Here is a 72089-nt window from a genome sequence, read left to right as displayed (position 1 = left end):
GAGCGGGATTTTCGGGACAGCAGCTTTAAAAACGGGATTTTGGATCATTTCTTATATTTTCTTCTTCCCTCTCCCTTCCTTCTTGCCTAAGTCCGAAACCCTAACCCTCAAACCTTTGATTTCATCCATTTTTTACCAACAATCCATCATGGGTCGTGCATCAAGGGTGAAGAAGAAGTGAAGATCAACTTTTCCAACCAATTAGATTTTGGGATTTCGAGAGGATGCGTTCAACCTAGCTTCTTTGCTTCTAATTTCGAGGGTCAGCTACAGGGGTGGACCAAGCATCTGAACACTGTGAGTAATAGTACTGTAACCGTACGTTTACTTACCGTTAATAATTCTTATTATTAATGCACTGTTCTTTGTAAGCATTTATGTTGTTAGGGATCGGTGAGAACTTTGAAAGATGATGTGTACCTCGGTATGATTCTGAAACTACTGTACATTCCGGTTAAGGTTAATGGTTAGCATTAATGTGTAATAATCTGTAACTTACCTATGACTCTGCACAAGAATTATTAATACCATGCGACTGGTTAACCTTTGAGGAATTATGAATATAAACCCCGCTTAATGGGGATATGATATTTTGAACGTCCTATCCTGGACTCCTACAGCCTTATTTAGTTCGATACATGTTTTATGACATAGACATCTGCCTAGAATGGATTAACGAAATGAAAATCGAACAGAACCATGGGTTGCCTTAAACGTCAAAGAATTGAATATCAATAACATTGTTATATGACTCACATTACGCTGTGAATTGTTTTATCCCCATGAATAGTACTGTAACGACACATGTGTTTGTGTAAATAATTATTATTAATGCTTTGTTATACGTATGACGTCTATGGCACCATGTAATGACTCATAAAGGGAAATTTATGTGCACCATTGTGAACGGTATTCGTACGAACCTAGCATTATTCTATTCTGTTTATCCACGTCGTTTATGCCATGACATGATATGAATTGTTCAGTCTTCAAGAACTATTGATTTCTAGTATTGAACAAAGTACTGTACGGAACTAAGTGCTGCAATGCAAGTCACCTCTAGAATCCGTACGAGCCACCCCTTGAGTCCATACCTATGCGAACTGGGCTTAAAGTTGATGTAAAAGATGTGAGGCCTATGGCCATTCCATCCAAGATATAATTTGTGAAGTTATGAAGGATACAATTTGTGAAATTATGAAAGATATAATTTGTGAAGATATGAAAGATACAACTTGTGAACTTATGAGGCCGAGGGCCACTTTGTGAATTTGTGAACCTAGGAGGCCGAGGGCGAACTTGTGATTTCTGAAATTATGAGGCCAAGGGCCAACTTGTGAAATATGAATCTGTAACTTGTGAACTTATGAGGCCGAGGGCCACTTTGTGAATTTGTGAACCTAGGAGGTCGAAGGCCAACTTGTGATTTCTGAAATTATGAGGCCAAGGGCCAACTTGTGAAATATGAATCTGTAACTTGTGAAACTATGAATCTCAAAGGCCGAGGGCCAATTTGTGAAGTTGTGCATCTAAGTTAAGCCAAGGGCTAATTTGTGAATGTGTGAACCCATCAGGCCAAGGGCCAATCTATGAAGCTATGAATTGACAAGACTGTTCTGAAATGTGTACAGAATCAGACTAACCACGGGATTTTTGCATGTACTTATGTAATTAGATGAATGCATACATTGTAAGTAAGTTAAGTTAATCTTTAAGTTGTTTATGTACTATTATTCACTGAGTTTTACTCACTCTGTTTTGTCTATTTCTGTAGGTAATCAACTGGGAAGCCAGTCCTGACTTAATGGACTTGTCTTCTCTTGTCAACCTCAGTGTGTCCAGGCACTTAAGATGGAGCCCACGCATCTAGTAAAGCTTTAACTAGGTTTTTGGTTTGTGCTTTGATGAGTTACTTATGGTTGGATGTAAATGATCCTTTCCCTCTTTTGTACTTTTGTGTGAATGAGAATCACTGTAACTAAGCCCGGATATATGCTTCATGTGTATTATATATTTAATGTAATGATTGCGGTCCTGGAATAGTAGTAGTAGCTCAATGGATGTTATATTTAAGTTATTTTTTAAAATTGCTAATGCTTTCGTTCGGGCCCCACTTATTATATATATCAGGTTAAATTTCCGTCTTCGAATAGGTCATGCCCAAATCTTTTAGGGGCGGGATTGGGGCGTGACAAGTGGTATCAGAGCACGAGTTGCTATCTCACACACGAATCCATTGAGCTTTAGGATGTCTAGCAAGACTTAGGCGTCATGCATAACATTCTGAGAGTAGATTGATGGCAACGTTAAATGAATATGTTGTATCTGCTATTTCTGATGATTTTAATCTATGTCTGTTGCATATTCTTTTATTGCCTTTGTTTATCTTATATAGATTGGTGAATAAAGCAAGATATGCAAATGGGATTAAGTCAACAATGTTGCACTACGGAAGTGTAGAAAGAATTTGAACTGATCGGTAAGTCAATTTATATATAGATGATTAGATAAAATGTGTGTTATCGGTTGATCATTATCTGTGGGAAATGATGGCGATATAATTGTGCTGTTTTACACTTATTTGAGTAAATTGATTAAATTTTAAGTATTGGATATGTCTAAGAGTAAAGGAAATGTTATATGTGTGTTATCTTATGGCCTGTTATGTTTCCCTTGCTGTAACAATGTTTAGATCAGTACTTCTGAGAAGTTACTGTATTGGAATATTTTGATAAGATGTGTTTGTGTAATAATTGAGGTTATGTTAAGTATGACCGGCCATAAGAAGGACTTCTGCATATAGTGATCCTTTTAAAATTGTGAATTTGCTTCTGGCTGACTGAGAGGGTGATTTATGATCCGGTGTTGGGCCGAGGTATCGACCGAGCAAGTTGAGAGCCCAGCAGTGCATTGGGCCGAGATGATCGATTGTTCACCCAGAGATGGGCTACCAGAACTTGGGCCGGGCAGAGTTTGGACTGAGTGTGTGCCGCCCCGGACCGTACGGAAGCTGCTCGGCCAGGAAGTGACCGGTCAGACCAGGATGCTCGGTCCGAGGATGGTCGAAACCAGACAGACCGAGAGACCGGCGCCCGGAAAGGCGCGGTCAGCCGAGGTAGTTGATTGACCGGCGAGAAGGCCAACCAAAGGAGGAGCCCGGGCTAGGCTTTGCCGAGATGCCGCCTAGCCCGGTCCTTCATGTATTTGTCCGGCTAGGCGCATGGGTTTGAAGCATGACATGGCCGAGGAAGAACAGCTCGGCTGCCAAGCTCCAGCTGTGAAGTCAAGCAGTTGAGGTTAGGTGGTGAATGGCATGGTTTATGCTGACAGATGGGATAGCAGAGCCACGTGTCAGGAGATGACTGGGAGTGGATATGGGGTTCAGAAGGTATAAAAGCATGCCTGCGCCCCCCATACGCGACACACGAACATATCTGTAAGGATTTCTTACACTCAAACACTCTCTCCCTTCTCTCTATTCCCTCTAAGGTGTGTGCTAACTTGACCGTCGGAGGGTTTTTCCGGCCACACACCGCCGGTTAGCTCACCGTTATTTGCTCACAGGTGATCGAATATCGACGGAGCTCGGAAGAAAGGAATACGGGCACGCCGAAATATTTGCTCCCCGTACAATTGGCGCCGTCTGTGGGAAGCTTGATAGACAAAACCTTGTCTTCCAGGTTCATCTGATCGCCGTCCATGGTGAACAACGACGAGTTCCCGTTGTCCGCCATCGACGGAGCCACCCCGGAGTACACCCGAAGGAGAGAGGGACCTCCTGCCGTCCATCCAATGGCTGACTTGGGGACGCCCACTGGAGGACAGTCAGGAGACGCGCGGGATAAGCGCGGAAGGAGTCATGGGCGTTCGCGGAGTCCAGACGGTCACCGGCGGAGAGACTCACACGCCAGGCGACTGGAAAGCAAGTTAAAGGACCAAGACGCTGTCATCAGGCGGATGGCGGCGGAGATGGAGGATCTTAAGCGGCATGTCAAAGGGAAAGGTGTAGCTGGAGTGGGAGACCACAGTGAGCGCACCCCGTCCCGCCGGTCAGGCGATCAGAGTCAGCGACGTACTCAGTCCATTTCCATCACCAGGAGTTACCAGGTTGGTGATTCCGACGTGCATGCAGAAAAGTCTAGCGCGCAAGACAGTACCTACAAACCCTCATGTCCGGCGACGACGTCGAGGTACTCTTATTCTGCTCAGTCAGAGGACCTACGGGCAGTGTTAAGGGAGCGGGCTCGCCTGCGCGAAGCTCAGAGAATACCAGCTTTCCAGCGGCTCTCCTACGGGGCTCACGCCAGCGAGGAGGTCGGAATGCCTCCACCCCGCCAAGCAGTGCCAATTATTTAAGATACAGACCTGGCCAGGCTGAGTGCCACCCCATTTTCCCTGGAAATAGAAACAACACCGCTTCCGGCAGGCTTCCACCAGCCTAAGTTCACGCTCTACGACGGCAAAACCGATCCTTATATGCATGTGAGCCACTTCCGACAGGTCATGGCCGGACATAGGCGAAATGACGGACTTATGTGCCTAATCTTCCCGTCCAGTTTAGGTGAGCTGGGCTTAAAGTGGTTTGAGAGGTTGCCGGAGGGAAGCATACAACGGTGGCATCAGTTGGCCGAGGCGTTTGTTACGCGCTTCAAGACCAACACAAAAACACCAAAGGAAGTCGATCACTTGCTGAGTGTCAAGATGGAACCGTGCGACACACTGAAGGCATACAATTCAAGGTATTGGGAAACCTTCAACGAGATCCTGGATTGCCCGGTCAACCTTGCAATCACGCAATATAAGCGTGGTCTCCCGGTCGGACATAGACTGCGGGACTCGCTTACCATGCACCAGCCGACCTCCATGGGCCAGCTCATGCAGCGCATCAATGAGTACATCCGAGTAGAGGATGATGCGTCAGCTTCCACCGTGAAGGCCACTCCGGTCGGAACAGACAAGAAGACAGCAGGCAAAGTGCACGCAGTTGGGCAAGAGTCCAGCCGCTCAAATGACCGAGCAGAGGAATCAGACCGAGGTTCAAATCGTAAAAACCGGGGAAGAGGACGTCGGAATGACCGGGATGATTACCCCCGAGATGACATTGAGGACGCAAACAGAAGAATGAAGACGAGGACTGGCATAACCACGGTCTTCAAGATTCCAATCTATCGCATACTTAGTGAAATCCGAGACGAGGAGTATGTCCGGTTTCCTGCTAAGTTGGGCGATGGACAAAAGGGCTACAATCCGCGGTATCGTTGTACGTTTCACCGGGAGAGGGGCCGCCGGACTGAGGATTGTCTGCCTTTGCGACAACACTTGGAAGAACTGGTTGCGGCCGGGCATCTGGACCTTTATATTGATGGCGGCGTGAAACCGAATCAGGCTCCGGTCGATCCCAGGGGACAGGATGACCGAGATGCACCACCACAAGGAGTTATTAATGTCATCCACGGCATTGTGGAACCGGAGCGTGTTTGCGAACTGCGGGGCATGATCAAGAAGGCAGAGCATATGAGGGAAGTTTTGTCAGTACAGCCTGCCATCAAAAGGGGGAAGACAGAAAAGAAAGACGTGATTAGTTTCACCTCAAGGGATTTAGAGCGTATCCAGACGCCGCACAGCGATGCTCTTGTAGTAACACTACGCGTCAAAGAATTTGATGTTAGACGGATCTTGATCGACCAGGGAAGCTCGGTCGAGATCATGTATTATTATGCGTTCAAACAGCTCAATCTCCGTGAGACAGACTTGGCTCCGGCCACTTCGCCACTGGTTGGATTTAACTCGCAGCCAGAGTGGCCATTGGGAAAGATTATCCTGCCGGTCAAAGCGGGATCGGTGGTCAAGCAAGTGGAGTTTTGGGTGCTACAAGTGCCTTCAACGTACAACCTTATCCTTGGAAGAGGATGGCTTCACGCCATGCAAGCCGTAGCATCGACCTACCACCAGGTGATGAGATTCCCCTCGGCTATGGGGGCAATTGAGGAGATTTGGGGTGATCAGGTCATGTCCAAGCAATGCTTCGTGGCGGTCAACGGGAGCCGGGCTGCCAAAGGATTCGTTCAAATGATCGAGGGACCGGAGGACCGGAGTGTCTTGGATGATGTTGGCACCAAAGCCGAAGACAAGGCTGTTGAAGAATTGGTTGAGGTGCGGATTGATGCCGAGCAGCCGGACAGATTCTTCTTGCTCGGTTCGAGTCTCTCGGCCATGGAGAGAACCGAGATGATTGAGTTTTTGATGGCGAATATCGAAGTCTTTGCATGGTCGCCCTACGACATGCCTGGCCTTGACCCAAGTTTTGTCTGCCATCACCTCAATGTCTTCCCTGGAGCAAAGCCAGTCATCCAGCGAACAAGGAGATCGGCGCTGCATCACGCCGAGGTAGTAGCGGAGGAGGTAAAGAACTTGCTTGAGGCACGAGCAATACAGGAAGTGCACTACCCTCGGTGGATTTCCAACACGGTAGTGGTGCCTAAGAAAAATGGAAAGTGGCGAGTTTGTGTCGACTACAAGACAGTCAACCGAGCTTGCCCAAAAGACAGCTTCCCTTTGCCGCGCATTGACCAGCTAGTGGATTTGACGGCTGGACATAGTCGACTCAGTTTCTTGGATGCGTACCGCGGCTATCACCAGATTGCCATGCATGGGCCTGACCAAGAGATCACCTCTTTCACGACTCCAAGGGGACTCTTCTGCTATCGAGTTATGCCCTTTGGTTTGAAAAACGCCGGGGCAACCTTCCAAAGGATGGTGACCAAAATGTTCGCTCCTTTGCTCGGCCGGACAATGGAGGCTTACATCGATGATATGGTGGTAAAGAGCCGACATGAGGCAAACCATTTGTCCGACTTAACCGAGATGTTCGCCATTCTGAAGAAGCACAAGTTGCGCTTGAACGCCTCGAAGTGTGCCTTTGGTGTGGGATCCGGGAAATTTTTGGGATTCTTAGTCACGAACCGAGGCATCGAAGTAGACCCTACTCAGATTAGAGCCGTGCAAGAGTTGAAGCAGCCCCGCTCGGCTAAGGACGTGCAGCATCTGGCCGGGATGGCCGCCGCGCTTAATCGATTTATAAGCCGGTCATCAGATCGCTGCCGCCCTTTCTTTCAAGCATTGAAGTCAAAGTTCTCATGGGATGACGAGTGTGACCGAGCTTTGGCCGAGCTCAAAGATTATTTGTCTTCTCCGCCGCTGTTGGTTACACCAAAGCCCGGTGAGGAACTCTACCTTTACCTTGCCGTCTCCCAGCACGCAGTAAGTGCGGTGTTAGTCCGGGCTGAAGGAATCAAGCACCTCCCAATTTTTTACGTAAGTAAGACCTTGCTGCCGGCTGAGACGAGGTACTTGCCGCTGGAAAAGCTTGCGTTGGCACTGATGATGGCTTCGAGGAAATTGGCACATTATTTTCACGCCCATACCATCGTCGTACTGACCGAGTTCCCCCTCAAGGCCTTGTTTGAACGCGCAGACTTTTCAGGCCGAATTTTAAAATGGGCGGTCGAGTTGGGACAGTTCGATGTGAAGTTCCAGCCGCGCACCGCAATCAAAGCCCAAACCTTGGCCGATTTTGTTGCCGAGTTCTCACCTGGCACTCATCCGGTATGCCCGGTCGACATTGCCGAGGCAGATGATGAGACGCACACAATGCCAACCGAGGAACAACCAGCCGAAGAAGGAAGCGCCCCGGAGTTAGTGCGCACCATCGAAGTTCCCTCAGTTTGCACGGTCATACCACCCGGCGATGCGACGACGGAGTTGTGTATCCCCAACCCATCCACTCTGTCCGGTACCGCATCACCAAGGGGGGAAGGAATGGTTCCACACAGCTCTGAATTTGATGATTCGCCTACGGACTTGGGCATTCTGAACCAACTTGCTGAGTCCGGTGCCGAATCATCAAGGGGGGATGAAATGGTTCCAGACAGTTCAGAACCTGCGGCCGGCTTCATACCGCAACCTGATGATTCGCCTACGGACTTGAGCATTACAGACCAACATGCTGAGTCCGGTGTCGAATCACTAAGGGGCACTGAATTTGAACCGGTCAACACCAAACTTGACATCGCACAGCCGAGCAGTCGTGATCCCACTGCCCTTCGCAACTCTCAGGACCCATCTGACTGCTGGAAGCTTTTTGTGGGGGACATGTGGAAGCTTTTTGTTGATGGAGCGTCCAACCGCCATGGTGCCGGCCTAGGTATTGTTCTTATATCCCCGGACGGCCTAACCATTGAGCATTCTATCACACTTGGCTTCCCGGCGTCTAACAACGAGGCTGAGTACGAGGCGCTTCTCGCCGGGCTCAAGAGCGCAATTCATATGAAGGCTGCCGAGCTCCTGGTATACAGCGATTCCCAGCTTGTGGTTAACCAAGTTTCAGGGATTTATGAAGCGAAGGACGATAGGATGGCGAAGTACCAAGCTCTGGTCAGGGACCATATCAAGCAGTTTGAGGCAATCAGAGTCCAACGGATTGGCCGGGAAGAAAACAGCCGGGCTGATGAACTCGTCGGCCTCGCTTCCATGGTAGATAGTACGTCTCCAAACCCCCTGTTGATTGACTTTCTTCCGCGGCCGAGCATTGAAAACGCCGGGCAGACGGATGTACTCTGCGCCGAGCTAGGTCCTTCATGGATGGACCCCTTGATCCTGTTCCTCAGAGACCGGACTCTTCCAACAGACAAGAAAGAAGCACACAAAATCCGGGTGAAGTCAGAGCGGTTTTGGCTCTCTCCATCTGGCGCGTTGTATAAGAAGTCCTTCACCGGTCCTTATCTCAAGTGCGTGCACCCGAATAGTGTGGAGACCTTCTTGTTTGAAATTCATGAAGGCATTTGTGGCAGCCACATAGGGGGCAGGTCCCTGGCCTACCGAGCTATTTCCCAGGGATACTGGTGGCCGTGTATGCAGGCTGACGCGCAAAAATATGTCCGCAAATGCGAAAAATGCCAGAAATTCGCCCATCAGATCCACCAGCCTGCCAGGGAACTTCTTCCCCTCACCAGTCCTTGGCCTTTCGCCATGTGGGGGCTAGATATAGTGGGACCACTACCAACAGCACCGGGCAACCGAAAATTCTTCATCGCGGCCACAGATTACTTCACCAAGTGGGTTGAAGCTGAGCCCTTGGCAACCATCAAAGAGAAAGACGTGAAGCGATTTGTCTGGCAGAACGTGGTCACACGGTTTGGCGTCCCCAAGATTTTGATCTCTGACAACGGCACCCAGTTTGACGGTCGCCTATTCAGAGGATTTTGTGAAGATTTGAAGATAGAATTCTACAACTCCACCCCGGCCTACCCGCAGTCCAATGGACAAGCCGAAGCATCAAACAAGACTATATTGGATGGGTTGAAGAAACGGCTGGAAAAGGCCAAGGGAAAGTGGGCTGAGGAATTGCCCAGTGTACTTTGGGCATACCGAACAACCCCGCGACGTTCAACCGGGGAAACTCCATTTGCTTTGGCCTACGGCATGGAGGCGGTCATACCCTTGGAAGTTGAAATACCTACCCTCAGAACCGAGAGTTTTGAGCCCGAGCTAAATGCCGAGGCTATTGCCTTGGAGTTGGACCTAGCGGAAGAGCGCCGGGAGAAAGCCCTCATCCATGTGGCCGCCTACCAACAAGAGCTCTCCAAGAAGTATAACAAGACAGTGCACCCCAGACCGTTCAAAGTTGGAGATTGGGTTTTGAGGAAGATTATGGGCAACACCCTGGTGCCAGGAGAAGGCAAACTAGGGGCAAATTGGGAAGGACCCTACAAGATCACTGGTCTGGCTAGCAAGGGGGCTTACCACTTGGAGGATCTAGAGGGAAGAGCCATACCCCGGCCATGGAATGCGGCCAACTTGAGATTGTATTATTTTTAAGCTTTTTACTTTCCTCTTTTTGTAAAGCAATTTTTTGGCTTGCAAAGCAGAATGTAATTCTTTTTGTCAAATTATAGAAGTCATTTTGCATTAGCACTTGGATTATTGTTTTAATGTTACGGACCGAGATGATGTACTCCGGTTGGAAGAGTTGGTGTTTTGTCCAACTTTGGATTCCCAACCGAGATGATGTACTCCGGTTGGAAGAGTTGGTGTCTTGTCCAACTTTGGATTCCCAACCGAGATGATGTACTCCGGTTGGAAGAGTTGGTGTTTTGTCCAACTTTGGATTCCCAACCGAGATGATGTACTCCGGTTGGAAGAGTTGGTGTCTTGTCCAACTTTGGATTCCCAACCGAGATGATGTACTCCGGTTGGAAGAGTTGGTGTTTTGTCCAACTTAGAATTCCCAACCGAGAGGATGTACTCCGGTTGGAAGAGTTGGTGTTTTGTCCAACTTAGAATTCCCAACCGAGATGGTGTACTCCGGTTGGAAGAGTTGGTGTTTTGTCCAACTTAGGATTCCCAACCGAGATGGTGTATTCCGGTTGGAAGAGTTGGTGTTTTGTCCAACTTAGAATTCCCAACCGAGAGGATGCACTCCGGTTGGAAGAGTTGGTGTTTTGTCCAACTTTGGATTCCCAACCGAGGTGATGTACTCCGGTTGGAAGAGTTGGTGTCTTGTCCAACTTTGGATTCCCAACCGAGATGATGTACTCCGGTTGGAAGTGTTGGTTTGTTCGACTTTGTTACAGCCGAAGTGGCTACTTCGGTTCATGAATTTGTCTTGTTCTGCTGAAGTGCTTAGACCGTGTTATGTATTCCGGTTCGATGAGCTATACTGAGATGTTTTGCTGAAGACAGAACTGATTACAACCGTGCATACACTTGCAAAAATTTGAATTTTCATTGATAAGAAGTTTATTACAAACGGAGGGGACAGAGCCCGGTTACATCAAAAGAGTTGGAAGCAAAAATACAAAAACAAGGAAAAAGAAACCTAAACTAAGGGGGAAAGATTGGTGAACGCATCCTCGGCAGCATTAGCATCAAGGTCAATAGCTTGGCTTGCTTCTTGGGCGCCGGGCTCATCGTTGCCGGGCTGCTCAAGCACCTCGGCCTCTTCTTCCTCAGAATCTGTCTCCCCGTCCCCATCTTCAAGTCCCTCCTCGGCCTCAGCCTGTAAAGCGCTGAAAACATCGTTTGCATATGGCACAAGGTAGACCGGTAGAGAAGCTGGAGGAGGGTTGGCAAATACGTCGGTGTCAGAACTTTGGCCGAGGTGTTCGCAGGCGGACTTCCAACCGGCCTTAAAGTAAATGTCTTGGGTTGCAAAGACCTGCTTTTTGTAGCTCTCCTCGGCCTCGTTGAAGCCAGCGGTGTTTGCAGCCCGGCAAGCTTTCTTCTTCGACTTCTTCAGAGCGTCCACCTCGGCTTGGAGCTCATCTCGTTTTTTCTCGGCTGCATCCAGCTGGCCGAGCAGTCTGTTGTTATCATTGTTGGCCATCTCGAGAGAAGCTTTAGCCCGGCCGAGCTCGGCTTGAAGGCTTTCAACCTGGCTGGCAGTGTCGTTGGCTTTCTGCCTAAGCCGGTGGATGCGCTCCAAGACAAGATGTTGTTTTTGAATGGCCTGCACAAAAGCAAAGTAGATTAGAAAGGAGACCGAGCAGAAAAAGTACCGGGCAAACACTTCGTGAAATTTTCAGAAGAACGCCGACTTACCCTGGCCATGGACTTGACTGAGGATTTCACCAGCCGGGTGTCAGGGACGTGGTCGCTGCCGACCACATCGCCCGGTAGGAGAAATGCTTTGGAGAGATCGAAGGCGAGCAAATGTTCTTTGTTAGCCTTGATCGAAGCCGTCTCCGGGATGTCCTGTCCCCGGTGCTTCAGCTGAGGACGCCAAGCGGGCACGGGAGCAGGAGTTTCAGCTGGGTGTTCGGTTGTCAGCTCGGCGACGAGCTCGGCGGAGGGATCTGCCCTTGGTCTTTTTCCAACCCGGCGCGCTTCTCTGGCAGATTGCCCGGCAGCTGGAGCTGGAGAAGCAAGGGCTACTACGGCTGCACTCGACTGACCGGCAGCCGGGGAGCGGGTGGTGACGCTCAGTATCTCGGCTGAGGTAGCGGTTAGAAGGTTTTTGATTCTGCTGCGCTTTGCCATCTCTTGTTCCTCGGTCAGGCGAATGAGTGGTACGTCTGGAAGGGTAGGATCTGGGGGTGGCGAAGGAGCCCTGAGGAAGTCAGTTACTCTGCTCCGGCGCGGAGCTGAATATCTGTAAGTCGGGGTGTAGCCGAGCAGTTCGTTGCAATCTCGGTGACGGTACCTAAGCACGGCCCGAATTGCCTCGACGTTTGGGAATTGATAGTTGGCTTGTAAGGCTTGGATTGCTGCAAAGGAGACAGGAAAACCGGTTAGATGCAGAGTAAAGAGTTAGACCAACCGAGCAAGGTGAGCGGCTTACATGAAGAACCGAAGTTTTTGTTTATAGACCAGCCCGGTACCTCGGCTGTTTCGTAGTTGCCGGACACCCAGAAAAAATCGTCGTCGTGCATGTCTTTATCCGGGGTGCCGGTTATGATCTTTTCCTTGCCCGGTCTTATTTTCAAGTAGTAAGCTAGGCCGTCACCGGTGTGGCCCATTGTGTATTGCCTCAATATCTCGGCTAGGCCTAAGTTGGTGCCTAGCCGTTGGTTCAATTCGTGAACGCCGTTGATTATTCTATAAGTGTTGGTGGACACCTGTGTGGGTGCCAGCCCGGTGCGACGGAGGAACTCGGTTATGAGAGAGTTGAGCGGGAAACGAAGACCCCCTTCAACGACGGATAGCACGGTGAAGGGGCACTCGTCCCTACCCCAAGGTGTGGTCTCCTCTTCTGCGAGCTGCAGGTGGACATCGGCCGGGACGCCGTACTCCTCCCTGAACGTAGCCAGCGCAGCCGGAGTATCCACTAGGAAGCGGAATTTCCCCATTTTTGGCCGGCTTAGGGTATCCCGGCTGAGGGGTTTGGCTCTGTGTATTGGATGTTGCCCGGTCCTGAGAGCCTCAGGAATGACAGTGGTCCCCTTGGACTCTGCAGGAAAAGGATGGCAAGTGTTAAGTGTCAGCGCGGTCGCGCGAAAGGTGCTGGTTTTTACCTCGGTCATTAAGGGTGCCAAACCACCTCGGTTGTCTATCTAAGGAGCCCGGTCGCCCAAGCGGACCAGATGTTAGCCCGGTTGAACGGTCAGGTCCTTTGTTATCTCGGTTTTCGCTAGGGTTGAAACAAACATGTTGTTTGCCCGGTTTGGTTGGTTTTTTGGATCAAAAGAAGGCCCAGAGCCCGGTTCACCCCAGTTCTTCAGCGTTCTTCAGGAAGACGAAGAACACCAAGAACAGTGGGGGGTTTGGGACAGATTCTATGGCCTTTGCCCTAAATGCTACGATTTTGTGCCCTAATGTGTGTAAAATGAAAGAAAATAGCAACTAGGGGATCGAAAACCTTACCTTTGGAGGATGGGGGCTGTTCTTCCAAGAATGAGAAATGGCAGTCGAGATAGAGGAGAGGGCTTGAGCTCTGGATCGTCAGATAGTAGAAAGGCAGTTGGAAGAAATGGCTTGAGAAGGGTGATGTATATGTAAGGGTGAAAGGCCGCCCAAATTCAAAAATCTGACAAGAACGGCGGGTTGGCTTCTCGATGACCAATGGGAGCTCGCCACGTGTCCCAATTTATGGCTACGTCAGGATTGAAGCGACGGGATGAAGAGACGAAGAGCCAGCCGAGCTACTTTCGACGAAAAGGCTGTAAGCCGAGGAACATGACCGGGGAAGGATAGCAGATTAGCTCGGTGAAGGCTTGGCGACTTGACGACCGGAGAAATGTTATCTCGGTCGAAGTGAGTAATCCCAGTCACGCTTTCACGGACGGGATTAAGGGGCAATTGAGAGGGTGATTTATGATCCGGTGTTGGGCCGAGGTATCGACCGAGCAAGTTGAGAGCCTAGCAGTGCATTGGGCCGAGATGATCGATTGTTCACCCAGAGATGGGCTACCAGAACTTGGGCCGGGCAGAGTTTGGACTGAGTGTGTGCCGCCCCGGACCGTACGGAAGCTGCTCGGCCAGGAAGTGACCGGTCAGACCAGGATGCTCGGTCCGAGGATGGTCGAAACCAGACAGACCGAGAGACCGGCGCCCGGAAAGGCGCGGTCAGCCGAGGTAGTTGATTGACCGGCGAGAAGGCCAACCAAAGGAGGAGCCCGGGCTAGGCTTTGCCGAGATGCCGCCTAGCCCGGTCCTTCATGTATTTGTCCGGCTAGGCGCATGGGTTTGAAGCATGACATGGCCGAGGAAGAACAGCTCGGCTGCCAAGCTCCAGCTGTGAAGTCAAGCAGTTGAGGTTAGGTGGTGAATGGCATGGTTTATGCTGACAGATGGGATAGCAGAGCCACGTGTCAGGAGATGACTGGGAGTGGATATGGGGTTCAGAAGGTATAAAAGCATGCCTGCGCCCCCCATACGCGACACACGAACATATCTGTAAGGATTTCTTACACTCAAACACTCTCTCCCTTCTCTCTATTCCCTCTAAGGTGTGTGCTAACTTGACCGTCGGAGGGTTTTTCCGGCCACACACCGCCGGGTAGCTCACCGTTATTTGCTCACAGGTGATCGGATATCGACGGAGCTCGGAAGAAAGGAATACGGGCACGCCGGAATATTTGCTCCCCGTACACTGACGATTTAAATAGGCCGAAAGGCTATTCTGGGCCGAAAGGCCGTTCTGATTATTCTGGGCCAATAGGCCGTTCTGTAATAGCTGTAACACTAGACCAAAGGCCGTTCTGGAAGTAAACTAATATCAAACTCACTATTAGATCTCATGTTTCTGTGAACGCACTGTTGTGCATTGTGAGCTATGTTGAGGAAATTGGTTATTGACCTTGAGACAGTATGTAAGTAATATGATTTTGTGAACTGAGGAAATTACTGACGACTTCTGCTAGGGAATTATGTATGGTGTCTAATGAGTATTGTTTATGTGTACTTGGGATGTAATTGCGAGAATCTGTATTCTGTACTCTGTACTCTCACTTCCGTAATCTTCAATCTGCAATCTGAAATTCGTAAATTGTAATCTGTTCTGTTTATGTGTAACCTGTAAACTATAATTGAAACTTCTTATAAGTAACAGTCAAATGACATGCGAAACCCCGCTTATGATATGTGTCTGTCCATGTAGCACTCGCAAAACAATAGAGAATCATTAACGAATTTGATATCACATTTAAATGATTGATATTCTGATAAGTTACTGTAAGAATTAGAATCTTGCTTCTGTGAAGTGATAATTTATGATTAAGGAATCATTTCTGTGATATAATTCTGTGTAGATATTGCAAATTGTCAAACTAATCCCTATTTCGTATTTAAAGGCCCTAATGTAAACTGTTCTGCATGACATTGTAAATGTATGAAAATTAGTTCAAGGCTTGTTCCTTTAATGTGATCTTTAAACGAGTGATTATCGATATGAAATTATGCAATTAATTTGGTTATGATATGATAAGCTTCCCGACTAATTGCTCCAAATTGACTAGATATGCTATGAACTCCGAACGTTCAAGATGTAACAAGTTTTCTGAAAGAGATACTTTGCTATGCATGAAAGGGTTTTCCATTTGATAATTGATTGTGACCATTAAGGTTTCATCCGTATTTGAGTTATTATTTGGAGTCTGTTAGAAATCTGATTTGAACTGATAAGTTTACTTTTGATAGTGAGTAAAGAGCCACGAAGTCGTTGATTTAGGACTTGGTTGTTATTCTGGGTTAATCGTTGAAAAATGTATGTACTTGTGAAACATGATAAGTAGAGAACGTTACCTCAACTTTGAAAGAAGTATGGTAGTTGGAGTTGTGTGTAAACCGAAAGGGTTTGAACTGTATTTGATGGCTTATGAGTCACATATAATCGAATGCGTGAAGAAAATCTGAGTTGTTATAGTATTTGGAGGATATAACTTCCAGAGCAATAAATGGAAACATATCAGGGTTGTGAATACTGAGATGATGCCTTGATGTTAGTAAGTACTATTATCACTTGGGCTACCAATTAGTCAGTAAAGGCGAATCATTTGTGATTTTGGGAGCAATCTCCATTAGAATTAACTGTATAAGATATGGAATGACTAAATGATTGAGAAATGTTATATGTCCAAGACGAAACCAGTCTTGTGACAAGGAGAATCAAGTTTGGAGGACCAAACTTCTTAACGTGGGGAGAATGTAATGACTCCAAAGTGCGTATAGGAAGTAATCCTTATTTAATTAGGGGTTAATGTGTTTGCTATCGGAATTGAAGAACGATCCGTTGGGTTATGCCTTTGAAACTGGAATTTGTGACCTTTACCAAACAATCTGGAACTTTTTCCCTCTGCTCGAGCGGAGCAGTAGACGCTCGAGCATACTTTTGGGGTTTCCAGCAAATTGTGCAGATGGCCTGAGATTCTGGGAGTTGTGATTTTCCGCTCGAGCGGGGGAGTTGACGCTCGAGCGGACGTCTTTCTTGGTCTTCGCACTCGAGCGCAAGGTTGGGCGCACGAGCGGGTCTCCAAGTTGAGTTGTATTTTTGAGGCACAGGGGTTCGTTTTTGGACATTTTTATTAGTGTTTTGGAACTTTCTATTTTATTTTGGAGTATTGGTTGAGGTGGTAATATGATGGTAAAGTAAGATTGGACCAAAAGCTTGAATTAGAATGATTTGTCTGCGACCAGCCATCACTCTTTTGTCCTTTTCTTTTTCCACACTTTGAATTTGGATGTAAGGTTAGAACCATTGGAAAGCTTATTTCCGGGGCTTCAATTTGGACACAAGAACGACCTAAAACGGAGTTCGGATGGGAGAGTTACATCTGTTTGAAGTTTTGGAATCTGTGCTGAGAGCAGGTCCGCTCGAGCGGGAATAGGGACGCTCGAGCGGGATTTTCGGGACAGCAGCTTTAAAAACGGGATTTTGGATCATTTCTTATATTTTCTTCTTCCCTCTCCCTTCCTTCTTGCCTAAGTCCGAAACCCTAACCCTCAAACCTTTGATTTCATCCATTTTTTACCAACAATCCATCATGGGTCGTGCATCAAGGGTGAAGAAGAAGTGAAGATCAACTTTTCCAACCAATTAGATTTTGGGATATCGAGAGGATGCGTTCAACCTAGCTTCTTTGCTTCTAATTTCGAGGGTCAGCTACAGGGGTGGACCAAGCATCTGAACACTGTGAGTAATAGTATTGTAACCGTACGTTTACTTACCGTTAATAATTCTTATTATTAATGCACTGTTCTTTGTAAGCATTTATGTTGTTAGGGATCGGTGAGAACTTTGAAAGATGATGTGTACCTCGGTATGATTCTGAAACTACTGTACATTCCGGTTAAGGTTAATGGTTAGCATTAATGTGTAATAATCTGTAACTTACCTATGACTCTGCACAAGAATTATTAATACCATGCGACTGGTTAACCTTTGAGGAATTATGAATATAAACCCCGCTTAATGGGGATATGATATTTTGAACGTCCTATCCTAGACTCCTACAGCCTTATTTAGTTCGATACATGTTTTATGACATAGACATCTGCCTAGAATGGATTAACGAAATGAAAATCGAACAGAACCATGGGTTGCCTTAAACGTCAAAGAATTGAATATCAATAACATTGTTATATGACTCACATTACGCTGTGAATTGTTTTATCCCCATGAATAGTACTGTAACGACACATGTGTTTGTGTAAATAATTATTATTAATGCTTTGTTATACGTATGACGTCTATGGCACCATGTAATGACTCATAAAGGGAAATTTATGTGCACCATTGTGAACGGTATTCGTACGAACCTAGCATTATTCTATTCTGTTTATCCACTTCGTTTATGCCATGACATGATATGAATTGTTCAGTCTTCAAGAACTATTGATTTCTAGTATGGAACAAAGTGCTGTACGGAACTAAGTGCTGCAATGCAAGTCACCTCTAGAATCCGTACGAGCCACCCCTTGAGTCCATACCTATGCGAACTGGGCTTAAAGTTGATGTAAAAGATGTGAGGCCTATGGCCATTCCATCCAAGATATAATTTGTGAAGTTATGAAGGATACAATTTGTGAAATTATGAAAGATATAATTTGTGAAGATATGAAAGATACAACTTGTGAACTTATGAGGCCGAGGGCCACTTTGTGAATTTGTGAACCTAGGAGGCCGAGGGCGAACTTGTGATTTCTGAAATTATGAGGCCAAGGGCCAACTTGTGAAATATGAATCTGTAACTTGTGAACTTATGAGGCCGAGGGCCACTTTGTGAATTTGTGAACCTAGGAGGTCGAAGGCTAACTTGTGATTTCTGAAATTATGAGGCCAAGGGCCAACTTGTGAAATATGAATCTGTAACTTGTGAAACTATGAATCTCAAAGGCCGAGGGCCAATTTGTGAAGTTGTGCATCTAAGTTAAGCCAAGGGCTAATTTGTGAATGTGTGAACCCATCAGGCCAAGGGCCAATCTGTGAAGCTATGAATTGACAAGACTGTTCTGAAATGTGTACAGAATCAGACTAACCACAGGATTTTTGCATGTACTTATGTAATTAGATGAATGCATACATTGTAAGTAAGTTAAGTTAATCTTTAAGTTGTTTATGTACTATTATTCACTGAGTTTTACTCACTCTGTTTTGTCTATTTCTGTAGGTAATCAACTGGGAAGCCAGTCCTGACTTAATGGACTTGTCTTCTCTTGTCAACCTCAGTGTGTCCAGGCACTTAAGATGGAGCCCACGCATCTAGTAAAGCTTTAACTAGGTTTTTGGTTTGTGCTTTGATGAGTTACTTATGGTTGGATGTAAATGATCCTTTCCCTCTTTTGTACTTTTGTGTGAATGAGAATCACTGTAACTAAGCCCGGATATATGCTTCATGTGTATTATATATTTAATGTAATGATTGCGGTCCTGGCATAGTAGTAGTAGCTCAATGGATGTTATATTTAAGTTATTTTTTTAAATTGCTAATGCTTCCGTTCGGGCCCCACTTATTATATATATCAGGTTAAATGTCCGTCTTCGAATAGGTCATGCCCAAATCTTTTAGGGGCGGGATTGGGGCGTGACACTATCATTGCCCTCTTCCTCATCGGCTACGGAGGAGTTGCATCATTGTCATCGCTAGGGACGCTGGATTGTAAGTCAACCTCCTCTCTCTCATCATTGGGGATTGTAGACCCGTCCAAAGACTCATCGGCAGGTGAGCACTGCCTCACTCGGTTTCTCCCTCGATCAACTCCCCCTTGGCCCTTCACTGGGCCCCGTCTTTGTCTATTGGCTACGGAAGGTCCTGCAGGTACTGGCTCAAGCTAAAAAGAGGATAGGTATCAGTATGAATTAACAGAAGTGTACAGTATGGCAATAACAGTAAACTACGGATAAAATGTACCTCAATCCTATGGGTGACTAAGGTGGTCTGCCTCCTTCGTGCCATGAGAAGCAGTAAGTTAATCGTATGAAGGAGGTCATCGGCATACGCCCAGGGTACCTACAAAACGAACAGAATCTGAGATAGGTAGACAGAAGTAATAAAGACCAATGAACATAAATGGTAGAAAACAAAACAAGCTAAAGTGCAATAAGTAGAAGCATAAATGAATGTGTACCTGCTTGATACTAGGAGCAAACACTAGCCTGCGGTCCCTTTCCTTAATGCGCTCAAACGGGATCTACTCAATCACTTCATCTGGACGCATGTACATGATCTCAGTGGGGATCACAGGAAATTCATGAATAGGAGCAATGGCAGGGGCACCTCCAGCAGGCGCATCACTAGCTACAGCAGCAGCAGCAACAGTAACCTCCGGCACAGCTTGAGCCATGCCTGGGGTAAGAGGCTTCATCACCCGGGTGTACAAGAAGGTAATGAAGTCGTCGGGCTCATGATGATGATTGCCATACTCCCTTAACATCAGGAGGTCGATCTGAGGGCCGTCCTAAAGCTCATCGACTACCCTCATAATCGGAGGAGGGGGATGTGGGATGTCGGGTTCAGCAATGCCCCGCGTCTGGCGGATGAACCTCTCCCCCAGTAGTACGCCCGGCCAAAGGGGCCCTCGAATAGAATCCGCATGTTAGAGACATGCCATGTTGTGCCCGCCCAAGGATGACTGTCAACCTATGAAATTAGTGCAGTGTCAGAAATTAATGCAGTGCAAGAAATCAGTGCAGTATAAAAATGGTAGTGTAGTGTCAGATGTCAGTACAATGTTAGAAATCAATGCAATGCAAGAAATCAGTGCAGTATGAGAATGACCGTGTAGTGTGGGAAACAATGCAGTCTACTTACAGTATGTAACAGTTAAATGTTGGTATTTTGTTACGTGGTCCGCAGCGATCGTGTCAAAGAAGCGACAAAAGTAGGGAAAACCTTGGTCTATATGACGGCGGAGCTCAAATCGGGAGTTGTAGTACCGTGAGTGGGGTATTGACAACACGATCGGCCTCACCGGGATCAAAACCAGAGAGATGAAGTAGCTATAAACCCAGAGCTGCAAACAGAAAAAAATAGATGAAGTCCATGAGTAGAAAAGATAGAATGAACAGAAAAGATAAGTGTGAGGCATACCTCCTAAACCCTTCAATAGCCGCCGAGTAAATCTGCCTTGCGGTGGGAGACGGAGCTCATGTAGCAGTATAAGGTGGCCAGGCCAGCGCCACCCCAATCATACTCTACTACCTGGGGGAGGTGCACCAGTGCCCCTAGAAGATATAACCCCACGGTATTTTTCCTGTTCGAAAATAGAGTAGTATCGAGGAGATATACAAGGAAGTTGCGGGTGTACTGGGCAACCTCGTCTGGAGTGGTGGGCTAAAAGTCAGAGAAGTACTCAAAGAACCAGTTGTGCCTCACTATCCCGTGGCTAGTAGCGTCTGGGATCGCTCCAAGAAGCTAACGCTGTGCGGCTCTCCACTGTATCATGTCAGGCTCACATGGGATCGGGCTGCCAACTCCAACCCATAAGCTAGTGAGCATCGTAAAGTCGTACAAGATCATAGTCAACTCCCCGATCGATGAGAAGTGGAATGAGTCTGTGGTGTCCTCCCATCTCTCGACCAGGGCCCCATATAATAATGACTCGGCTCTCATCCATATAAGCCCTAAGCAGAAGGGTCCAAAGCTAGCTGCATCAACTAATGTTCAGACCTCCGCGGGCAGTCTCACATACTAGCGCTGAGGGTCGGATATGGATCCGTATCCACCAACCCTCCTGGCTATCACTTGCAAATGAGATATATATGGCATTTAACTAGTGGTCTACTTGTGAGTTTCAACAATGCATCAAAACAAAGAAAAATTGCTTACCGTGGAGGCATCGGTAGACAAGTGCTCTATGGGCTCTTGCAACAAGATATCCTTGTCTATCCCGGGGATGAGGCCCTTGAATCTCAAAATCCCACCTAGGGGTGAAGTGTGTGTGCGTGGTTGGTATATAGCTGCGTCAAATGGCCTATCAACTAGGGGAGGCAATGCGGGAGCGTCCTCGGCCTCTATGTTTGCACCTAGGGCAGCCCCAATACCAATGGCGGTGTCCGGAATGGGAACTTTATCACTAGCCATGGAGAAGAATGGAGGAAATGAAGAAAAAGCAAGAAAATGTAAGGGGCTAAACCCTATGAGAGAGAAAATGAGAGGGAAAAGTGAAAACACGAGAGTGAGTCCCCATAAAACCAAGAAAACTCGTAAGAAATAAGGCAAAAACAATGAGAAACCCATAAACTTGACCGAATCAAAATCCAATCGGTTCAAAATGTAGAGGAGAGGAAGGGTTTTGAAGAAAAAGTGGCGAAATTTGTTGATAAACGCAAGGAAAAGAGAAAATCTTGAGAGAGAGCAAAACTAGAGAGAGAGGAAGGGATTTCGGATGAAAAGGTGTGAGGACATAGGGTTTGGGTTTGTTTTAAACAGATAAATCGCGAGGAAAGGCCGAAATTGCCCCTGCTGCTATCTAGGCCCGGCCGACTGTCGCAATGCCCGGCTGTGCTTCGCTGAGGCCCAACCGACTCTCAATGATAACACAACTCAGTTTTATTCTTTCCCCCTCTCTCTTCCTTTTTGTTATTTATTTCTTGTATTATGAGTTGAAAAGAAGAAAAACCAAAAAAAAAAAGAAAAAGGAAAGACAGTGAAAAAAAAAAAAAGAAGGAAGAAGAAAACCAAAGAAAAAAAAAAGAAAAACAAAAAATAAGAGAGTTGAAAAAGAAAATAAGAAAGGAAAAAAAGGAGAGTTAGAAAAGAAAAAAAAAAAGAAGAAGAAAAGAAAAAAAAATAAGAGAATTAGAAGCAAAAAAGCAAGCAAAAGTAAAAGAAGGAAAGAAAAAAAATGAAAAGAGTAGGAAAGAAAAGCAATAATTTTTGTTCATTTCAATTTACTATACGAATGCATGATTTGATTCGTAATTTGCTTGTTTAACTCGTAGTTTTGATTTATTTAAACTGTTCTGTTAGTTTATAAATTATTTTGCCTAAATTGTTTGTTATGTTCTATCATAACCAGACGATATTGTATGTACGGTTCATTCAAAGTAGTTCCGATTAAATCATTCGTGTCACAGTAAAATCATCATCTATTTTATAACCACATTTAAGCGGGGTGTGTTGTGTTCATCGCTTTAACACATTAGTAAATTAGCTTTGCCACCGCTTTGTTTGTTTTGATTTGTACTTATACGATTTGTTTGTTCTTTCACAACACCTTTCCTCTTCTCGCATGTGACGCGTGAGGATTGTTTACCTTCGGTTAAAAACATCAGGTGCACCCTGTGTTCACACCAGCTTTCCTCCTCTCGTGTGTGACACGTAAGGATTGTTTACATTTGGTCAAAAACATTAGGTGTGCCCTGTGTTCACACCACCTTTCCTCCTCTCGCGTGTGACGCGTTAGGATTGTTTACCTTCGGTTACAAACATCGGGTGCGCCCGATGTTCACACCACCTTTCCTCCTCTTGTGTGTGACGCGTGAGGATTGTTTATCCTCGGTTAAAAACATCGGGTGTGCCCAGTGTTCACACCACCTTTCCTCCTCTCGCGTGTGACGCGTTAGGATTGTTTACCTTTGGTTAAAAACATCGGGTGCGCTTGATGTTTACACCACCTTTCTTCCTTTCGCATGTGACGCGTGAGGATTGTTTACCCTCGGTTAAAAACATCGGGTGCGCCCGATGTTCACACCACCTTTCCTTCTCTCACATGTGATGCGTGAGGATTGTTTACCTTCAGTTAAAAACATCAGGTGCACCCAGTGTTCACACCACCTTTCCTCCTCTCGCGTATGACGCGTGAGGATTGTTTACAGTCGATTAAAAACATAGGGTGCACCCGGTGTTCACACCACCTTTTCTTCTCTCGAGTGTGACGCTTTAGGATTGTACCTTCGGTTAAAAACAGCAGGTGTGCCTGTTTGTTCACACCACCTTTCCTCCTCTTGCATGTGACGTGTTAGGATGGTACCCTCAGTTGAAAACAGCAGGTGCACCTGTTTGTTCACACCACCTTTCCTCCTCTCACGTGTGACGCATGAGGATTGTCTACCTTGGTTAAAAACATCAAGTGTACTTGTTTGTTCACACCGCCCTCCCTCCTATCGCGTAAGACGCGTTTGGATCTCGGATGAGACCTCGGGTGTGCTCAATGGTTACGTTGCTCTTTTCCCTTTCTGCGCAAGGTGTAGTTAGGTCTGTATTTTCTTATATCCTTTCTATGTGAGACGTAGATTGATTTGTCTTTCTTTGTGCTTTTCACATAAGGCGTGCCTGTTTATTCACTTCGTTCCGTGTGAAACACGGCGAGGTTTATTTTGCTTTGTTTTGCATTGTCATTCGAATGTTGCATTCTTGTCTAGATTATAGCATTGTTTCATTGTTTCATTTACATTGTATTTCATTGCATTGCGTCATTGCATGATCATAAGTTATTTGTTGCATTTCGTTTTTGCATTTTGCCCTGAGTTCAATTTTTGCATTTATGTCTTGATTTCTTGCCCGAGCCTTGCGACCTTGTCAAATGGGTTGTCTCTAGACTTTGACATTCACTCACGTCACTTGATGACTTTGAGCTCTGTCAAAGAGGGGTAACTGTGGACACCCCATTTTTGACCGTCCGCAAGGCTCGAGCCCTTTACTTGGAACACTCGATGATGAAAGTGGTATTGTGCCTAGTTCGAGGTCTCAATGAAAGAGTCTTGTTCAAGCTTCGAAACAACCCCAAACCTTCCATATTTCTCACTAATCATACCCAAGAAATTCATATTTACACGTTGTGCCACCCTATGTTGAGACTGAAACAAAAAAAAACAAGGGAATTCGTTGAGGCCCGATCGGCTGGGCTTCAGTAGCAAGAAACACTATTCTGGGTGGGAGGCCGCCAACTGGCCATTTTTGAAGATATTTATGATGTTTCTTGCTCAAATTCTATAAATACGACTATATACCTCTATTTTGGGGGTTGAACAATTGGGAGAAAGCCTATACACATAAAGAGAGCTCCTTCTTCCCCCTTCTTCCATTGCAAGCTGCCTTTGAGTTAACCTACCTTCCTTATATCATCTATATACACCATACACAACCTTGACTCATCATCTTAGAGCCTTGGTTAACCTTTGAGAAGCATAATTCAAGCTTGAGAGTGTGTCAAGAGTGAGTTTGATCATCAACCAAAGTGTTACTCAAAAGACAACCTAAAAGGGGGGTAAATTAGGTTTTTATAATTTATTATAATAATACTCTAATAAAAAATTATGACTAGCACATTAAATAAATATAGTTAATGAAATAAAAATAATTAAAATAAGTGTTCTAACAATTATGTCAGTTAATGATTTTAGCATAGTGAAAATGTGAAATATAGCTATGGCAATTTAAATAAAGTAAAGAGATAAGGAAGCGAGAGGCAAACAAGTTCGGCTTCAACTCGGCCTACGTCCACTTCTCAAGCTTCACTTGAGATTTTCCACTATACTCTAGCTTCACAGGGTGCTAGCAACCTTTTCACAGATGAAGCAATCCTCCACAGATTTTACACAAACTTTCTAAGTCAAGAACACTGAGTGTACTATACTCTTACAAGGTTGAAAAGAATGTGTTTTTACTTTCACAGAAAGCTACAAGAATTATCTCTCAAAGATAGATATATAAAATGAAGCTCTAGTTTTTCTGTAAATCTCACACAGGAAAGATGAGCTTAATGCTATAAGGCTCAGTATATAATTTTTTAGAGAAAGATGTAAACAAAATTGAAGAACACTTCTCGGAAAATTTTTCAGACAATAGATGAGAGTGATTATTGATCAAAGAATAATTTTTGGTTTCTGTTTCTTGTTTGTAGTTGCTGTAACTTATTCACATCAGAGGCTTTGATATATATAATGAAACCTATAATCGTTGTATTCATTTGAATATAAATCATTCCATCATTGCTAATTTGAACTTGTGGGAGACAAGGCTTGGTCTGGAACAGCTTTAATTGGAATACTAGCCGTTATAGTTGAGTGCCGTTGAGAGCAGAATTCGAAATGAAGCAAAACTGGGCAAAAATAGCCTGGCCGGTCGTCTGGTCGGATGACCGGCCGGATGTCTACCCGGACGTCCGATCCTTTGACCGATTTGAACCTTTTGGACTGTTTGAACCTTTGTTTTGGGTTGTTTGAATCTCATATTTTGGGCTGTTTGAACCTCTATTTTTGGGTTGTTTGAACTCCTGATTTAAGCAAATATTAAATACATTCTAACAACATATAGGATAAAAGTTTAGGTGAGAAATAATGGGGCAAAATAAATTTTGATTCTATTTTTCTCTTTCAAATAAATCATCAAAATAAATTTTGATTCTATTTTTCTTTTCCAAATAAATTAAAACATAATTAAATAAATTATCAAAATAAATAAGTCTAACAATCTCTCCCTTTTTGATGATGGCACACAATGATGTTTTGATTTGATTTGTGAGTAAGAAAAGCTCCTCCTCAAGTCATGCTCCCTGAATTCATTTCTAAATACATAGGTTAGCACATGTGTAATAAATAAGCTTTAATTAGAGACATGATATGAGACTAAGATATTAAACTATAAATACACAACATTAGATTAGTTTGAAAATAATACCATAATACACAACATCATATTAGTTTGAAAATAATACCATAATACATAATATCATATTAGTTTGAAAATAATACCATATTTTGAAAATAATACCATAATACATAACATCATAATTTTCTCCCCCTGTGATATTATCAAAAGGAAATTATGGCTCAGAATTTGGAGGAGGAGGAGGAAAATGATAGTGATAAATAGCATCAAAAACAGATAATTAAAACATATACATACATATATATATGATTCGCCCGCCTCTCTCTTTTCCGTCAAAAATTACGTCGGACATGTGGCCTCGCTTTTGCGTCAGCCGACCGACAAAAGTGAGACTGGTCAATCAGCTGCCTTAGTTCTCTCTCCCTCTTGTCTTCTTCTCCTCCGTCTTCTTCTTAATCACTATCTTCTCCTTCTTCTTCCGTATTCGCATACATCTCTTTCTTCGTCTTCTTGAGAGAGATAGAACAGAGAGACGGAGTAGAGCAGAAAGGCTGCCAAACTCAATCTGTTCTGTGTTAGGTCTCTGACTCTTCTTGCGTTTACATTTCTCGCTTCTACCAAATGGCCTCGTCTCGTCTCCTCACTCTCTTTCCGGACCTGAATGACCCATTAAACGTTGTTGGGCCGAGTGCCCCGGTTCCCACTCTTCCCAACCTTCCTATGATGTCAATTGAGCAAATAATGGCATCTTAATCAGACATTGAAGCCAATCATTTCACACTGACGTCCTGTATGGAGATAGTGACTGCAATCATAAAATTGGCTCACCGACTGCAGAACAGGACAAGTAAGCTCCATCAGGTCAACGCCTCACTCTCTTTGCTCCAGCACAAATACAAGGATGGCGAGCAGAGATATTTGCACTGAAGGCCAAAAATGAAGAGTTGAAACGACAGGCCACCTCCAGGGCCCGATTGGAGCATCTACGTTCTTGGCTTTTGATAGTCGGTGGGGAGTTCTCGCTCTCGACGAAAGCGCGGTGGCAACGCCTTCAAGGGCCTCCCAAGGTGATAAAAAGAGGAAGAAAACGATGGAAGAGGTGAGTTAAGTGAAATCGGCGTATGGCCGTAAAAAAAATGAAGTTTTTTTTTAAATATGTAAATATGTTTATTTTGATTTGTTTTTGTTTTTATGTTTAAGGGCTAAAAAAAGGAAAATAAAAAGCAGAAAATAGAAAAAAATTAAGCCTAATAGTAGAACGAAAGAAAAGAGAGAAAGAAAAGAATGAAGAAAATAAAAGAAATTAAGCCTAATAACAAAAATTAAAAAAAATGAATAATAAAAAAAATGAATGTATGCAAAGTTAAATTAAGTTCAAGATGCGAAACAAAAATACATAATTGTGAATAGCAAACTATTAAGGATAATAAATGTATGAAGGACTTGAGAGCATTCAACTGATAAAATGTTTCCATATCAATGTAGCAATACACATATATCATTTTAATAAAAATTCAAGTCTCACAATCACAATAAAACTTTTTAAGTAGAAATCGACATTCTAAGCTCGCTACGAATAAAATTGAACCGATCATCGCTTAGGAGTTTTGGGAAAATATCCGCCAATTGCTTGTCGGTGTTTACATATTCAAGTACAATATCCCTTTTTTGAACATGATCTCTTAAAAAATGATGTCGAATTTTAATATATTTTGTTCGCAAGTGTTGAACCGTATTTTTGCTTAAATTGATGGCACTAGTATTATCACATTTAATAGGGATATGATCATAATGCAAATCAAAGTCCTCCAATTGTTGTTTCATCCAAAATATTTGGGCACAACAACTTCTGGAAGCTTTATATTCAGCTTCGGCCGTTGATAACGCAACAGAATTTTGCTTTTTGCTAAACCAAGATACTAATGAGTTACCAAGGAAGTAACAAGTGTCACTGGTGCTTTTTCTATCAAGTTTGCATTTGGCAAAGTCGGCATCCGAGTAATTAATTAAATCAAATGCAACACATCTAGGATAAAACAGTCCCAAATTTTGAGTACCAATAAGATATCTAAAAAATTCTTATAACAGCACTAAGATGTAATTTCTTAGGATTTGATTGATATCTAGCACACATACAAATACTAAACATAATATCGAGTTTACTTGCAGTTAAATAAAGAAGTGAGCCGATCATACCTCAATATTTTGTTTGATCAATGGACTTACCTTTATCATCCTTGTCTAGCTTAATGGATGTGTTCATAGGAGTTTTAGCTATTTTTGAGTCATACATACCAAATTTTTTGAGTAGTTCTTTTGTGTAGTTAGCTTGGTTGATAAAAATTCCTTCCTTACATTGTTTGATTTGAAATCCAAGGAAATAATTTAGCTCCTCCATCATGCTCATCTCAAACTCACCTTGCATACACTTAGCAAATTTCTTACACAAGATTTCATTACTAGCACCAAATATAATGTCATACACATATATTTGCACAATAAGTAAATCAGCATTTTTAGTTTTAACAAAAAGTGTTGTGTGAATCGTTCCTGTAGAAAAATTATTTTCAATCAAAAATTTACTCAATCGTGCATACCATGCACGAGGTGCTTGTTTCAAACCATATAAAGCTTTTAATAGTTTAAAAACATGATTTGGAAAAGCATGATCTTCAAAACCTGGGGATTGTTTAACATAAACTTCCTCATTTATAAAACCATTTAGAAAGACACTTTTTACGTCCATTTGATAAAGTTTGAAATCTCTAAAACACACAAATGCAAGTAGCATGCGAATGGCTTCTAATCTAGCAATCGGAACAAAGGTTTCATCGAAATTAATACCTTCTTCTTGATTGTATCCTTGTGCAACAAGTCTAGCCTTGTTTCTTATAATTGTGCCGGATTCATCAAGCTTGTTTCGAAAGATCCATTTGGTACCAATAATGGTATGATCTTTAGGTTTTGGCACAAGTTCCCACACTTTGTTTCTCTCAAATTGGTTAAGTTCTTCATGTATAGCTATCATCCAATGTTCATCGAATTCGGCTTCTTGAAAGTTTTTAGGCTCAATCTGTGAGAGAAAAACCAAGTTACTACAAATGTTTCTAAGTGAAGAGCGAGTTTCGATACCTTTTGTAGGGTTACCTAGGATTAAATCCTTAGGGTGATTATGAACAAACTTCTATTCTCTTGGCAATCATCATTGTTTCCTCCTTCTTCTTGAGGTGGGAGAATAGGTTGTTCAATCTCTTTGTTCAACTTACATGGTTGGTTCTCTTCTTTGTAGATACATGAATCTTCCACATTTGGTTTCAAATCTATATTATCACTAATAATTTGCTTTTGAGCAGAGATGTTAGTTTCATCAAATGCCACATGTGTAGATTCTTCCACAACAAGAGTTCTTTTATTAAAAACCCGATAAGCTTTGCTAGTTAAGGAATAGCCAAGAAAAATTGCTTCATCAGATTTTGAATCAAATTTACCTAAGTTATCCTTACCATTATTATGCACAAAACATTTACAACCAAAAACATGCAAGTGACTAATGCTGGGCTTTCTATCATGCCAAAATTCATAAGGAGTCTTTTTGAGAATAGGTTTAATCAATGCATGTTTTAAAATATAGCATGTGGTGTGAACGGCTTCGACCCAAAAATATTTAGGAAGATTATTTTCGCAAAGCATTGTTCTACTCATCTCTTCTAAAGTTCTATTCTTCCTTTCTAATACATTTTGTTGAGGGGTTTTAGGTGCTAAAAAATTATGTCCAATACCATGCTCATCACAAAACAATTCAAATTTCTCATTTTCAAGTTCTCTGCCATGGTCGGTTCGAATATTAGTAATAAGAAAGCCTTTTTCATTTTGAATTATACGACAGAGTTTTGTGAAAGAAGAAAAGGTTTCATCTTTGTGTGCTTAAAACATAACCCATGTAAATCTTGAATAATTATCAACAATAACAAGACAGTAATGTTCACCACTTAGACTAGATGTCCTTGAAGGACCAAATAAATCCATATACAATAGTTGTAAAGGTCTAGTTGTGGAAATATAAGATTTTGATTTAAACGATGTTTGAGTTTGTTTTCCTTGTTGACAAGCACTACAAAGATGATCTTTTTCAAATTTAATTTTTGGAAGTCCAATGACCAAATCCTTTCTCAAAAGTTTAGCAATTAAATCCAAATGAGCATGACCAAGTCTTCTATGCCATAGCCAACTATTTTTATTATTAACATATAAACATTTAACATCACTAGTATGGAGATCATTAAGACGAAAAACATAAACATTATCATGGCGATTGCCAACAAATAAAACTTTATGATCATTTGTGCTTTTAATTCTGCATTGTAATTTATCAAAAATAACTCGATTACCTTTATCACATAATTGACTAATACTAAGTAGGTTATGCTTAAGTCCATCAACAAGTAAAACATTTTCAATAGAAGGGTTAGGAGAAATGCCGATGCTACTACTACTGATGATTTTTCCTTTGTTGTTGTCTCCAAAAGTAACAAAGCCTCCATCTTTGGATGACAGTGTAGTAAAGAAGGATTTATCTCCGGTCATGTGTCTAGAACATCCACTATCAAGGTACTACTTCCCTTCTTTAGTTTTAGACTTAAGGCAAACTTACAAGATGACAATCAAGTGTTGGTTTTTGATACCCATAGTTTCTTAGGTCATTCTTGGTTAGTTTTGTTAGATCCTTTAATAATCCAAATCTTTTTAATTCCCATGTTCATATTCTTTTTGAATGAACAATAAGATGTATAATGGCCTTTCTTTCTACAATAATGACAAGTAATATGAGGGTGTGTCATGAGAGGTGCCTTTTCAAAAATTATATTGAGATTCTTTTGTTTCTTAATAAGGTCATATCCAATGCCTACTTTATTGAAAACATATCTTTGATTTCCAAATGTTGAGATTATTTCTACCTTTTACAAAATTTTTAAGTGTTTTTGTTAAATCATCAGCATTGTTTTTTAAAACAGTTTTCTCATTAGAGATGGTGTCAAAATCATTTTTCAAAACAATTTTTTCTTTCTTTAATTCTTCTACATTACTGGATAAAGATGCAACAGATTTTTTTAACACATTATTTTTGACACAAACTTTTCTAAATTCATCTTGTAGTTCATGGAATGCATTTTCTAGTTCTTTATAAAAAGTAGTTACCTCATCTTGAGCAGAGTCTTCATCTTCAAGAGCCATGAGACACAAGTTAGCTATTTCATTTTTAATTTCATCACTTGAGCTTTCATCTTCACTTTCTCCCCAAGCTACTATCATGGCTTTCCTGTTTCTTTTGTAGTCTTTTCCATGATTTTTCAATTTTGGATAATCTATTTTCATATATCCAGGATTTTTACACCTATAGCAAATAATAGGTTATTTCTTGTTATCTTTGTTGTACTCTTTTTTTAAAGGTCTTCTTCCTCCATAATTGTTTTTCTTGAAGTGCTTTTTGAGATTTCTACTAAACATGGCATAGCTTTCATCCTCACTGGAGTTTTCATGTTCTTCTTCATTTGATGTTGCTTTGAATGCAATTCCACTTTTCTTTTTGCTTTCAACATCCTCATGTCCTTTCATGGTGATCTCATGAGTCATAAGGGTACCTATAAGCTCATCCAATTTAAGTGTGAAGAGATCTTTGGCTTCTATAATGGCAGTGACCTTTGCTTCCCAATTCTTTGGTAGAATTTTTCTTTACCAACTCACTGTTAGTATAAGTTTTGCCAAGAGATTTCAAGAAGTTTACAATTTCAGTAAATCTAGTAAACATACTTGAAATAGGTTCATTAGAGTTCATTTTAAACAATTCATAACTATGAACAAGCATATCAATACAAGATTCCTTTACTTGGTTTGTACCTTCATAAGTTACTTCAAGTTTGTCTCAAATTTCTTTTGCCGAATCACAACTTGAAATTTTATTATACTCCTTAAAGCCTAATCCACAAACAAGGGTGAGTTTGGCTTTAGCATTGGCTTACAATAATTTGTGATCTCTCTCATCACATTCATCTTTAGTTTTAGGTACACTAATATTGTCGATTAATTTGGTAGAAATTTTTGGACCTTTGGTGACAATAATCCACATAGCATAATCAGTGGCTTGTAAGTATAGGGTCATCTTATCTTTCCAATGACTATAGTTGTTTCCGTCAAATAATGGTGGCCTATTGGTTTTTTGTCCTTCAGCAGTGCTAGTGCTAGCTAAGGTTGCCATGGATCGAAACTCTCAGATGGTTAAATCTAAAGCAAGAGTCTAGGCTCTGATATCAATTGTTACCCAAAAGACAACCTAAGATGGGTGAATTAGGTTTTTACAATTTATTATAATAATACTCTAATAAAAAATTATGACTAGCACATTAAATAAATATAGTTAATGAAATAAAAATAATTAAAACAAGTGTTCTAACAGCTATGTCATTTAATGATTTTAGCACAGTGAAAATGTGAAATATAGCTATGGCAATTTAAATAAAGTAAGGAGATAAGGGAAAGAGAGACAAACAAATTTATAGTGGTTTGGCTTCAACTCGGCCTACGTCCACTCCTCAAGCTTCACTTGAGATTTTTCACTATACTTTAGCTTCATAGGGTGCTAGCAACCTTTTCACAGATGGAGCAATCCTCCACAGATTTTACATAAACTTTCTAAGTCAAGAACACTGAGTGTACTACACTTCTGGTTTTTTTGTAAATCTCACACAGAAAAGATGAGCTTAATGCAATAAGGCTCAGTGTATAATTTTTGAGAGAAAGATGTAAACAAAATTGAAGAACACTTCTCAGAAAATTTTTCAGAGAATAGATGAGAATGATTATATATCAAAGAATAATTTTTGGTTTCTATTTCTTGTTTGTAGTTGCTGTAACTTGTTCACATTAGAGGCTTTGATATGTATAATGAAATTTATAGCCGTTGTATTCATTTGAATATAAATCATCCATCATTGCTAATTTGAACATGTGGGGGACAAGGCTTGGTCTGAAACAGCTTTAATTGAAATACTAGCCATTGTAGTTCAGTGCCGTTGAGAGCAGAATTCGAAACAAAGCAAAACTGGGCAAAAATGGCCTGGCCGGTCGTCCGGCCAGATGACCGGCCGGATGTCCAGTCCTTTGACAGATTTGAACCTTTTGGACTGCTGCTGTGCTGGGCTGTTTGAACCTCTAATTTTTGGCTGTTTGAACCTCTGCTTTTGGGTTGTTTGAACTCCTGATTTAAGCAAATATTAAATACATTCTGACAACATTTAGGATAAAAGTTTAGGTGAGAAATAATGGAGCAAAATAAATTTTGATTCTATTTTTCTCTTTCAAATAAATCATCAAAATAAATTTTGATTCTATTTTTCTCTTCCAAATAAATTAAAACATAGTTAAATAAGTCATCAAAATAAATAAGTCTAACACAAAGCTTACTCCATTTTGAGAGGTATAAACTTGTAACTTTTGTTCTTATTTTTGTTTACTTCATTTCTACCCATTTCTAGTATTCTTGGGCTATTTTGCATCCATTTTAGGTGTTGAAACTTTGGTTTGGATAAGCTACCAAAGGTGGTAAGGTTAACACCCTTACTTGCACCTATTTTTATAGCTCAACTCTTGGTTCCTTTACACTCTTTTTCTTTGATTTTTTAACTGATTTTCAGAGTTGAACTAAGGCCAAAAAACATGATTTGAAGTCTTGAAATTGGAGGGGTTGGCCACTCCTCCTTGTTTTTGCTTACATAGCTTTAGTATCTTTACTCTTTGGTTAGCTTTTTTGAGTTCTTTTCTTGCATTTTCAGCCACTGTTTTGGCTTATTAAAGAATGTTTTAGGGTTATTCTAATCTATTTAATTGATTTAAGCTTTAATTAATTCCTTTGTTGTAGCATTGGTCTTTGTACATAGCTTGTATTATGTTGTTCTTAGCATTTCTTTGTCTAATTTTCATGGTAATAACCTCATTTTAAGAATCAACTTGCCACTCATTTCTTTCATTTGAGAGTTGTTTCAATCGGTTGATGGTCATTCAACACATGAACTAGAGATTCACACTTAATTGCTTAATCTCTACAGAGATTCATTGTCAACAGCATAATCTTTCTTTCATGTTGAGAATTACTTCCCATTTGATGCTTTTCTCCTTTTAGAGGAATTAATCATCACTTCAGACAAATGGACTAAAGAATGGAAATGACTAAAAGAATTGGTTTAAAAGCAATCAACACACATAAAGAAAATGGGTCATCTTGCTTGGGCTTGGCCGGACGTTATGCCAAGTTTATCGAGTCAAGAGTGGTCATACACTAATTCATGGCATTTTGATAATTCTTGAAGCGTCTCTACTTTTTTTTTTTTTTTTTTTGAGTTTATTCCATGATAAAGAGGGAGGAGTGGTCATATTCATTGCATTCATTGTTTTTTTTTTTTTTTTGTCTAAAATTGTATCTGAAATCATTAAGCAATCAATGTGCTCATTGATGGTTTTGGAAACAATTCTAACCTTCTCCCCAGGCTTTCCCATGACAGAGAAGGAAAAAAGGGACAAACAGAGCTTGAACAACTCTATCTGCATTGTTTTTACTCCAGAACATAAAATAGAGTTTTGCACAAAATTGAGGCGTGGCCGACCTTCTTTAGGCCCGGCCGGGCTTCATTGAGGGTTGGCCGGTCCTCAATGTTTGGTTCGCAATGTATTTTTGCAAAAAACAGAGAGCAGTGGCTGAGGTGAAATAGAGCAAGCCTAGGGCAAATAGAGTTGTTCTTGAACATTGTGTCATGACCCATCCCGATGACCAAGGCTGGATCGTAACTATCTAATCTTAAAATCCTTTAGAGTAATTCCAAGTAATTAATTTAAATAATGCAGCGGAATAAAATAAAAGAGGTAGATTAATATCCGAAACGTATATGGAAATTATTATTTATGTAACGTTACAACATTAGTCAGATAATGATTACAAGAAAAAAAAACACGATATCCATATCAAATTTGAGGTTCTGATCCACAGGGCAAAACCATGATTCTTTAAATTTCGTCTCCTGAAAGGGGTTTTAACAGCTATAAGCACATGGCAGAGTGAGAAATATTATACTGAGAGCATGAGGGTATAAAATCACCATGGATAATTATTTAGGCTAAACGATGAATAGTTTGGTTCGAATAAATTATTTTTAATAACAAACATATAAGACAAAATCATATAAACAAAATAATTATAACCACGGTACAAAACAGAACAGAAGGTCAATGGATTCATGACAAACATCAGGTTACGAAGTGACTAAGCAGAGGGCCAAAGGTTATTTAAGTCCCTCAAGGCATGGGACTGTCAGAGGGTCACTAAAATGACAATTCAGAGGGCCAGTAATTATTTAAGTCCCTTAAGGCATGGGACCTCCATGGTGGTAATTATTCTAAACAAATATTTATAAAATCATTGTCAAATATTTTCTAAAATTTAAACAAACATATCCATGGGTTTCAATTTAAGCAAATAGAGTTCATAAAATAATCCACGTAATTGAAACATTAATATAACCTTAAAAGATCAATTATATAAAATAATTCATGGTAATTCAAAACATTCGTAAAATATGTTATGGTGACTCAATGTATAATATTACTCACTTTAATATTGACCCTTATTGTTTCCTCTTCCTGATCCCTCTGAGTTCCTCTTTGCTCCACTTTTTTTTCTCCCTGTTTTTTGTGTGGCCTACGCTTATCACCTCTCCCCTATTTATATACTTGCACAAATGTTGAGACCCTTAAGCCAACTCATCCCTTAATGATTTTCTCTACAGGTAGCAGGTCTCATATTTAGCAAGATCTTCAAGTAGCACATTTTTGGATGCCTAGCAAAGCCTACCTAGAACATACTAGCCTACCCTAAGTATTTAAAACATACTAGTGTAGCAAACTACTAGGGCCACCTGTATACTTTGTTGAGTAATTATTATTATTCTTATTATTTCGCTTTATTTATTTATTTATTTTTTTAAGATTACGTTTTATATTTTGGTAAAACTAATGGCTCTTAATTAGATGACATTTTAACACACGCCATTCAAATATACTCCTAGTATTTTGTTTTATTTATTTATTTATTAATTATTATTATTTTTTTAATCTTTATTTTATTTATTTATTTATTTATTATTATTATTTTTATTTTTTATTTTTTTTGTGATAAACATTAAATGTTTAGTTGAAGTTAGTGAAATATTTGGGACTTGCGTATCGCATATTGTGCATGCGCATGCATGCAATTCTTGGGCATCCTCGCTTACATTATGATTATTGTGTAATTAATTTAATATTGTTTATTGTAATTAGTCTCATTAATATTAAGTGTTGTAATTATTATTATTGTCCCTTTGTAATTGTTGTAGTTACTTAGTTTAGAGAGCTAGTTTATTTATCGTAATTATCCTTATTGTAATAGCATAGTTAGCTAGTTAATTAGCCTTGTTTATTTATTCATTCGGTTTTGTAATAGTTAGTTTAATTCGGACTTTTAGACTTTGATTCGCACCCTCTTGCGCGAGGGCAATATTGTAATAAGTTGTATGTCTTCCAACCCCACGTCTTTCTCCCTTTTACTTATTCACTTACGATGGTTAGTATAGGGCATCACGTTTCATTAGCATTCTTATGTTTTGCATCCATTGTCTTGCATGCATCTAAGGTTCGGCTCATCATGCTAACCCAATATCAAATTGTTCAAACTCATCACTTGAATACGTGCTCTCTCACATGTCTTGAACGCAATCATATGCCAAGCTCATAGCCGAGCCTATAAAAATACATAATGTATGCGTTGCATTAGTCATATTGCATTAATTAAGAGCATGCATATTTTTCTAATTATTTTGCTTTGTTTTGGCTTGGAGTACTAGGTGAGTTTTTTTATTACTTTAGCATCTTGCATCGAATGTTTGTGTTGCCATATCCAAAGCATGAATACCATGAGGCTAATTGCTTAAATGATATAATTGTTTGAATGCATGTGAATAAATGCTAGTTGCTTGAATTGGGATGACTTGATTAATGTCCATTTTAAGCCCACTTTTTTAAGTGGCAAATTCACAAAACAAATTCGAACCAAAACATGAGGTCAAGTGTTCCAATTCTTGCAAATTAGTCTATACTTGTGTGAGTTACATAGTAATATAGCTAATAATCAGAATAAGAGCATATAATGTAAATAAGAAACACATCATGATTAGTAGAGGCCGATCTTTGATCGAGCGAGTGGGGTGCTCAATTCATGACCTTCTTCTCTCACACCTAAGTTCCTGAGCCGAGACACTTTGGTGATGACGGACTAATGGCCTTTGGCACGAGTCTCGAATTTCTTAAATTTTTCAAAAATATTTAGGTGGCGGCTTTGTAATCTGGAAAAGCAATCCATTTTTGGCATTTGATTCAAACATTGATTTTTCAAAAAGAATTGCCGGATTATGACTCTTTCGTGTTTTCACTATTTCACATTGCACTTGTGAAATCAGATTCAGAACCACAAGTGGAGTCCGAACTGTATGGTTATTCGTCTTTTGAAAGGAGCACGAAAAGTCAGGTGTAGACTCCCCATTTTTGAACGACCTTAAGACTCAGACACCACCGATTGAGCGCTCGGTGATAGTGCATGTTTTGCTCGTTTCGAGGTTTCGGAGTTTTCGGCTGAGTGCCTTGCCTCCGAGCCTCTGAACTCTTTGTGCCTTGGCTCAGTTTGTGGACCGAACCTTGTTTCCTCTTCCCTGGAGGGAGAAGAAGGTCCTGTAGACCACCTTTTTGGGGTCGTAGACCACTTTTTGTGGTCATAGACTACTTTTCCTGCTTGGAGACTAGTTTTCGATTTTCGAGGCCTTCGGCCACGCGCCTTGTCTCGGGACCACTTAACATTCTCCGTTTGGCGTGGTTTTTGAACCACACCTTGTTGCCTCTACCTAGGGGAACACTGTGGTCTTGGAGACCACTTTTGTGGTCATGGACCACTTTTGGTGCTCGTAAACTAGTTTTCAAGCCTCCCAGCTGTGCGCCTTGCCTCCCGGACATTCGTCTTGTATCCTTTTTGGTAACCTTGTTTTCCTTGTTTGGAGGGTGGTACAAGGGTGGGAGACCAGTTTTTCCCCTTGGAGACCACTTTCCTTCCTGCCAGCCAGTTTTCTGGTCGAGCAACTGGTTTTCTTGGTCTTTGGGCCACATTTTCTGGTCGGCCACCACATCATTGACTTGTTTTCAGTGTGTAGACTTCTCCTACCCCTGGCTGACCAGTTTGCTTTTTGGGAGACCACTTCAAGTGGTCGGCAACTTTTCACCAGCTTCCTGGAGATATTTTCTCTCTAGCTGTCACAGCTGGAGGGCACAAAAACCATCCTCCATACACGTGGAGGGATGGGTTTGAGCCCTTAGCTTCCTCAACAAGCTTGAGGCTTGGTTCTCTATATAAGAGAACCTCCCCCCTCCTTCTCCAGGTTCAGATTTTTGTGGCTGGAGCTATAGATACATATTTGTCTCTATATTTCCTTGTTTGCTCTTGTTTTGTGCCTTAAAGTGTATATTCATCATACTATCACACACAAACACACACTTAAACACCATCCTTTTGTTGCTGAGGCTTCTTGAGGTTGGTTTTGGTGCTTTTGGACTGGTTTTGATCCAAGAAAGCTACTGGACTGGTATCCTTGAAAAGGTTCTACAAGGGTGAGTCAACTAACCCTTTAACCCTTTGTTTTGATTAAGCTTTTGAACCTATTTGCATGATGTTTTAGGCTTGACTTTCTACTGCAAAAAGTTTTGATTTTTAGTCCTTAACATGTTTGTTTAAGGTCTCTTTTGTGTTGGGGGTAGTCTACCCCCTCTTAGGCCTTGTTTTGAGCCATCCCTTTAGGCTCTTGTTTTAGTCTTTGCATGACCTTTCTACCATTGAATTCCAGAGGAATTTCAGTGGTGGAAATGGTGTTTTAAGGTCCCAAATAGGAGAGGATCATCCCCTCTCCTTGTGTTCTTGAATGCTTGCTTCATTTGCCTCATGTTTGAGCATGTTTGTTAAGCTTGTGTTGGCCACATCTCAACCTATTTTAGGCCTTATTTCAGCATGGCATACCACTGTTTTGACTTGGTTTTGTCACCTCATGCATGCCTTATACACTTGTAGTGTAATCTTCATAAACTAGCTTTGTATGCTTCATGAAGTAACATGTCATTCTAGCTTGTTTTGAGTCCATCTTAGCATGTTCTTGGTGTTGTTTGGCCATCATATACCTCTGTTAAGGTTTGGTTTGATAGCCCCGTGCATGCTCCATGCACTTGTAGTGCAATTCCATGAATTAGCCTAATGTGTATCATGCTTTTGACTGTTATTCTAACATGATTTTGGCTTAACTCTAAGAAGATTTTGTCCATGTTTTAACATGCTCTAGCTCTGATTTGTGTTGTTTTGGTCATGCATGCCATGCTTTGTATAGCTATAATGCATTCTAGCTTGTTAGCTTTGTGTATCAAGTCCACTAGCATGCATTGCTTGGCCTATTTGAATGATTTGGCATCATTTGTTATAAGATTTCAGTGCATGTTTCATGGTCATACACTCTCATCTTTCACTTATTGCATGCTTTGAAGGGTTGGTCCTTTATGCCTTAAACATGAGCCATTGTGTATGCCTTCATGCCTAAGCTTGCGAGCTATCATTTTAGTGTGTTTTTGGAGTTATTTTACCATAATATAACTCTGATTTTTGTTGGTGAAGCCATCCCATGCTTGGTCTTGGTAGGTGTATTGTAATCCTCCCTTTTGGCCTTGTATGCATCATGCCTTATGCCCTTTATGGTAGCTTGTTTTGGCATCCTTCCATGCGTGTTTTAGACTCATTTTGACATGTTCTATGACTGTTTTGGGTTGCCTTGACCATATGCTTCATGTTTTGCATAGTTGTAGAACAAATGTCTATGCTAGTTTCAAACTTTGGGTACCATAGCATGCTTCATTTGTGTTGTGTACATGATTCAACATCATTTATCATGGTATTTCAGAGCATGTAGCATTGCCATGTTCCCACTTCATTCACCTTTGAGTGCCTCTAAGGGTTGTGCATTTATTGCCTTGTTTGTGGCCGAGCATGCATGCACTCCTCATCCCGAGGACCTCTCTTTACTGCTTTCCTTAGCTAGTTTATGCTTTGATTCTGTATTTAAGTAGTTAATGCGTTTAGCTGCTTATTTGTTTTGTAATAGTTAGTTAACTAGGAATAGTTAATTAGCTTTGTTTGTAATAATTAGTTTAATTAGCTTAGATTAACTAGTTAGCTTCTTATTCGGACCCTCCGTCGAGAGGGCCAACTGTTGTAATAAGCGTGCATGTGTGTGATGCATGTCTTCCAACCCCCATTTCTTTCTCCATTTTACTTAACTGCTTACGATGGTTAGTTTTAGGGCATATTTTGATTAGCATACCTTATGCTTTGCATGCGTGCATCATTCATCTGTATTGCATGCACCGGGCTTGGCGCATCATACTAATTGCATTGTATTTCAATACATTTACTTGAATACGTGTTCAACAGCATGTTATCAAGTTGCATTTCACATGACATTCCAGATAGCCGAGCCTATCTGAGTTGCATTTTTGTATGTGTTGCATTAGCCATCTTAACATGAACTAGGATTATGCATGATTTCTAACTAGTTCTTTGTTTTGGCTCGGAGTACACTGTGAGTGTTTGCGCTTTAACATACTGCATGTGTGTAAGTGATGCCATGTTTAGCATGCTTGCCATGAGGCTAACTGCTTAAGTGTATAACTGCCTGAATGCCTGTGGATGAAGGTTGGATTGCTTGAATTGGAACAATTCATTGAAATCCGCGACTTAACCTACTTGCGAGTAGCAAACTTCAAACCATTTTCAAACAAACGAACATGAAATGTTTTGTTCCAACTTAGGTGATCTAGCCTATACTTGTATGATGTGCGCATCACATAGTAATTCTAGGTTAACAACCAAAATAAGAACACATGTGTTTTCAAAAACAAAATATCATACTTAGTACAGGCCGATCTTTGATATGACGAGCGGGGGTGCTCATTGCATGACCTTCCCCTCTCGTACCCAAGTTCCTGAGCCGAGGCAACTTTGGTGATAACGGACACGTGGCCTTAGACACGAGTCAGGGTTTCCTAAATTTTTCAAAAATAAAATATTTAGGTGGCGACTCTGTATCTGGCAAAGCAGTCCATGTTTGACACTTCTTTATAAAAATCAGTTTTCCAAAATGATTTGTCGGATTTGGACTCTTTGGTGATTTATCGATCTTGCATTGCACTTTGCAAAATTAGATTCAGAAACCGTGACATTGAGTCCGAACTGTAGTAGCCTTAGAACAAAACGAAATTCGCGCCCCTGCGGCGCAGAGAGCGGGAGTTCTCCGAGGCGGTCCACATCAAGTTACTCCCAATGATTGTTATTTTAGAGTAGGTTTGTGTTTGGATGTGCTTGGGCCTTATGGGACCACCATGAGATTAGTTTCAATTATCTGAATAATTTATATTGTTGGATTTTAAGAGCAGATCTTCCACAAAAAATATATATATAGATTGATTGAATAATCATAACAATATAATTTTATTAAAATTATTTTCAAAAAAAATGAATGATTTATCTTTGGAAATTATTGATTTTTTAGTAAGGAGAAGAATGATAGGAAAATGTTTGGAACCTTGTTGAATTGGATGGTGGTTGAACAAGTATTGTTACGCCAAATTCAAAATTATGAATTTATATATGTTGCTTGAAATGTATATTTTGAATAGAGACATCTGTTTTGGGCTATCAGTGGAGGATAGCTTTGATTGTTGTAGAAATTACATGAGAATTAGATTAACTAAAATCATTCACTCATGCATTTCCATTTGAACATTGATTGTAATCATTTATACATTAAAACGTATTATTTTTTAGAAAATGAGTGAATATTGTGGCGAATCTAGTTAGGGGATGTGGTTGTGATTATTATCTATGTTGGCTTGTGTGTCATTAGTAAAAATCCAGAAACCTGTGTGGTTAGATGCCTATCCTTTTAGTTAGTACTAGTAAAATGGCTTTGATCGTGCTTGTATAGTCTACTAGCAGATACATATATGGAGATTGCCAATGTGTGTATCTACTGCCTTATTTTCTATATTGAAGTAAAAGTGATTATTGGATTCGTTTTTTTTTATTATTTTTTTTATTTTTATTTTTTTGTGAATGATCTATCTATAAAATTTGATAAAAATAAACAATTCAGATCCTCAAAATGAATCAATTATAGGCATTTTCCATATTTTAACACCACACATTATTTATGTTATCCAAATATAAACGTTGAGCCAAAAAATAAAATGTTCAGAAAAAATTATTTTGAACAAAAATAAATTATTTAAATATATATTTTATTCAATTATTTATGTCTAACAAATTATTTTTAGGGTAAATTACACTTACCTCCCCTAAGGTTTCTAACAAATACATGGACCTCCCATGTGACTTTAATAATTATAGTAACCTCTCCTATTTTACCTGACATTGTCAAGACTCTCACATTCTGTCTATTTTACACAAACAATGCTAGTAGCCTATATAAAATGACCATATTACCCTTACTTTTGCCTACGAAAAGACAAAAATGCCATTTATTCGCAAAATCCCTAATCAGCTACATTTTCAATACACATTGAATTCCTAAGAGAAAGAAGATAAAGAAAGAGACGACAATAAGCAATGTGAAGAAGGTTGATTTGTGTGAAGAAAACGAAGAAGCTAGAGATAGATAAAGGCAAAGAGAGAGAAAGACAAAAAGATAAAGAGTTGTTTTCTTTGTCTCTCTATATATTAATGTATACACAATCTTCTACTTCCATTTCTATGTAGATTTTCCTTTTCATTTCCTTTTCAATCTCTCATTTCTTAAATTTTCTTAGAAAATTTGCAATTTTCCCTGATCTTTACACTGCTCTGTTTTTAATTTCAGAACCCACTGTTCCCTAAAAACTTTACATAATACCCTTGTATATTGTAATTATATATACCTATGTTGTTATTGGGATCACAAAATTCTTACAAACATTTTGAATGTAGAACCGAAAGCCTGATTTCAGTTTCTCTTCACTGTTTTTTTGCCCCTATGTCTTCCAACATTTTCTTATCACTGGCCCTATTTGGTTGAGCTGTGAGAAAGTACTTATAACTTATAATTATGAACATAAGTTGATTTCTGACTTATAAATTAAACATCTCCCACCTCACTCAAAAAATAAGCTGATTTTTGACTTACAAAAAATTATAAATTGCATTGTTAAGTTAAACCAAACACATCAAAATAGCTTAAATTAAGTTAAAAGCTCAAATAAGAAGGTTTTAAGCTGCACCAAACAGGCTACTTTCTCAAGAAACTATAGATTATTGCAGTATTCAAGCAGGGAAAGCCAAGGCAATGATCAGGTACCACCGGCTCCGAAACGTTGCAAAAATGTGTCGAATCTTTGAATTTCTTGTCGCTTTCACGTTGTTGTCACGGTCGTCGACTTGATGAGGCTCACCAAAGGGCATTTTCGTTTTTTGTGAACAAAGGGCATTTTCTTGGCCAGAACCTTAACTTTGATGGGGGAATTAGCCAAAACGTCAACAATTAATGGTACAGTCAGCTCCCGGGTGATAGATTAAACCCTGTCCTGATCATTAACCAAGTCGAAAAGAGCAGTGGAGGCGGCTATTTGAGCATCAGGAGAGGCCCCTTCTTTCAACAACTTGAGCAAGGGTATAACTCTACCTTCTTCAACTATCATCTTCTTGTTACGATTGTTGTCTCAGGAAAGGGAGACCAGATTGTTGGCGGTGTCGTGGCGGTCGTGGAGGAGGCACTCCATTTGGACGGAGGCGATGGAGGACCAGAGCATGGCCAGGATGATGTTGTTGTTGGCGGTGGAGATGAGTCGGCTGACGTCGGCAATGGATGATTCGAGGAGACCGGAGACATTGCAAAAGTCGGCGCTAGTGGTGATGGCGAACACTTGCTGAAGAACGCTACTCTGCTAACACTTGTGAACTAGGGTTAGGGCTCGTTCTAAGGTTTTGGAGACGTCAGCAATGATGCGGCAAACGAGGCGTTCATAGAGAAACAACTGGGCAGTGGTCGTGGTTGTGGTCATGAGGTGGATAGTGAATCGGAGGTTGAGGGAGAGCAGATCCGTTTGCTTGGTGAGATCAGTGTAATCGGACTTGGAGGATTAAGCTTTTTTGGCAGATTTGATGAGGCGGTCGGCCAGTAGGACTAGGAGTGAAAGCTCTTATTGGATTGACTTCTCTTCCTCTGTCATTTTTATCTTTTCGCATGTAAAAACAAGGGTAATATGGTTATTTTTAGTAGCCTATACAATTAGTAGCTGCCTGTACAGGGTACTAACATCATTTGTGTAAAGCAGACGGAGGAATCTTGACGGAATGGAGAGATCTTGACATTATTAGATTAAAAAACAAAAATTTATTGTAATTATTGATATTATAAAGGCTGTATTTGTATTTATCAAAAATTTTAGGAGAGGTAACCTATATTTTCAAATTTTATAGTACTGCAAATAATGTGCTGTGACATTTGCGTAGCCTGGGTGAGAATAGAATTGCCCAAATAAAAGGCCAAAAATGGCCCCATCTTCTTCGTCTCTCTTCTCTAAGACGGCAATCTTTTTCCTGGAGTAGAGCAGATAGAGAGAGAGAGACTCAACAATCTTGGACAATCCCAAGGTTTCGACTTTCGATTCATCTTATTCTTTTCGAAGCTTTCATGTTCTTTTGATTATTCTTCTTTACAAGATTATATATATATATATATATATATATATATATCTCTGTGTGTGTGTGTGTATTTGTGATGATTTCATTTCAATTACTAATTCTTGCAAAATTTTGATCTTATTTTGGCAGTGTTTTTGTATTCAAATTGCAATCTGATAGTACGAATTTCTGTTTCATATTTTCTGATTTAAAGTGTTTTGTTTAGATCGATCAGTTGGGGGTTTAGATCAAATTAAAATTTTTAATTTTTTTCTGATTCATTGTTTGAGTCTACTGTGTTCCTCATATAGCTTTTTTGTGCTTTACACTTCTTTGACATTGTGATTGATAAAATAAATGCACATACATGGTGGAAATATGTGATTTTTGTTATTCATTGTTGGTTGTTGTGATAATTTGAACTAATTTGTCTATACAAACAAACAAAATTTACGAACTTGACATACAAAAAGTAAGCTTCATCCTATCATGTAATTTTTTAGTGGGTCTCGTTTCAAATAACAAAATTCATTACTTTATGCCATATCTGTCAGTAAAAAAGTTTGTGAAATTTGTATGTTTATACAGAATTTGCTACAAGAATGTTGTGGCGGTGGCATATTTGTAAATAAAAGCAATCTCCACATAATTTTGTATGAATTTTCTATTTGCATATCACGACTCAGTGGATAATACATGTTCTCAAGACTTCCATTGTTCAGTTGGGTTGAGTAAGACTTTTATTATTGATGTGAACATCTACTTTTATTTGTTTTAGTGGTAGGTAATTTTGGTCATGGTGGTTGTGGTCTGATTGATATTTAAACGGGTTGATGTGTCCACCACAGGCTTTAGTAGAAGTATACATTAAGCATTGGAATTGCATAGAAGTACGCAGCAACGAGATGGGGTCTGAGGGGCCAAAGGGTGTGACCATCCATGTGACTGGATTCAAGAAATTCCAAGGGGTTGCTGAGAATCCTACTGAGACTATGGTTAGTAATTTAAAGACTTTTGTTGGAAAGAGAGGCTTGCTGGATGGCGTTACTCTTGGGAGCTGCACGGTTCTTGAGACTGCTGGAGATGGTGCACTTCCCATGCTGTACAAGATCATGGAATTGGGTGTCGCGAATGGGAATTCGAGCAATGGACAAGTCGTATGGGTTGGTTTAACTACCCGACTCTTTATAATTTTAGTAATTGATCTATGGAGGCAATTTGGTGAAATTGGTAATTATTTTCAAATTGAAAGAGTAAAGGTTTGTAATTATTTCCCAATGAAACTAATGATTAAAGGTTTGTTGTTTTGCCAAGCATTTCTCCAAAAAAACTGCAGCATACACTTATATTTTGCAGAATGTTGTAAGCATTTACTTGGATAAGATCAAGCCCATGAAGGAAATGTGACATCCAGAGTGACTGGAGTTGAAGGTGGTTTTGACTCATAAGTTTGTTGTGTCTGAGTCGCATTGGGTCAGTGGGAGAGACCCTTAATTATTATTGAAATATGATTTTAATGATTCTAGGGAAAGGTTTTCATTTCCATTCAGCATGCTGTTCGTCTGTTATAAGTTGCCAAAACCATACAGAGACTGAAGCACATGCTGAAAGAGAAAGAGAGTATGTGATTAATGGGTGAATTAAACATGCTCTTAAGTTTTTGTAAAAATTATGTTGTAAATTGCTCAATTGTTTCTGCTTTCTAAGTGGGTTCTACATTTTTTTTCTTTCTTACTAAAAAAAAATGTGGTTTCTTTGTTCTTCTCATTTACATCTTTCCTTACCCAAAAAATTTTCATTCTTGCTTTCTCATTTACATGTTTCTACATCCTCACATGAGAACTTATTTTTCATCTCATAATTTTGCACACATTTATCTTCAATGTATGCGTATTAATGCATTGATGGGTTGAGCACAGCACTGCAATTGGAGCAATCTAATAATCTTCAGGAGTGACTGTCCCAATGAGAATGAAAAGGAATTGAACAAAATTCAATCGTTACTTCTGAAACTAATGCTATAAGAATGCAAACTAACCATAATGACAATAGGATGTGTACTTTGTTTAGACTTATTAGGTTTAGAAAAGGATGTCAGTTGTTACCCAGTGTTAGTCCTGGTTGATCAAGGGTGCTGGGAAGAGTAAAATTAGGTATAGACTTAAGCTTTGCACTGTTGTGCAATGTGCTCTCAGACAAACTTGAGCTTTTATCATTATACCAAACAATGCCCCTAATCACAGGGTAAATGCTAATCACTCTCCTGTATTTGCGCATGCTTATCGCTGCTACTGGTGATAAGAGACCACTTATTGTCATCTAACATAGTACAATAAATGTCTCATTCATGCTGCTTAGGCATACTATGCAGTTGAGAATTTGCAATAAAGTCATATTAGGGTGCATATATCCATATGATATTACAGTACAGTTGGTGAATGATATTGTGAAGTTACAAGCCTATTAAACCCTTGTGCTATGTTGGTTCACTGGAATAAAAGTGGAATGTAATGGAATGCTTATTCCTTAGTATCTCTTCAGAATGACCATTCACTTACAATGATGAATGATGATTTCATTTGTAATGTATTTTTTATTATTTTTTTAGTGAAACAAATGTGAGAATGGACATTCTAATGGATTGATTGTTTCATTCCATCTTCATTCCAATGAACCAAACACTACCTTAGTGATTCAATGTTTTATCAATTAGTCTTTGGTAACTTAAAAACCTTTACCTTCATTGCCTTTTTTTAGCTTCACTTCGGGGTCAATAACGGGGCAGTAAAATTTGCAATTGAGCGGCAGGCAGTAAATGAAGCCACTTTTTGTTGTCCAGACGAGTTTGGATGGCAACCTCAGGTGTATAAACTTTTTTCTTGTACTTGCATTTCTCATTTGAAGTTAAATAAACTTCCAAAGTCATGCTAAAGTCTATTTTATTTTTGCAGCAATGTCCAATAGTCCATGAAGATGGAGAAACTTCCCGAGCAAGAGAGGTAATTCACACTCTCCTCTTTTTGTGATTTGGCATGATATTGTCAATCCCTTTGACAAACCCTTGAAGTTACCAACGGCAAATATTAGATTAAACACATGATCTCTGCCATCAATGTAATTTCAGTCTCATATCAATACTCCGTAGAGGAATATCAATGATTTGCACTTTCGCTCCAAATTGAGCCTTTACAAGATTCTTGGAATATAATCAACAGTATCTGTGACGGTAGCTAATGTTTTAAATTTCCAATTGAATACCGCTACATGTGCCTTGAAAAACATATAAAACAGGTATCTGAAGTTTTTTAACGGGGGCTTCACTCCATGTGCATTTTGATTGATTAAAAGCAGCAAATTTACTTGGACTGTTTGGAATTTGGATAGACCAGATTTTATTCAGACGAATATGGGTTCATTTTTATTTTCTTAACTTCATAATTGATAGGTCCACAGTGGGTTTCTTTAATTTTGGCATTCACCATTATCCTTGATAGTTGGCTAGTGTAGAACCTGAATAATGTGTAGAAATTTAATATATAAAGAGAAATGATTGTATTATTGATTGATTTATTGAATGTTACAATGATTCCTATATATAGAAGAGTAGGTGGTAGTAGGTGGTAGATGGAGTAGGTAAAGTGGAGGTGGTAGGTGGAGTAGGTGAAGTGGAGGTGGTAGTGGTGTAGTGGGTTAGGTTTAGTGGAGTAGGTGAGGTGGTAGTGGTGTAGTGGGTTAGGTTTAGTGGGTGAAGTAGGTGATAGGTTTTAACAGCCCCCCGCAAACTCAAGGGGGATAGAAACTAACCAACTTGAGTTTGGAGAGAGTAACAAAACAAGAAAATACATAAAAATAAAAGAGGATAGGAGACACTGTATGGTCGTGTCAGACCGATGGTGAAGACACTGTATGGTGGTGTCATAACGTTGTAGAGGACACTGGATGATTGTGTCAGATCGATGTAGAAGACAGTTTATGGGGTCATGTCGGACCGTTGTAGCAGACAATGTTGTGACAGTTGTTGTGACAGTTTACGGAGTCTTGCTGGACCCTTGTAGAAACTAACCGGAATCAATGTCGGGACAGTTTACAGAGTCTTGTCGGACCCATGAAGGAGCTAACCGGAATCAATGTCGGGACAGTTTACAGAGTCTTGTCGGACCCATGAAGGAGCTAACCGGAATCAATGTCGGGACAGTTTACAATGTCTTGTCGGACCCCTAAAAAGTCGCACCCTCAAAAGGCGTGCCCAATCTTTCTAAAGGCGTGCCATCAAAAGGCGTGCCCAATCCATAAAAAGGCGTGTCATCAAAAGGCGTGCCTATCAAAAGGAGCACCCATGTTGTCGGCGAGCGCTGAGAGGCGCATGATGCGCGTGTCTGCCTCGGCTATTTAACCAAGGTTGAGGCGGAGGCTGTGCAAACCAGTCTGAAACCGCCGAAAATCCTTTGAAAAAACTCTTCCGTTTCTGAGAAAGAGATTCTGGAACACTCTGTTGCCATTCTATAACCAACCCTTCTCTGAAACACTCAGCAACCCATAACATGGCCTCGTCTTCCCGTTCAGCTACCCAGAATATGGCCTCTTCGTCCCGTGGTCTGCTTACTCTCTTTCCCGACCTCAACGAGTCCACAAGAGAGATAACCGGTGCGGTTGCCCTTGAACCTCAACCAAACGCCCCTGAGTTTGCTCCGTTGACCTTTCCTATGCGGTCTGTGGAGCAAAGAATGGCAGCGCAATCAGATATTGAGGCGAATCAGTATACATTGAAGTCATGTGTGGAAACCATGACTGCAGTCACAAACTTGTCGCACCGGCTGCAGAGTAGGACAAATGAGGTGCAGCAGTTAAACGCCCAACTGGCTCTGCTCCAGCGCATGTATAAGGATGCGCGAGCAGAGATAAGTGTGCTAAGGGCGGAAAATAAGGAGCTGAAGCGGAAGGCCACCGTTATGTTCCGATTTGGAGGTCCGCCATATGCTGCAGTGGAGGAGCAGGGTGGAGTGATCGTGCCCAGTGGAGTGGGAAACACGGAGGCAACACCGTCAAGGGCCGCTCAGGACGGAGGCAAGAAGAAAAGACCGGCGGAATAGGCGAAGAAGTGAGGTCGGTGGGTGGCCGTCTGCAGAAAAGAAAACAAACATTTTGGTGTTGTGTTTTGGTTTTTTGTTGTTGTTGTTGTTGTTGTTTTTTTTTTTTTTTTTTTTTGTGTGTGTGTGTGTGTGTGTAAAATTGTGATCGGGGTTAATCCCTGAGATGAATAAATTATGGTTTGGTGTACAAAGCTATATGGTATGAATGGAATTTGAAAAAGATAAAAAATAATGTGAAAGAAAAATAAAGAAAGAAATAATAAAAATATATTTGAAATCAAAATGAAAGATGGGGAAATAAGGAAAGTGGTTTGGAGAAAATAAATAAAAATAATGGATTTTGAAATCAAACGGATGAGAGAGAGGGGACAAGCCCATGTGAGGGAAAGAGGGGTTTAAAGAAAGTGAGGGAGTGGGTTGATTAAAAAAAAGGATTGTGGGTTTGAAAGTGGAAAGATGAGAGAGAGAGAGAGAGAGAGAGTGAATTTGTTTGCTTTAACAAGATGACAAACTTGGGCACAAGTCTTCCACTGTGAGAATAAACCCATAAGTTCTCTTAAACATCTCCCGAAGACCACCATATTGTTTAACAGAAATGCCACATAGAACTAACACGTAGAATGCCCACATGGATGCCCACAAGAAGAAACACACAACTGGTTTCCAAGAGAAACAAATTAGTTGCACTGGTTGATTTTTCAGTTCCTTCTGTTGACCTGTCAGTTCACAGGAATTCCTTTGCAGTAACAATTTCCTTGGGGGAGCATCTGGACCATAACCTAATAAAAGAATCACCGGTACAATCAGAATAGCAGGATAAAGGGACAAATGTGTTGCTATGACCCATCCAAAAGCTGCCAATGGAATTTGTCGTGTACAAGCTCCATAAAGTGACAGTATGATGACCAAATTTTCAATTGGAGAAGTAGACAAACCCACACAACTGACTATGGTAAAAGGATTCCATAAGTACACCAGAGCAGCCATATCCCCAGATGAAAGAATCTCTGAATTTTCCAACAGTCCAACAAGGCCTAGTGATTTCAATCTTTGAGAATATGCTTTTTGAAGATTTAGGCCAGTTGAACGAATAAGCATTGCAGTGACAAAATCTGCATAGGGAGACATCGAGGACTGTTTCAACCAGTAACCTTCAGCCAGGCGGCGGAGGGAGGTGAGAGGAGTGGAGACTTTGGGACGAGAGGACATGTCTTGTGTTCTTACATCTGAACACATACACGGCACCGAGACAGTTAGAACAGGTCGGCGGCAGCACATGTAGCTCGCATGAGCAGTGAATGAGAAGGATGATGGACGGACCAACGACGTATTGGGTAGGCGTCGTGGTCAGCAGTCACGGCTGACAGACGCAGCAATATTGCAGGTGCTGGACACGAAGCATGCAAACCATGCGAGTTGGGATGGTCGGCGACGGTGCCCGGAGTTGCAGCAAGGCAATCTGTATCTGCAGTAGGCCGAAATGAAACACTGATTGCGAGAAGAGTTGGCGTCAATTCGAGCTAGCAGTGGTTTGAGTTGCTGCAGTGGTTGGAGGTTTTGGTAGGTTTTAATTGGTTGAGGTCTGGCGGGCGGTTAAGGCAAAGTTGCCGCCCGCCAGAAGGCGAAGAGCACCAAGAGCTTAACCTTGCTCTGATACCATGTAGAAATTTAATGTATAAAGAGAAATGATTGTATTATTGATTGATTTATTGAATGTTACAATGATTCCTATATATAGAAGAGTAGGTGGTAGTAGGTGGTAGATGGAGTAGGTAAAGTGGAGGTGGTAGGTGGAGTAGGTGAAGTGGAGGTGGTAGTGGTGTAGTGGGTTAGGTTTAGTGGAGTAGGTGAGGTGGTAGTGGTGTAGTGGGTTAGGTTTAGTGGGTGAAGTAGGTGATAGGTTTTAACATAATGCCTTTAGGATTTGTTTATGTGGGAAGAGAATCTCTGTAATAAATACATGCTAAGAAAATGCTGAATCAAATGGAGGAAATAATAGCCAGAGTTGAACCTGAATTGCAACAACCATTCTGGTATTGACCTTGTCCATGACTCATATTGTCATTCCATGAAACTTTGGGAGAGTTACTGAGCAAAAAATAAATCAATTTAGCAAGTGTATGAGAGATATTTAATTTCATTGAAGGGACAATGGAAGCTATTTTGTGCCTTCAGCAAGTGATGAAAATGTTTTTGAGAGGAGATATGAGCCACTGATTTAGGGGATAAAATTTGGCCCAGTAACGTTGAGGCTGTGGGTTCGAATATGAGGGCATCCAGTTTGTCCAAAATAGTCAAAGGGTAGGTCTGTACCTACTCCACCCCTCCCAGGCCACTATATTCGGCATATGAAAGGATTTCTAGAGTAATAATGCTTTTAAGGTATTGGAGCAGTTGTATCCCGGCAGAAATACTTAACTAAACCAAGGACATGTCACATAATGCATAGCAAACATGGTTAAGGACATGTACCCTGAAACCAAGATTGGGATAGAATTGTAGAACCGTCAGCTTTGGCCAATCATGTGTCTATAAGGAACTTACAAATGAGTATCGCTATGGGGAGTTTTTCTGTACAAAGATGATTTGTTAGAATGGTCTTAGCTATCTGATGGGATATTCTGTATATGTATTATCTAGGACTTAAAGTCCAATGGGTCAATGCTTTTATTTTTGTTATTGTTATTACTAATGTAGGTTATGCCATTTTACAAAGCGCTATCATCATTATTATAATGGTGATTATTATGCATTGGTTATCTATTTCCCTCTCTTCAGTGCCCCCATCTCCCTCCTAACTTTTCAGTCATTTTTTGTTGAAGACTTCTTGCCCTGTTGAGGCAATCCTGCAGTTCTTGAAGAAAAAGGGCTTTGATGCAACAATATCCGATGATGCAGGCCGTTTTGTATGTAATTATGTCTACTATCATTCTCTCCGGTTTGCAGAACAGAGAGGTCACAAATCTCTCTTTGTTCATGTTCCTCTCTTTTCTAGGATCGACGAAGCAACCCAAATGCAGTTTGCAGCAACCCTTGTGGAAGCTATTGCATCAACATGTTGATATAATTAATTTGGAAGTTTGAGCTTAAAATTCCGGGTTTGTTTTGTCTTCAGGTCTGTTATATGCTTCATGTATATCCATCCTGTTATATATAATAAAATAATGAGCCCTTTTGAACAGTGGATTGTTGTTTGTTGGTTGTTAATTGAGTAAAAATGAAGTTCTTGATTTTAAGAGTCATCAATGTTTCCTTTGGTTGTGCATGATATTGCTAGTTTCTTAAACAAATTCCTTTTGATTTTTTTTATTATTATCTATTTTTAAAACAAGTTTACAGACACATAATTAACAACATAAAATAGTTCTGGTCATACATATCATACGGTGGAGATTGCTTCATTTTATGTGGTTGATTCTGTGTCGTCCAAGGACTTATTGGGAAATTGGATATCAGCTATGGAGACATCTTACTTCCTCAGTGTCCATGTTGTAGTTTGCTTTGATGAAGCCGAAGGCCCAGTCATGGAGAGGTGATGTTGGGCTGGCCCCATTTTTAGGTCCACGTTAGTGACGTGAACTATTAATCTTGTAGGACATGCTAAGTAGACTATAAAAAAATTGAAGAATACATTAAAAAGTAATATTTGTGAAAAAAAAATTAAAAATATATTAAATATCAAAAAAATTTAAAATTTTAATATATTTTTTTTTGTATTTTTGTGTATTTATTAATTTTTTAAAATATTTTTTTATAAATATTTTACTATTTAGATATATTTAAATAAGCTGCACCTTAAAAAAGTAAAAAAAAATTAAAAAATTAAAAAATATTTATTAAAAATAAAAAAAAAATACGAAAAATAAAAAACTCGTTTTTCAAAAAAAAACTTCAGAAAACTGAAGTAAAACACATTGAATAGTTTTATAATTAGATTATATTTTTTTTAAATATATTTATCTTTTAAAAAAATAAAGTAAAAAATTACACTGTCGGATCACGTTACCTACCAAAAACAAAAAACAAAAAAAAAAAAGTGAAAAAAAGAAAAAGAAAAAGAAAAACTCTATGATCGGATTATGACAAGTATAATTTAGGGGTTGTTTGGGATGTCTTAAATAAGTTCATTTTTTGCCTTTCTAAATTAAAAAGGTGAGAAAAAAAAGATAGATGTTTGAGTTAATTTTTTGACTTTTTACGAAAAAATGTGTATTAAAAATTTGTATAAATAAGTGTATAGGAGAAGTTAGTGAAGTAGCCCGTACAGTTTGAGCAATGTAGTGGGCTGGTTAGGAGATAGGAAATGATTGCCTCCTTTTTCGGGCTTGAATTTGACGGTGTTTTTTGGCCCGTGATGGCCCACCACGGGTCCTGTTTTGCTAATCGAAACCGTTCAATGTGTAGAAATCGTCGAGTACTATATGCTTATAAAAAATCAAGTTAATTGGATATCAATAACTATCTGATCGTGTTAGTTTTTTTGTGAACTGTTAACTATAATACCATCCATTTTTTTATACAAAACTGATTTGATCATGTAGTTAGCAATATCCGATCAATGTGATTTTTTATAAACATATTGTACTGGACGAGTTCTACATAGTCATTGGTTCGGATTATCAAAACGGGACCCGTGGTGGGCCCCATAGGCCCAACATTACCATCAAACTTAGGGGTGGCTTAGGATGATCTAAATAAGTGCACTTTTTGAATTTTTATGAAATATGGGTTGGGTATAGATTGGGTTTGAATTGATGTAGTAGAGAGGTGATATGACTTAAATAAGATAGTAACTTTTTGAGTTTTTTAAGACACCCCAAATGAGGCTTTAGAGAATGAGATGTCTAATTTTTATTTTATTTTTTTGCAATAAATGTGAGCTCATTATGTACCCATTATTTAATAAATTTTACAAGATGAACAACGTGAATAATCAAATGGATCCTGAGATGGGTTCACCAAAGCTAAATAACAACGGAAGAAAGTGTTTGATAATATGATTCAGCATTTAAAATTAAATTAATAAGTGATAATTAATTAAGTTTGTTTGATAATTGTAATTGATATCATTTAAAAATTTAAGTCTCTTTTAAAATGTAGGCTACAATTTAAGAAAATTTTAAATCACATAAAACTTATTTAATTCTGATTGAATTTATAAATATTAAATATAAATATCGATACTATTATAAACTCACTATTATAGTCATCACCACCACCACCATTATCAATACTGCTATCACTATCACCACCACTATGCCACCATTACCATTACCATTACCATTAACATCATCGTCACTGTCAGTGTCACTATCACCACCACCACCGCCAGTTTCATCACCATTGTCATTATTGCCCTAAACATTACCATCATTTTACTATTACTACTACCACCACCACCATGCCACTCCACCACCACCACTACCACCACTTTCATCGTCACAACATAAAAATTAAAATATACAATTTAAAAATAATAAATTTTATATTTTATATTACACATATCAAACAACTTATTTTTAATTCATCCGTTCAACTTAATGAATATATATATGTAATTTTTTTTTGTTCATTTTACAGTACTTTCCCATCAATTCAAGTTTGGAACAGTGTAAAGTTGGTTTATATTAAAATATTATGTATATTAATTTTTATATTTTTAATTTGTGAATAGTGATAAATTTTTTGTTTTTTTTTTTTAATTTTTTGACTTTTTAAATTTTTTCCAACATCCCATGCCTTAATTTTTTATTTTTAATTTTCAATTTACAGTTTTTAATTTTATCAGACACGGCATAAATTTCCAACCGAAAATAATTCATTTCCTTATTTTTATCAACTAATCTGACTCTAAAAAATTTGATCTAACTTTTAGATCGGAATAGTAATACGCTTTTCTTCCATAATATTTTCTAGTTGATATATGCCAAATTTCAAATTTTTCCCGTAGAGCTCATGAACAATGCAAAGCACAAAATTAACATCAATTGGCCGATCCATGACAATCTTTACACGCAAATACATACCTATCATGACTTCACCAACTGCTACACTGCCAATGAACTCGTACTTTGAAACCAGTTTTCAATCAAATGTATACTCATGTAACAGAATCATAGACAATAAGATCAAGTCTGGGCCTTTAGACTCTGCCCTCAAGCTGTTTGACGAAATGCCTAACCGTGATGTTGTTTCATGGAACTTGCTAATTTCTGGGTATGGCAAATATGAACTTCCAAACCAAGCTCTGTGTCTCTACAATCAAATGGTTTCCCATGGAATTAAAGAAAGTCCATCCACTTTTTCATCTGTTTTGAGCATTTGTAGTGACAATGGGTTTTATCAAGTAGGAATTCAAGTTCACTGCAGGGTGATCTTGTTGGGATTCAGTATGAACATATTTGTGGGTAGTTCGCTTGTTAATCTTTATATGCACATGGGTCTTGTTGATATTGCCTTGAAGCTGTTCAATGAATTGCCACATCGAACTTTAGCTGCGTGGAATTTGGTTTTACGTGGATTTTGTGAACTGGGTCGATCAAACGAGTTGTTGGGTTCGTATTGTGATATGAAGTTGGAGGGTTGTGTTGAACCTAATGGACTTACTTTTTGTTATTTGATTCGTGGGTGTGGTAATGGGAGGCTTTTGGATGAAGGAAAGCAGCTGCATTGTTGTGCAATTAAGCTTGGATGGTTAGAATCGAACTTATTTGTTGTGAATGCTTTGGTGGATTTTTATTCTGCTTGTGGGTGTTTGATTAGTGCGAGGAAATCATTTGAAGTAATTCCACCCGAGGATGTGATTTCATGGAACTCAATTGTTTCTGTCTATGCTGAATATGGTTTTTCGCTTCATGCTCTTGAAATGTTCACTAAGATGCAGCTATCAGGGAAGAGGCCATCCGTTCGTTCATTTTTAGGGTTCTTGGGTTTATCTAGAGGGACCCAAAATCTCATTCTTGGGAGGCAAATTCACTGTTGTGTTTTGAAATTGGGATTTGATTGTGGGAGTGTTCATGTTCAATCTGCTTTGATCAATATGTATGGAAAATGTGGAGATACGGATAGTTCAGTATCATTATTCGAGGGTGTTCCTGAGAGAAGTCTAGAGTGTTGCAACTCGCTAATGACATCTTTATTGCACTGTGGAGTTGTGGAAGATTCGGTGGAGATGTTTGGTTTGATGCTTGATGAAGGAATTGGATTTGATGAAGTTAGTCTCTCTACGACACTGAAAGCATTATCGGTGTCTACTTCCGGGAGCCTCTCTAGCTGCACAATGGTTCACTGTTGTGCAATTAAGTCGGGTTTTGAATCTGACATTGCCGTTTCGTGTTCACTGATCGATGCATATTCCAGATCTGGTCATCTCAGACTTTCTCAACAGGTTTTTGAGAAGCTTCCTTCACCAAATGCCATCTGTTTCACATCGCTCATTAATGGATTTGCCCGGAATGGAATGGGAAGAGAATGCCTTGAAATGCTTGACATGATGATCCAAAGGGGTCAGAAACTCGATAAAGTGACATTCTTGTCAGTGTTAACAGGGTGCGATCATTCTGGGCTTGTCAAAGAGGGGAAAATGGTGTTTGAATCAATGAAATCTCTCCATGGAATTGACCCAGACCGGCGTCATTACTCATGTTTGGTGGATCTTCTTGGTCGTGCAGGTTTACTATATGAAGCCGAAAAGTTGCTAAAACAAGCACCAGTGAAGGGTGACTCTGTAATGTGGAGTTCACTATTGCGAAGTTGTAGGGTCCACAACAATGAAATGGTGGGACATACAGCGGCAAAAATCTTAATGGATCTTGAACCAGACAATCATGCAGCCTGGTTTCAAGCTTCAAAATTTTATTCCGAAATTGGAGATTTTGAAACCTCAGTGCAAATTAGAGAGCTTGCGACGGCTAGGAAAATGAGGAAGGAGATTGGTTACAGTTTGATTGAGGTGAATGATCACATTTACCATTGAATCCTTGGTCAACTGGCCATAATAAAATACTTAATGCTGTAAAGTTTGTACAACCTGTGGAGGTTGTTAGGCTGTTAGCCCTTCAATGGCATCATCATCCAAAATTTTAATGCGAACTCATTAAAAATTCAAATTCAAATTCAAATAACTTGGCAGATGGCATCTACCTGCATGCGTATACAAAATATGTGAGGAATTCTATCTATAATTTTGTTTGTGATCACTCTATATTCTTATACTAGATACAAGATAGTGGGTCCCACTCACGTATGTCTAGAAATAAGAAAATTAAGTGAGACAGTGAAAATATGTGTAGTATATTGTAGAATACATGTGTGTTGTGTGCGCATATATAATATATGATTAAATCATAAGTAGACAAACTATAGGATTTTAATGATTGCTTCCCTAGTCCTTCAAATGGTATCATCATCCAAAATTTTAATATGAACTCATTAAAAACTCAAATTCAATAACTTGGCAGATGGCATCTACTTGCATATGTATACAAAATATGTGAGGAATTTTATATATAAATTCATTTATGATCACTCTATATTCTTACACTAGATACATGATAGTGGGACCCACTCACTTATGTCTATAAATAAGAAAATTAAGCGAGACAACGAAAATGTGTAATATTTTGTAGCATACATGTATGTTGTGTGCATATATAATATATGATTAGGATTTTAATGATTGATTCCCTCTACACTTGCATGCAAGAGCTCGAATATGCACTATGCACAGTTGATATATATATAATACTCTTCAAAAGAGAGATAAAAAAAACCTTGATATGGAATGTTGTTGTTACTTGTTTCTATTGTTGAATTATAAACATGATGTGCGATGTATCTTTTTATCCTGTTTGGTTTCACCAATCGGTTTATTAACTCTTTCTTATTCTTTCTTTATTATTATTTTTTTTCCAACTGTACATTCTATAAGCATTATATATACTCCACATTTTCATGGGAGATTTTCCAAAAAAGGAACTTTTACTGTTGGTTTTTCTGACAATTTGTTATGAAGCATGATCCAAACCCCAGGAGGGCTAGGACCCATTTAACACTTTCACTGGTGAATGTTAGTGCACTGGACCACAGGCTGAAGAGTAAAGCAAAGGCCTCCAAAATATTAGTCTTACACTTGAAGTGTGGGCATGTAGAAACTAGAACACCTTCATGCACTTTCAAGCCAAGCCACATATCCTCACAAAACCCTTTATTTTCAATACTAATCTGCATATATAAATTAATACCCAATGCCTTCACTTGATTTATGTAAATCAAACAGTCTTGACAAACCACCTGAACCAATAAAATGGACAAAATCTTCTTTGTTTTCTTCGTAGGTTTGCTGATAGTGACTCACGGAACTGCAGAAAGAAATTTGTCTGACGACGTTGCCATTCTTGGAGAGCTAGAAAGCTTGAACATAGAAGAGGAAGGTGATATAGAACTTTTTGACTCCCCGTTTTGGACAAGTGAACGTGGTAACAAGGTTCTTGTGAATGTGGATAGCTTTGGAGCAGTTGGAGATGGAGTTTCGGATGATACCCAGGTTATTATGCTTTAATAGTTTCTAAATCTATGTAAGCTTTCATTTTTTCACTCTTGAATGCATATAAAGGCTGCAAGTTCTAACTACATTTACATATAATTGAGAAATCTAGAATGACCTGATAAAAAATAATTAGACTCATCTTTCCTATTTGAAGCTCTCAAGTTTTGATTGAATCAAATGTTTCCTCTCTTGTAATTGTTATCAGGCCTTTGTAAACTCGTGGCAGCAAGCTTGCTCTACATCAAAAGCAGTTTTCTTGGTTCCCATAGGACGCCGTTATCTAGTAAATGCAACAAGATTTATAGGGCCTTGTGCTGACCAGTTAGTTGTTCAGGTAATCTCCAAAACTTTTTTGTTTTTTTTTTAATTTTCTTTTGAGGGACAAGGTGAGAGGTGTGTCTTAGATTTTTGCTGCATATCATACTGGACTGCTATGGTCATGTCTAATACGTTCTTCTTCTTCTTCCTGTTATTACTGTTGGGTACAGATTGACGGAACAATTGTAGCACCAGATGAGCCGAAAAACTGGGATAAAAAAAACCCACGAATTTGGCTTGATTTTTCCAAACTAAATGGAGTCCTTTTCCAGGGCAGTGGAGTTATTGATGGCTCGGGCAGCAAATGGTGGGAGGCATCTTGCAAAAGGAACAAGTCTAATGTAATTTTTCTGAATTACTCATTTACTTGGATCCAATAAACAAATTCCATTTTTTCGTCCTCCTCTGATTTCCTTTATTTATTCCTTTTGTTTCTGACAGCCTTGCGTAGGAGCACCAACTGTAAGGATCTTATTTCTCATAAAACAACAATATTTAGTAAATTTAAAATTGATTTTTTATTTTCTTGCTCTTTTTCTCTCTGGAAGTAATATGAAGAGTTCATTGCAGGCACTAACTATAGACTCAAGCTCAGCTATAAGGGTGAAAGGCCTTACTGTTCAAAACAGCCAACAGATGCATTTCGTCGTTTCCCGCTGTGATTCTGTGCGCTTGTCTGATATACAAATTTCTTCCCCAGAAGACAGTCCAAACACTGATGGAATCCATATCACTGAATCGACAAATGTAGTTCTCCAGAACTGTAAAATTGGAACAGGTTCCCAAATCCCACCCTCTGTTTTCTCATACTTTTTCATAGAAAAAAAAAAAAAAAAACTAAATGCATTTGACCTTATTAGTCGTACATAGTTTCCATTCTTTTGTCACTCCGCTAATGGTAATAAAACATATGAATAGCACGTCTACGTCATACAAAATCAATGATTGTTGTCACAAGGTACGGACAAATTAGTGGTTCTTGATATTCTGTTTAGGGGACGATTGCATCTCGATTGTCAATGCTAGCTCAAATATCAAGATGAAGACAATCTACTGCGGACCCGGTCATGGAATTAGGTATGTAGTTCAAAATCTATTCCCACTCAAATTAAGCTGTTGATAATTGGTTACTTATTCTATTTACTACTCTGTTATATCAATTGAAACTCAGTGTGGGGTAAATAAATGTGATTAGAACCCATAAAGTACGTGAAAATTGTTAGAATTATTAGCTCCATGGTTTCAGAGGTCGTCCATGCTCAATCTTTTGGTGCATAATTTTTGTCTTCCAGCATAGGAAGCCTTGGGAAGGCCAACTCCACAGGCATAGTCACAAGGGTCGTCTTGGATACAGCATTCCTCAGGGAGACTACCAATGGCCTTCGGATTAAAACTTGGCAGGTAATTCTGGTAGTACATTATTAGAATCAAGCAATTTTCAATATCATGATGATGAAATTTACCAAATTTTTTAATTTAAAATTTTAATTTTGGTGGTTGGGAGGAGGGAGGGGTGGACTATAAGGAAAAAGAGATCAAGAATTTGGTTCTGTTACTTGAATGAGAAAAGTCTAAAAGTTATCTTAGGGAATTATACTTCAAAGGAGTACGAAAATGATTATTGTGATGCTTTGAAGCAGCACTTCACATTATTTTCATTACCAACTACTTCTGTGGTTGAGTTGAACACTTTACCCCCATGTGGTTTTACTCTATGTGCGGTCTACCTTCTGACATTTATAAATAAGCACATAGCCTCCCTATTGTTTGTGGAGTAATGTGCACTTCCAAACTTTCTGTCAAAGTTAACAGTCAATGTGAAACACATGCCTACAATGTGAATGGCTCTGTTAAAACACCTTTTCTGCCCAAAAAAGATGACGAATGGCCCTTACTTTGCACACTGTTAAGGTTACTTATGCGTACAGGGATATTTTGGTTTAAGTCATTAACGGTATAGATGATGCACTTTAGTCCACAAATTATAAGAGGATGATGTGCTTATTTCTAAATGTCAAGGGGTTTAAAAACTGCATATGGAGTAGACCATATAAAGCGAATTTTTTGCTCAACTAAATATGTTTTAGAGAACATTTTTTACAACTAGTGGATATGCTTGTCACCAAATTTCTCATACAAGCCTCACAAAGCTCATCAAGAAAATGTATCATGATTGATCCTTTTTTAATAGAAACAATTCCTTCTGATAACATGTTCAAAGCATAAAATGTATCCAAATATCCCAACCATTACCTTGTTCAGAATGACAAAGATACCTCTCTTTCTGGCTCTCTGGTGTAGGGAGGATCTGGTTACGTTCGTTCCGTACGTTACCAAAATGTGAGAATGGAAGATGTTTCAAATCCCATCATCATTGACCAGTTCTACTGTGATTCCCCAACTGCTTGTCAGAATCAGGTAAAACCTACATGTTCAAACTCTTCAATTCTGAAAAATGTGTATTAGTTGCAACCATTTCAATAAAAATGTACATATCATGATCTATCTTCTTCTTCTTTCTCTTTTATTTTTTATTTTTTTTAGACAGAAGCTGTGGAAATAAGTGAAATCATGTACCGGAACATTAGCGGGACTTCAAAGAGCGAAAGGGCCATGAAATTTGCCTGCAGCGACACAGTTCCGTGCAAACACATAATCCTGAACAACATCAACCTAGGAAAAACTGATGGCACAGTTGAGACCTATTGCAACTCCGCTACTGGCTTTGGGTACGGATACGTGCAGCCTTCGGCAGAATGCCTGACTTCCTCCGACAAGAAGTTCATTATTGAACAGACCAATGAGGTTGAGCCTCCAAAACACAGCAGAGATGATATCATTCATACTGAGCTCTGACTTATCTCCTTATATGAGGTAATTAATACTAGGTGACTGTAAAATTTATTCTTATAGTATTGATTAGTAGAGGACTAGCCTCTGAGGGGTCTAAAAAAAAAAAACAAATTTCAAGGGTAATAACAGAAGTGATCATTATACTTTTATACAGGAATTATAATGTAACAAGTTCAGGAGGACAGTAGTAAGCATATTATATGTAATATACTTGAAATGATTTATATGAAATTTAATATAGTTGTTATATGGTTTTATGTATCCTGATTTAAAACATACTTGTGTGCCCTAAATCAATTTAAAAATAATGAATCATTGACTATCCAGATTAGGGGTATCTAAGGTGGGTTGAATAAAAACCACTTGATGCCTGGCTTTCTTCAGAATTGGTTTAGCTTTAAGAATGCTCCTCCGGATATGAGAAGCATAGTTTTGTGGGGCAAATCAATTTATCCTTGGGGAAAATGTTTGGGACCCCACAAAGGAGGACCCCACAACCCCCACTGATGCATTGATTATTGATGTGTTTGAATTTTTTTTTTTCTATCTCTGACAGAGACATGAATGGTCCCAATCATTTTGGGAGTTGTGGGGTTGTGTTTTGTGGGGGTCTCTATCATTACTGTTATCCTTTGGACTTTACATATTATAATTAGGAAAATACTTGGGACCCCCATTTTGGGGGACTCCCAAATGATTATGATTGGTCATGTGTGTTTTTGGTTTTTTGTTTTTTCCTATCTCTCTAACATGTGCATGGGGTCGTGAGAATGGGTTGTTTGTAGGGTTCTGTATCATTTCTGTTATAATTATTTGTGTGCACTTTTTTCTTTTTTTTTTTTGAGATGACCTAACTCATAGCAGAAGGCATCTAAAAAAAAATTATACAATAACACACAGAAAAATTCTTTACAGGCTAACAGAATAAACATCCAATTACTAAAGAATCAGCTGCAGAATTCAATCCAAGTGGTCTGTTTCACATAAAAAGAAGTTTGCAAGATTCAAACACAGCACCTTTGGTTGAAAGAGTAACTTATTTCCATTTAGCGACCAAACCTCGTTTATATATTATAAAAAAAAATATTATTTAAGGTATTTATTATATTTAATTCCAAATATACTTAACAATTTTACAAAACTAATTTCACATAAAAATACCACAGTAAAAAAAAAAAAAAAAAAAAAAATATTCCAAGAATAATAGTATAATCACTATGTCACCTTTAACTTTAGTTTATATTTGCAAAATATATATTATTATAACATTTTCTTTCAAACATTATATATAATTAATATATTTTACAAAAAAAAAATATAACTATATTTATGCAATTATATGTATCTTAAAATATAAAATAATTTAAATAAATGTATCTTAATTTTTATATTATTATTAAGTAATTTTTAATATATCTATAAAATAATTATGACGTCACAATTCGATTTTAGTTCGAATCAGCAGTCGAACCGGTGATCCATCCACTCAATCTAATTTTCGGTTAGCTCACCGGTTTGATTTTTAAAACATTGATTATTCTACACCCAATTGACACATCAGTAGGCTACTGTATTCGGTGTTAGTGGTCGGCTCACAAATCATTTTTCTAATAGGGAAAGTGATGCTTTATTGGCCGATAAAATGGACCGAGTTTAAGACCAAAATACACATAGATTGTATCAAGAAAGTAGGATTATATAGCAATATCTCTATCTCTTTATAATTTTATAATCAAGGTGGTCATTAGTTTAAAAAACAAAGCAACTTAACTCATTTGTCTTAAGCTAAGCATCGACTAGTATATTTATGACAAAAATCCAACAAAGATGAATGATTGCCACCTATACATGATTTGAATAACTAATTCAAAATTCTACGCAAGAAGTCAACCAAAACAAAATCAATTATACAAAATCATTTTGATTGTATATATCAAATGGTGAGATTTATCGTAAAAGATACAGTTTTGCTTCAATTAATCTGTGTTTTTTGTTATTAATTCTCCAATTGATTTTGTGTTTGTAGACTAGTTAAGTTATTTTTAGTCAGTAATGTTGTTTTTGTTAGCATTGAATCCATTATTTGAATACAACATAGAAACTATCTAGATTCCCATTTTGATGTGGTTTCAATTGTGTGAGGAACCAATATAAACAATCATATATATACTCAAATACAAATTTATTGATAGTGATTAGAAGCAATTTCCCAACGGGCATGGTCTTTTTTATCCAAATTTTGGTTGTAGCAGTGTCACTTAATGAGATGCATGTAATTTTGACTGAGAATGATTGAGAAATTAGGACACACAAAGGTTCCAAATGCAGATGCCAACAGGCCTGCCCTGAATCTCATCTCATTAAAATCTAGCATTCCTTCAATCTTAAATACAAATTGGCAAATTATATTTTGCATCCTTACATTTTACATCCAATCTCACTTTGTCCCTAACCTTTTAATTACCTTAGTCAATCTCTTAGATTTTGAGTCAAGTTACAATTGAGTCCGGTCATTAATACTACCACGTGGTTGTTTTCCGTTAGTTTTCAAAATGACATTATGCAAATGGGCTCACAAAATTTAAAGAGTAGGTTGAGACAATTAAAAGAGCAATGAATAAAGTAAGATTAGATGTAAAGTGTAGACTGCGAAGTGAAATTTACCCAATACAAATTTCGTAGAAATGTTATATACTTAGAAAAAATTCACAAAATTCAGATTCATGGTGTAAATATAAATTTGGTAGGGTGTAGTCCACACTTTGAATAAATTTAATTTACATATTTTAAATTCTGAACATTTTTCTAAATACATAGCATTACTAGTTTGAATTAGATCTATCTTGATTAGTATCTTCTCATATGCTTTTGAGGAAGGATGTTCTTCACTCTCTTCTCTCTTTCCGGCCGGCTTTGGAGTAGTCCATAGTTGCTTTTTGATGTTTTGTAGTAGTTTTGTCTTTGTGCTGTTTGAGTTTGTATAATGGACTCTTTTCACTAATTAAAAAAAGAGTCCATTCTTGTTAATGTTAAGGTGTGTGGAACAAGGACCACTTATCAATTTAGATTTCAAAAGAAAGTTATGTCTTGTTAATTGAATTGGTGCTCACTAATGAATTGAGTACTCTCTATTTGTTAAGGTATTCATGCAAAAAATTTAAGATGATTAGAGAGATCAATATTTATATGTTTAGTGTCTGTCCAAAGCCATGGGTGTAACAAGTAAGGGTACAATGCAAACAAGAAAAATTAAAATAAAAAATATTTATTATTATTTTTAAAGCTAACTGATCCCGTGGGGATTAAGCCTAGGGCCTTCTTATTTTACAGAATGAGTTGGGCTGAGTCACAAATCAAAACATTAAGCCTAAACCCTACTCAATAGTCTTAGGACTCAGGCTAGATTGGCTCACTGGCCGATCAACAAACCACCTCTCACACTTCAACAAGTAGGCTAGTACATGGGTTTAGCCCAAAGCACCGAGATTTAGGCCAATGTTTTTTTTAATTTTGTTTTCTTGTTTTTTTCATTTCTACTTTTGTTTTTTTAATATATTTTGCCGGGCTCACGGTTGACCATCTCTCACAAGTCAATGAATCGAGTTTCAAACCCTAAGCCTAAGTTCAAAATAATGTTAAATCTTAACACATAAAATTAAATTTTATTTTTGTTACTTTTCATCAATTAAAACACCAACCTAGACAATTGTAACAACTTTATTAGAGATGCTCTAACCTAGTGTAGCCTCTGGTTTCTAACAATAATGGGTTTGTACTTTGTACTATAAGTGATGTTTTTGTTCTCAAATGTACACATGAAGGACCAATTTGTCCATAATGAACATTCCAAGTTGGAAGACAAATTAATGCATGTTTAATTATGGTCATAGCCCTTTTTTTCAATGCACATTTTTGCTGATGATAACGTTTGTGTGATTTAGAATCATGTGCATGGACTGTGGTGGGTCATACATACATGTATGTATAGCTTGGATTATAGGCAAAGTTACATTGGAAAAAAGCAACAAGAACAAAAAGAGTTTGAGATCATCATCATGACCTCTAAAAAATTAAAAAGAAAATGTCGGCAACTCTGGGATTTATTTGAATTTTTATTTAATTTTTTTAGCAATTTTTTAACTAAAATATGAAGTTAAAAAAAATATTAAAAAAATTACAACTCAGTGGTGATTTTACAAAATAATTACAAATTCATAAAAAAACTTTAGACTTTAGTTATTAATGTACATAAACTTTACCACTTATTTGACATTATTTGTAAAAACTTACATTGAATTGTAATTGTTTCAAAAATAAAATGTTTGGAAATGACTTTTTGATTTTTTATAAAAAAAAAAAAACATGTAAAAAGTAGAAAGAATGGAAAGGAATCTTTGATTTATATATATATATATATATATATATATATTGACATTTTGACATTTTTAATGGTTTTTTGACATTTTAATTATTTTAACATATTGCCAAATAATCCTTAATGTTATAGACACAAAATTCAATCGCGTACAAAAAAAATATTTGCTCCTCAATTTGTTTAAATTCAAAGCTGTTGAGCAGTGTGGATGTTAATAAGTATTATCTCGGCCTCGTTTGAGAATAGGTTTTTTTAGTAATTTTTTGATTTTTTGACTAAAATGTGATATAAAAAAAATTAGTATGTGTGGGTAGGAATGGCAACGGGGCAGGGCGGGGCCGGGGATCACCCTCCCCGTCTCCGATCCCCGAAACTACAAAAATCCCCGTTCCCGGCCCCGATCCCCGACGGGAAACTCATCACTCCCCCCATCTCCGTTCCCAACAGGGATCGGGTTTCCCCGACCCCGGAAAATCCCCGTACTCATCATCAACAACATTATTCAGCAACATCATCAAAAAAAAAAAAAAAAAAAAATCATCAACAAAGACATTAACGGAGCAACATCATCAAAAAAAAAAATTTCTTCAACAACATCATCGATTCAAGGCAGCAACAGCAACATCATCAACAAAAAATAAATAAATAAATAAAAGATAGAGATGATCTGTTACAAATCATGGAAATCATGTATAAACACAACAGATAGAGATGATAGAGATGTATAAACACAACATCATCAACAAAAATAAAATAAAAAAAAAAGATAGAAATGATCTATTACAGATCAGTGAGATCGGCGAGATTTGGGAGGAGGGAGAGGACAGCGGAGGAACCACTCAATTCGGAGATGGGATCTGATCTTTTTAGATCTGAGATGTGAGATGTAAGATCTGCGGTGGTGTAGAGGAGATTGGATGACGCCGGAGTAAGAGATGACGCCGGGTGTGCGTACTGCCGCGGAGGAGATCGCACTCGCCTTCGTCGCTAAGGAGAGGAGATCGCGCCGTCGCCACTGGAGAGACGAGTCGCACTCGCCATCGCCACTGGAGAGAAGAAAGAGTGAGAGAAGAGATAAGAGAGAGAGTGTAAAAGAGTTAGACCATCCTTCCTACAGTGTAATATATATATATATATATATATAATATAAATCGGGGCTACATAAGAGAGAGAGTGTAATATTTTATATATATAATATATAAAGAGAGTAGAGCTGCTGTGTACCAAATCAAACCCCAAACATATATATATATATATATATATATATAATATAAATCGGGGGCGGGGCCGGGGATGAAATTTATATCACTGTCCCCGGCCCGAATGTCACCGGGGATTTATTTTTAAATACCATCCCCGGCCCGTCGGGAGTATTTTTCAGGAAAAAACCATTCTTATCGAGGACGGGGGGTCGGGTCCCCGTCGGGCCGGTTTCAAATTGCCATCCCTATGTGTGGGATGATTTTTTGACTTTTTACGAAAAGATGTGCAAAAAGTAGAGAGAAAAGAGAATTTTTGACTTTTTGGTATGGGTTGTTGACTTTTTGATTTTTTTAGTAACTTTTTGATTTTTTTGCTAAAAATAACACTTGTCAAACAAGACCTAAATCGTGGATTCAACATAGTAGACAGTAAGGATATTTTTAATATTTTATAGTTTTACCGTTGTTACCCTAATATTAGGTATTTATAATTGAAGTTTTGTAATTTTTTGTATTATATTTAAAACTTTTTCCAAATTGTAATTCGAAATTAAAGTGGAACTCAACTGCTAATTGAAGTGGGTCTGAGTGGTTTTGTATTCTGTTAAGTGAGAAGATTACAATACAAAATAATGAGTCGAAACCATTGAGTTGTGAATGAGAATTGTTTCATAAAGTGGACGTCAACAAAATTGAGTTTAGATTTAAACTTAGGCCAAGTTTGGCATCCTCAAAAAAATTCAAAAAGTCAAAAAGTCACTATCCTATTTAAGTCACATCATCTTATTTAAGTCACATCACCTCTCTAACACATCACTTCAAACCCAACCCAAATCCAACCCATATTTCATAAAAAGTCAAAAAGTACACTTATTTAGGCCAAGTTTGGGAAGACTAAATAAGTGCACTTTTTGACTTTTTATGAAATATGGGTTGGATTTGGGTTGAGTTTGAAGTGATGTGTTAGAGAGGTGATGTGACTTAAATAAGATGATGTGACTTAAATAGGATAGTGACTTTTTGACTTTTTGAATTTTTTGGAAGATGCCAAACTTGGCCTTAGTCTTTCCAAACTTGGCCTTAGTCTTGGTTTGACTAGGTCTAGACTTGTACTTGTGCATGTGTTGGGTTTGGTCTTAGACTTAGACTTGGACCTAACTTGAGCTTTGGGCACACCCAATACCCGTATCCATTTTGCAACTCATTTAATTTAATTCTCAAAAGTTATACGTTATATATACATTATAATTTATATAATGGTTTTGAAATTTTGAACATTTGTAACTTTATCCCTAATAGCTAAAGTTGATGACATTTGATGACCCCATTGATATTAGCCTTCATGGCTTAAGCTTTCCCCTACTAATATAAATAGAGGTCTTTCTCCTCCAACTTAATAAGTTATTTTTAGAGAGGTTTTGTGATATAAAATGAGATGATGTTTTGAACTAAAAAGGTGAAGATGATAGTGCAACCATTGTCAAGTTCACCGAAGCTATTTAGAAGGTGCTTCTGCATTAGCTGGTTTCGACCGTCGTATCCTGAAAGACAGATGCTGGCATACCTTCAGCACCCATCGAAAGGCTGTAAATTTGCTTTAAGAAAATTATAGTATCATACATGTTTCGGTTTGTTTCTTTTCTTATTATTTGTTCTTTAATTTTTTAAAATTTAGTTTACCTCGACGAGTTTTAATATTTAGTTATTCATGTTAATAATTTATTCTTTTAATAATGTAATCTAATTTATTTATATATTTAGTTGTGTCGTTTATTATGTATTTCATCATTTAATAATAAAAAAAATTGTTTTGTCATTTCTATTTAATTTATTTTATATATTTTTCTTGTATTATTATGAAAAAATACCAACCATACATAAATATTTATATTCTTATTTTAATCCTATTTACGCTTCGTGTCTCACCGATCCTGATTAAATATAACAATTTCTACACCTTCGTCATCCATCATCCGTACCACAAGGCTGCATAACCTCCAAGGACATCCTGCTCTTTTTTCCATAAGAAGACGATCTTCTGCAATCCTCACTACCTCCAGCGACATCCTGTTCTTTTTTCCATAAGAAGACGATCTTCTGCAATCCTCACTACCTCCAGCGACATCCAGTTTTTTTTCATAGGAAGACCGTCTTATGCAATCCTCACTTCTTCGGTACTGCTTACTCTTGAAAGTGAAAAAAATGAGAGAAAAAATAAATCAAACCCTTTTTTCTGAATTTATTTAGCATAAAAGTGGTAAAAATTATTAAAAAAAAAAAAAAAAAAAAAAAAGAGAGATAGTTTTTTCTGTAAAACCAACAGACAGAATAATATAAAAAAATATAAATTTGTCACATGTAAGGGGTTACCTATAGCTAAAATTTCTCTATATTTTCTTACAAAGTGTTCATCCTAATCAAATATTTACAATTTTTTCTTTCACTTTTACTTTCCACTAGTTTTTTTTTTTTTAACTTTTTCTTTTAAGTTAATTATAATTACATCCCTTGAAATTTATTTAAAATACGAATTATTTCTTGTAATTTTGAAAATTATAAATACCTCTTTGTCAACTTTTTTTTTATTTAACAAAATTAACAAAAAAAAAAAAGCAATCCTAACTCATCTCCCATGCTACAATAAAATTATCAGAATTATTAATTGAAATATATTTCTAAAATTATTAAAAAAATATTAATTGACTTGATAATTTATTAATAAAATGAGTCATTTATTATGTAATTATAAATTTGAAGGGGTAAGATATAATTTTCACAACTACATGAGGTAATCTGTACTTTAAACAAATCTCAAAAAATATATTTATAATTTATACCTTTCTTTTTAATAAAACCGAGCCTTCAAAATTGAATATGAACTACGCATTATTTGTTTATATACTTTTCTATATATGAATTTTGTAACGTATCTTAATAAAAAAATAAAAATAAAAACAATGGGGGACTCAAACAGATTGCTCATCCGTGAATGGTAGGGAAGGGTGGGGTTGGCTATTGCTTGTTGGCCATAAATTATGGCTTTTGGGTTTTGGCCTTTGTTGTGTACAATGTATGTATACAAACAAATGGGTGGCAACAAACAAAACCCATTTCTTGTTTTCAAAAATTTTGGAAGATAGAGAGATCTATAATAAAAACAAAGCCACTTCACAACTGAAGCTTCACATGCAAGCCCAAACAACCACCACAAAACATGAACATCTATAATAATCAGTCAAATCCCTAGCTTTGGAAGGTTCAGGTATGACACACTAATGTTTCTTGTGAATATGACTAACACTTTGTTTTTAGTTTTTAAGTTTTTGGTTATTCTTATTATTCCATCACTCTTAATTCCAAAAAGTTTAAGTCATTAAGAAATTGACCTAACAATATATGTCACGTAATTTAACGTCGTCCTATACGTGCAATTTATTTTGCAATGCACGTGGAGAGGCAGAAGGAAAGGAAGTTCTTGATTCATTTAAAAATTTGAAAAAACTTATTTTTATATAGGGTTGCCCATTAAATTTTTTCGATAAATAATAATTTAATAACTATATATTTAAGTAATTTAAACTCGGATTAATCCCTCTTTCACAAATGAGAACGTTCCATTCCTTCCTTCCAACCCTCAATATTAGACTAATTGTTCCGCCCTTATGCACGTAACTATACAAACATTCAGAAAAGGAGAATATAAACATGAACATATATATGCAAACGAAAAGACTTAGGCTTAAAACCTCCTCCAACTTGAACTCTAATATCATATTAAATCACTTACCAATTCCAAAAATCTAAGTTAAAAACAAACTATCCAGCACTTGCTACAAAAGTGTTTTCAATTATCTCATGTAGAGGACAACAGAACAAACTTTTGGTTT

At 38.8% G+C, this 72089-nt stretch overlaps 2 protein-coding genes across 3 annotated transcripts; one reads left to right on the top strand and one right to left on the bottom strand.

The window, feature by feature from the left end:
- The first annotated feature begins 42924 nt into the window (after positions 1–42924).
- On the top strand, positions 42925–62874 carry LOC114299225 (Pectin lyase-like superfamily protein). Of its 2 annotated transcripts, XM_082893315.1 has the most exons (15): positions 42925–44787; positions 45666–45980; positions 47575–47679; positions 47769–47816; positions 52730–52817; positions 56966–56995; positions 59309–59451; positions 59660–59788; positions 59943–60113; positions 60214–60234; positions 60343–60550; positions 60768–60849; positions 61065–61173; positions 62074–62190; positions 62317–62874. In XM_082893315.1, exons 2-15 carry the CDS (start codon positions 45723–45725, stop codon positions 62626–62628), a joined length of 1821 nt encoding a protein of 606 aa, XP_082749441.1. In that variant the 5' UTR covers positions 42925–44787; positions 45666–45722; the 3' UTR covers positions 62629–62874. The 2 variants fall into 2 exon arrangements, 1 of the variants encoding a protein (XP_082749441.1); XR_014343149.1 differs by lacking the exons at positions 42925–44787; positions 45666–45980; positions 47575–47679; positions 47769–47816; positions 52730–52817 and having other exon boundaries at positions 55715–57858; positions 59243–59451.
- On the bottom strand, positions 48355–53143 carry LOC145801539 (uncharacterized). The gene has a single exon (XM_082893316.1). The coding sequence runs from the start codon at positions 51183–51185 to the stop codon at positions 50403–50405; it is 783 nt and encodes a 260-aa protein (XP_082749442.1). The 5' UTR covers positions 51186–53143; the 3' UTR covers positions 48355–50402.
- Positions 62875–72089: the final 9215 nt, after the last annotated feature.

The sequence above is a fragment of the Camellia sinensis genome, chromosome 10, assembly GCF_055761805.1.
Source record: "Camellia sinensis isolate YWXY chromosome 10, ASM5576180v1, whole genome shotgun sequence".
Taxonomy (NCBI): domain Eukaryota; kingdom Viridiplantae; phylum Streptophyta; class Magnoliopsida; order Ericales; family Theaceae; genus Camellia; species Camellia sinensis.
The sequence above is the reverse complement of the archived record's forward strand: the minus strand, read 5'-3'. Positions and strand labels throughout refer to the sequence as shown.

Excerpts from the sequence above, each read along its gene's own strand:
- LOC114299225 (XM_082893315.1), top strand. The coding sequence starts at position 45,723 with ATGGGGTCTGAGGGGCCAAAGGGTGTGACCATCCATGTGACTGGATTC. Across the intron at positions 45,981-47,574 it reads GCAATGGACAAGTCGTATGG|CTTCACTTCGGGGTCAATAA; the intron begins GTTGGTTTAACT and ends GCCTTTTTTTAG. Across the intron at positions 62,191-62,316 it reads CAACTGCTTGTCAGAATCAG|ACAGAAGCTGTGGAAATAAG; the intron begins GTAAAACCTACA and ends TATTTTTTTTAG.
- LOC145801539 (XM_082893316.1), bottom strand. The coding sequence starts at position 51,185 with ATGTGCTGCCGCCGACCTGTTCTAACTGTCTCGGTGCCGTGTATGTGT.